Here is a 72,089-nt window from a genome sequence, read left to right on the forward strand (position 1 = left end):
CACACGGCAAAATTCTTTAGACTCCAGAAAATTGTAATACCTTCAAAATGACGTTAGAGAGTCTCTTCAAGAAGGATAAAATCACAACTCACAACCTTCATAGTCATGAATTAACACATTTAATTCAATGTGCACTTGCAAAGTGCAAAAGAGAAAAAATTAAGAAGTCTGAAACAAATTGCTTTCCGGTTAATGCTTGGTTTGACGAGGTCAATGCAAAAAGGCAAGGAGAATGTGGAAAGAGTCAAACAAGGACACCATAAATTTCAAAGTTTACAGGAAGTTATTAAGCAAGAAAAAGGCTGATTTTATGGTTTCAAGGAGGGAAGAACTAATCTTCCTTGGGAAAAATAATCCCAAATTATTTTGGAACAAACTCCAACAAAAAAAGATACAAACTAGAAATAGTATTACAACTTCTAAATGGTTTGACTATGCAAGACAACTCTATGAGTAGGATTCCAAGGTTGACCCTCCCCCCTTGGTCAACACTGATACTAAACTCTTCACGGTGAAAGAAGTAGAGATGGGTATCAAAAAGTTGGGTGTTGGAAAATCAAAAGACTTAGCTGAACTCCAAACAAAATATCTAAAGTGGGGCTCAAAGATCCTTGCACGTGACATTACAAAACTTTTCAACAACATCATACAATAGGGGCTCCCCACAGATTGGATAACTAGTCTGGCTACTCTTTTCAAGAGCGGTGACGTCAATATTCCATCCAATTATAAGACCATCATGATAAACCCTTTGTTTACTAAGATATTTGGAAGCATGCTAGAAAATAAAATTAGCAAGTGGGCAGAAGAAAGAGACAAGTGTGCTAAAGGGCAAGCAGGTTTTAGACCTAAACATTCCACAATTGATCATTGTATAACTTTAAGGCACATCATTCAAAAAGTTTGGGAGAAAAATGCAGAAGTCTTTTGTTGCTTTGTTGATTTTAGAAAAGCGTTTGAATCGGTTCTTAGGGATAAGATTTGGCACAAAATGGAGGAACTTGGGGTTCCTAGACATTTGAGAGAAGTTGTGCATAGGTTGTATGAATAGGTGAAAGTCAAAATTAGAACTTCACCACACATTTCTAAAAGTTTTAGAAGCAATATCGGGGTCAAACAAGGTTGCTCACTGTCTCCTACCCTTTTTGGTTTATATATTGACAAGCTTGAGGAGTGGTTAAATTCATAAGGGGGTGATGGTATCTATTTGGGCAAGTTTGTTATAAGGCTTCTTTTATATGCAGATGAACTTATTCTAATTTCTAAATCAGCTCTTGGTTTGCAAGAGCACTTACTATCCCTTGAGCATTTTTGTAGAAGTGTGGGGATGCAAGTCAATATCAGCAAAATGAAAGTAGTGCTTTTCTCTAAGAAAAGAAAACATAACCAACATAAGTTCTACTTTGAAGGAAACATTCTGGAAGAAGTTGCGTATTGCAAATATCTCAGAATTGACTTCAACAAAAATCTAAGTTCGAATGGTTGTAGAAAGAAAAGAACTTTCGGGGATTGGAAAGCATTTTATGCTTTCCAAAATAGGTGTAGAGAGGCAAAGTTATGGGAATGGAAAACCACTCAAACTCTTTTTGGGCTTCTAGTGATTCTGGTGAATCTCTATGGTTGTGAACTATGGGCCAACAGTATATCGGACATGCAGTGGAGACAAATTGAGAAAATTTAGAAGCGTTGATTACAAACAAAATCAAGATTAAAAGTGCAGTTCCTTGTGCTATCTTGTTAAGAGAAACAGGGGCTTCTCCTATTAAAGAAATTGCTATGGTGCGATTCATAAGGCATTTAAAAAAAATTCAGCAAATTGAAGAGGGTAGATGGCCTAAGGTTGTCTTTAATGACATATTGCGCAATAGAAAAAAACTTGGATGCAGCAAAATAACAAATGGTTTAGTAAATGGGGTATTTGCTTGAACGCGTGTCCAATAAATAACAAAGAGATAAAAGCTTTTGTTATGAAAAACTTCCACAAGCGTTCTTGGGATAAGGAGCTAGGAAGAAATAAAAAGTACTATATTGAACTGTTTAATCCCACTCATAATCAACAATCAAAAGCATACATAGAAGCCAATATCTCTTGGAGAGCCAAAATTCGTATTGCTCAATTAAGGACTAATTCTCATCAACTCTGTTTTGAAACAAGGCACTAGAAAAGGCCAAAAGAAATGTGGGAGGAAAGAGTATGCATTTTTTGTTCTTCCGGAAAAGTGGAAAGAGAAAAACATTTCATTTTAGAGTGTGAGGTCTTCAAAGACAACAGGGAAAATTATGCATATATATGTTAGCAACTAGCTCTTGGGATAATCTATTTAGCAAGGGGTGGAACATTTATTGTGAAGCTTCACAGAGAAGAGTCGAATACATCAAGAAAATGAAGAAGTAATTTGTCCCATAAGCTATCTTTAGCATTTTGGACATTAAAATAATTTATTTCTTTTTTTTCTTTCTATATTTTAAAAATATTCTTAAAAATATATACTCATAAAAATAATCCAAATATACTTTGAAAAGACTCAAAATATATATATATATATGAACTGAATTTTCATATAATAAAAACTACAATTAGCAAACTTCGTAATATCTGCTATTAAACCTCAACCACATCCTTTCATCTCATATGGTTTCTCTCGTCTCTGTTTTAAAAAATATATTCATAACACGCTCAACCCGAAATTTTACGACATTGGAAAGCCGCCGAGCTATCATTCAACGGGGTTTTTCAAACAATTTGTGCTTAAATTCGTTCTTTATGCTTTTATGTTAAATTGTTTCTCGGTTAAACTCGTCGTTGAACATATTTGTTCTATGAAATTGGTCTTTAACTCTTTCTTGCAATACATCTGATTTACTAAATTCGTTCTTCAATTCTTTTTTATGCTTGGAAGATTTTGATCCATTATTTTCACGAAAAACAAAAATATTGAAAACTTGATCCATATCGTTAAAAGTTATTCGTGAATTTTTTATTATGACAAAATATTCGTTCTTAGAATCTTATCGCAAATTATTGCGTTCGAGTATATATCCGGCTTCGGGGTTTCAGACTTGATTTCCACTACCAGGAAGAAGAATAAATGCAAAACATAAATGTGAATATATAAATATATCTTTGATTTTAATATTTTAAAATTTATAATAATTATGTAAATTATTTAATTATTTTGGAATAACGTTTTTAGTATTTTGATTTAATTATTAATAATTATTAGTTAGATGATAAAGAGAATCTTTACTAAATTTTCTAAAATAATTTCATAATAATCATATATTAAAGGGTTTTTTAAATGAAGTCAAAGAGTTTCTATTATATCAAAAAATTACATAGCTAATAACATTTTCTCAAAATCCAACCCTTATCATATTTATTGGTTAGTAGGTGACAATCACTACATATAGTTAATTGTCAAAAACAACCTTATTAACCATAACTAGAAAAACCGTTGATACCAAAAGACTTTCAAAAATAGAATGCACCCAACAACGGATCAGAGGAATTGATCATCCTTACTTGTCTCCATAATATTGTCCAACTAAACAGATGAGCATGGGCCATGAGGATGAAAGATCAAGATCTCGTTCTTGACTACCCCAATTTGCTAACAAATTATCGGCCTTTGTTAAACGTCCTTTCTAAATGAGAAGTAGTTATATAAGCTAAGGATGATAAAAACTTCTAGATCCAAGACACTAGGAGATCTAAATGGCAACTATTGAAGATACATATATCAAATTACATTATATCTATTACGAATGGGGAGTCTCCATCTAACTAAATCTTTGTAAAACCTTCATCTCTTGTCATCAAAAAGCCTCTTTCCAACATGGTGAATTCTACTACGTTGTTACTAGTGTAGCCACACCGACCCACATGAATTCAAAAAAAAATTCCGCACTCATCCTAGAATATCCCCCCTATCCCACTAGACCTGAGTTACCCTTAGAGACCCCTTCAAAATTTAGCTTGATAAATCTCGAGGGGGGAAGGGAAAACCTTGAGGGGGATATCCTTGAGTCCCATGGAAAATGTGACTTGTAGCAATCATGTCTTCAAATATCTCTAGGTATTTTAGTATCCTCGCCTCCACCTAATCCACCTTCCAATCTTTTTTATCCCAAAGTTCCGATAAATTGTTTCTTTACAATTTTGCTTCATGGCTTGCCATACCTTTCCCTTGATGTCATTTGGTCCTTAAAGATAATTATGTTTCGTTCCTTCCAAGCATTTTAAAGTAAGAGTCCCAAAACTAATTTCTAAGCTTTGTTGACTATTGGGTTATTGAAGAGGGTTAATTCCCACCATCTCCAAAGTTTCCCATAGGTTATTTCGGGTGTGATCCAAAGATAACACATGGTTCCATAAATTCTCCACAAAGGCACAAGTATCCAAAAGGTGTTCCATGGTTTCCTCTTATTCTTTTTAGAGAAGAGAAAATGAAAGGCACATGAAGCTTTTTTTCTACAGATGGTCCCATGTAAGAGGCATTTTCCTTCCTATAAGCCATAAAAAATTGTGTTGCCTTTGGCCACAGTTTTCCTGTCCATATCCTCCTCCAGAAAGGTTCTCGAGCGACTTTTGAATGACCCACCATCATCCCATAGGATTTTTTTTAAGTGAAAATCCCCTTTGGTTTATACCCCATCTTAGCTTGTGAGGATTATGAACAATTTGAATTTTCCTCTCCCTTAAGCAAACATAGAGAATCGTTCAAAGATACATTGCTTGATCTTTGGGTCAATTTTCCATAGTTTTCCATTTCCACCATAGGGATTGTAGATTGTCTTCTTTCCAAAAGCCCACCACTTGGGTGGCTTCTTCAGTGATAGTACGCATTTTGAGGCTTGAGCTCCTTTATGTTTTCTACATGCGAAAGTTGTTGATAAGATTCTTCCTATGACCAAGTTGTCCATTCTTTTCTAATTTCTTGGAGTATGAGATTTGGAATCAAAAAATAGTTTTCGGCCAAATTCCAAATATAAGATCCAAGAAGAAAAGTATGAGTTTTTACCTTGTCAGATTGACTTTTGTTTGGCTTATATTTCTTATCCCAAATTTGTTTCTAGCTCTGAACCCCTTGATACCACCTCCACCACAACTTATCTCCCAATATTATCTCCCAATACTTTGATAAGAACCTCAGGGTCTCTCAAACACGACCCTTCTCCCCATTTTGGAAGACATACCTTATCCCAACCCAACAAGGCCCATCTTTTAGTCTACTTGGCACCTTGCCATAAAAAAATCCTAGAGTTTGAAACAATGCCCCTCTACACCTCTGTCGGTCCTGATAATACTGAAAATTGAAAACTAGAAGAACATGGAGGACTGATTTCAACAAAGTGACTCAGCATGCTAGGTTTAATGAGCGGAAAGCCTAGTTATCCAATAATTTGGAAATCTTGTTTGTTACTTCCTGCGAGAAAGAGGTCTTTAGAGAATTCGTGACCAGAAGAATACCCAATATTTTGATGGAAGATTGCCCACATGATTTCTCCCCATTTATCAAGCTTCTTGGAAATTAGAGAGAATGAAACTTGTCTCTTGCAATGATGGTTCGCCATAAAAAATTATTAACATTTATTTTAAAAATAATTATATTATTTTTATCATTTTAATTAAATTCATTAATTAAAAAATATTATATAAATTTAAATTCTATAGTATTTTGGATAAGTGAAAAATCAACCATGTATAAATACAAAACTACTCCAATATATATACATCTCACACATTCATTAAACAGTACAAATTAAAATATATATTAGTTTTGTAAATCTTTGTTAAAATGAAATTTGACCATCTCTTTGTATATCCTGCAGGATCGTAAATGTCTAATTAAAAACAAAAAAATCTTGAATTTGTCCCATTTTTATTTCAATAACAATTGAGATCCTATTATTTATTTATCTCGTTATACTTATGTAATTGTAGTGAAATTTTGCAAACTAATAATAATTTTTCAATCACTATAAAAACCCCCACAACAATTTATATGACCTGCCCGCAATCTTATTACAATCGACAAACTTCCATCTTGAGGAAAATCTATAGAACGAATTTCTCAAAACAGACCCTGTGCTATGCCCTCAATCTTATTACAATTGACAGGCTTCCATCTTCGGTAAGACTAGAGAAAAAGTAAGCGTTGTCCTCCTCAGCAATAATCTTAGATCCAGTGAATATAAACTTTCTCTAACATTTTATTGTAATTCTAATGAATTCATATTCAGAATTCATAGAACAATTTCTTAAAATTGTTCATCTGATCTTTCTGCAATTTTATTGCAACTGTCAAACTTCCATCATTGACAGGACTAGACAAAATGCAGATTGAGTTTTCAAAAGCAATGATGGCAGGACCCATATATATTGGCTTTCCCCAACCAAAGTCTGCATCGTGAAGAGGCAGTCGAGACCAACTCGTGATGCAGAGATGAGGAGACCTGTATGTATGAGATCCTCGAACTAAAGCATTCAAATCATGGTGTGACTCCAAATAGTCTAAAGCAGAGCGCAAGTATTCATCATCCATCCGGACCAAACCTTCATGAATGATACTTGCAGCATAATATATAGGCTTTGAGGTCAGGTCCCCAACCTGAGCCATAGGCGAAGCTATAAAAATAGCATTTCCAAAATAATTTGGAGGAAGAGGTGGAACTAGCCGATTACGACTGTCTATAGGAACATACATTTTGCTTTCTTCATCTTCCCTCAGATTTCCAGCTTTACAAACACATCTCCAAATGTGGCCTGACAGCATTTCATAACTACTGTATTTTACTTGATTGCCATTCTCTGTGGCCTTGGCCTTAAGGCTGTCTAATTGGTGCTTTGTAATTTTGAAAATGCCAGTTGAGTTCTGGTCATCATTCATTGCACCATTTTTGTCATTCAATGGCGAAGGTTGTTCATACTCTATATGATGAAACTTTGGACCGGCAATATTATCGGCTTGAAAAATACTTCTATCAAGAAAGGGTTGAGTAATATCGGCTCCACGAGCTACAGCAGCCCAACTATTCATAAAATGTAAACCTGCATATCCATCGCCCACAATGTGATTTATTCTCACACCTAGCGATACTCCTCCACATTTGAAAAATGTTACCTGCAGATCAATAAATTGTACATAATGTTATGAAAATATATACATACTACCAGACAAAAAAAATTCAATCATGCACTGTTAACATCATTATTAACTTGCATAGTCGAGATAAAATCCAAACATTGATATGTACAGAGAATCAATATGAAAAGTCAACAATCTTTTATTTATTTATTTATATATATATATATATATATAAATAATTAATGTTTTAAGATTATGTTTTTACTGCAGGGATTTAAATACAAGAATTTTTAAATGAGGAAAAGTTAAATGGATTTTTCTTTAGAGTAATGTTATAAATTTCTCATTTATCAGATTTATAAATAATAAATGGAGTAAGTTAATTTATCAGATTTATAAATAATAAATGGAGTAAGTTAATTTTAATTATTGAATATTAAGTTTTAAAGCTAATTACTCTTAAGAATTTAATTTTTTTTTAATAATATAATATTATATCTAAAATATAATTAAAATATGTGTTAGAATAGTGACTTTTCTGATATTTCAAATAATCAAAATTAGAATAACTATTTTTTTATTAGTCTTATAAAATTAATTATTATTATTATAATTATAATCATAATTTAAATAAATAAATAAAAACATATATTATATATTAAATATCACTAATTTAATAGAAAAAATTAAACTTATTTTTAAATTAATATAATATATATGAAATTAATATGAATAATTAAAATTTACTAAAATATAAAGTTATGTACTATAGATTTTTCAAAACAAAAGAATCTAGATAAAATTATATATATAATTTTTTTTAATTTTTATATATAGTTATTAACATTAATTGGTGCTTTTTATAAAATAAGTTAAAAAATTTCTTATAAAACATTTTTTTATAATTTATAATTTATAATATTTATTTCAAAATAATTTTTTTTAATCATAATATTAAATATTAAATTGATAGAATCAAGTTTCAGTGGTACAACTTGTTGAGAAAGAGTTTTCTTAATAAAACAATTTGTGTTTAAGTCTCACTGAAGTGCTAAAGACTTTCTCACTGAACTGCTAAACTAATACACTAAAAAAACATTTAACTTACAAAAAAATTGTTAATTCAATATACTTCTTTTTTTTTCTATATAATACTACCTAAACAACCACGGGGGATTTGAAGTGGTGACCTATCAATCCAATCACCATACAGTACACCCATTCACCATCAATCCAAAGCCCCATAGGCTAACTCAATATACTTCTTAATTCCAAATTTAATTTGAATTAAAAAAACTTAAAAAATAAAATTTAAAATTTCTAATATTTATTTATAAAATAAACCAAAAAAAAAATAAAAAATAAAAAATTTCTAATATTTATTTATAAAATAAACCATCTTTCTCAATCATAAGATCGAATATTATGAAAAAAAATTAACTCAAAAACAATTAAATCAGATGGAAAGATAATTCCTCTTTCAAATGTAATCTATAATCTATAAAAGTTGAACCATGTTTAAAAATGATTATATATATATATATTTATTTATTTATTTAATAAAAAAATTAAAATTAATTTATCTTTGAATTAATTTTATATTTTACATCTGCAAGTCTCACCTCCTCGACTATGTAAAATTGCATAGCTATAAACATTATCACAATAACAAAGAGAAGTCCCATTCTTAATGGAGTTGTGTATAATGCGACTTTTTGGAGATTCCGGTGACGGAATCCGGCGGAAGAAACTGAGGTTAAATCTTGATTTGTTGCAGTTAAAATGGTTTTTTCACTGCATATTTGGATTCAGCACCCTGAAAAACCCTGGGACGCTTTGATTGTGCAGAAACTAGCTATCAAACTTGCGATTCCAATAAATTGCTGCCGGATTTTGACCAGAAAAACCCACCGAAAAGGCTTCCAAAAAGTCTCCTTATAGACAACTGCATTCTTAATTCCTATTTTAACAGGTATTTTTACGTCTGTTGCAAATTATAAGAATAATCAGGAATCTAATGGTCAGAGTTAGCTGTGAAATAGTTGACTTTTTTAATAATCAGGAATCTAATTGTCAGAGCTAGCTGTGAAACAGTTGACCTTTTCAATAATCAGGAATGTGATTGTCAGAGCTAGCTGTGAAATAGTTGACTTTTCTGATAACTCTTAGATATCAAAAAAAAATGAAAAAAGCGCTATATTTGTCCATTAGAAAATTTACAGATATATAATATAGAAGCAACAAGCAACAATATAGATGTAATACAGATACATCATATATCATCCTTCAAATCCAATCAAATTTATCCGGGCATAATTAGAAGTTTAGTCTATCATATCAAAATTGTACAAGGGTAAAGAAGACTAGTAAAGAAGACTAGTGAAGCGTAAAAATCCAAGCATAGGAAGGGTATATACAAATCAAAAACACAAGTAGGTTGATAATGTGTCTAACATGTAGTAATCCCGGCAAAAGTTCAAGCTAGTTCATATGAGAATGTAGATAAATAGTTCTATCCAGAGAAAGACATCGCCCTGATGTCTTGATTATGTCCCTCCATCTTAATTTCGATGTGCATTCCGTCTGCTTCAAGCCTTCAGCCATAAGTCTTCTTTTCTAGAATCTGTCTACAAAATGGTTATGCTCTCTTCCTATGTGCTCAATAGATGAACCCGAGTAATGTGTCCAGAGTTGTTGTACTTGGAAGAGCTAGCCTTGTAGAGTGGATTGAAGGATATGTGCCCGTCCCAGAACATAGTCAATGAGGATTTTGGAATCCCCATAAATATGTAAATTAGGAATGTTCAAAATTTTTGAGAACCAAAGTAAACCCCAGAGCGCCATTACTTCAGATTTAGTATTTGTGTCACGACCAACACCCCAATGAATCCAGTGTTCTTGTTCCGGTGAGAAAGCAATCCAGAACCCACATCCGCAAATATGTCTTTGTGATGCACCGTCAAAATAGGCAGTCGGGAATGCCACAATGGGGATGGAATTACATGAAGAAACCTTCGAACCAGTGTGCAGATTTGAACCAATAGTGAGATAATTTGATGTTATCTAGTACCTGTAGATCAAAAATTCGGTGGTTGTTGAAGATAATTTTATTCCTCCATTTCTAGACCTCCCAGAAAAAACATGTGAAACCAATGTGAGAGGCAAGTTTTTTCCAAAGCAAGACAACCTTGGGACATTGCAAAAATAGATGTATGTTATGCTCCTCCGCAACCCTGTAAATGACACAATAGCTCGGCCCATACCAATGTCGCTTTTGGAGGTTTTCCCATGTGAGATTCTTATTTTTCCATACCAACCAAAAGAAAAGTATAATCTTGATGGGAAATTTAGTTTTCCAGTAGTGTGAGAACCAACATACCTCAGATTGTGGATTCTCCCGATAACAGAGTGTAATATATGTGTCAACCACCTTGTGATTTCCATCTTTTGTTTTTCCCTTCCAAGAAATCTGGTCTCATTTCACAGTACAACATGTACCATCAAGCAGTAGATTTCTTCTGATTTGTTCCCATTGACTTTCCATCTGTCCGGAAATTTCTAAATCCATAGCTTGTTTCCAGATAGGTCTGCAGTCGTGCCATGAAGATATGACCTGTTGCCAGAAAAAGATGTCGCGGCTATGAAGACAATTAACAAGTTCCTCAGATAAATTAGAAGCAGTATCAGTACCCATAATGTGGTCCAGGCCTATTGCAATGCAAAGTTCGTTGCCCAATTTCCAAACTAGTAATGAAATAAAGCAGCATTGTAGTTTAATAAAATTGTGCCAGATTGCAGAACTGGAAGTGGTCCTGATCCGTCCCCGTCTCATCCAAACAAAAAAATTGGTATTTCTTAGATATTTTGACTGTATAATCGAGCCCCATGCACCACCCCCGAATATGCTACACCACATGGATTTGAGCAGGAGCGCCCGTCCGAATCTGTTTAGATGCAGTATGCCCCAGCCACCTAGTAGTGTGGGAAGGCTGAGAAATTCCAACTTTGCGAGATGGTATTTACGCTGATTTTTCCTACCAGACCCTATAAAATTTGTCATGATCCTGTTAAGCTTATTAATGGTGGAATGGGGAAAATAATATAGGTGTGCCCAGTACACACCCAATTGATTAATGAAAGCTTGTGTCAAGATTAAGAGAAATCTTTGGCTAAAATCACATGATAGAATGTTTGTCGACGTGTTTCGAATCAACCAGTGTGGTTCATCAGCAGGACAAGTTGAAGAATCAAATCTAGAATGCATGTTAAATAGTTAGAGCAGAACTTCCATCAGCTATAATTATTGACCAGGTAACGGCTAAATTGACTACCTAACAGTTATATTAGACGAGGAAATGGCTAGTTTGACCGGACACAGGGAAAAGGGGGGGGTATGTCAAGGTAACACGTCCACCTAGTGAAAAACATCTAAACTCGTAGCCAGATATCCACTTGTAATATCTTTCAATAAGACACATACAATCTATATTTTTATAACTGCAGGTTTGATGTGAAAACCAAGGTATTTCATACCTCCCGATAGTGGTTCTGAAGCCACACCAAATAATCTGCAAATATAAGTGATTATCTCCTGATCACAGAAATCATGGAGGATAGTAGATTTCTGGAGATTCATGGTCAGTCCAATGGCCCTACCAAACTTAACAAATATATTATATAGATGAAACCATGCATACCTGTTTAGAATTCCCATGATGAGGATGTCATCAACAAAGAAATTATGTGATATAGATATACCTCGTCCCATATGTAAGGCATGAAAGTGCCCATCAACCACCACTTGTTGGATGTGAAGGCTCAACCCATCCATAGCTAAGATGAAGAGTAGTGGAGACAACGAGCAGCCTTGTTGGAGACCCCTGTCCGCCTAAAATTACTCTGGGACTCTTATCCCATTTGAAATATTTTAGCACATTCAGTATTTCCTCCTTCGATATCAGTTTGTATAGAGCCACATTTGCATCTCCATCGAACATGCGAGGATAATATTCAACACCCCACAGTTGGTCCTCTGGGCAGTCCAGAACCCTCCTTTGGTATGCAGTATGAAAATGTTGAACAACAGCTTGCAAATATCTTGTTGTGTTTGTCCTTTGTTACCATCCGCATCGCTTATTTCCCAGATAGTGTTTATTTTTCTTTGATAATTTACATACTGGTGCAAAAATTTGGTACTTTCGTCACCCTCTTTGAGCCAGATGGCCCTGCTCTTGAGACACCAGGTAGTCTCTTTTATGTGGAGAATATGCTTTTTGCGGAGTTCTAGTGCATGTATACGACTCAGGATATGGTTTGGAAGATGATCATCAAGGAGCGAAGGGCATATGTCATGAAGTGCTCATGAGATGTCTTCCAACTCTTTATTGAGGAGTTTGCACTTTCTATGTTCCCATGTCTTTACCTCCCTCTGGAGAACCTTAAGCAGCTCCAATATGTGCTTCATAGGTGAGTTAGTTTGGGCCCCAATTTGATGCCAGACATCTCACACTAGATTGTTGAAATCCAGATCCTCAAGCCAAATCCAATTGAACTCGAATGGAATCCCACCTCTGAAGTCACTCCTTTTCCAGTGGAGAATGATAGGCCTATGATCTGAAATATGATTACTCACAACTTCTGAGTGGACCAATCCAAGTCGCTCGATAATCTGCTCATTTATGAGAAATCGGTCCAAACGCTTAGCAACATATGCATCTTCGACTATGCCATTATCCCAGGTTGGAGATATAGTGGATGGACAAATATCAATAAGATTGTGTTCAATAATGAGCTCCTGCATGTGGTCTGCTAGTGTGTCTACCCGGTGAGAACAACCCCATATCTCATTTAAACCCAAAGTGAAATTTAAATCCCTAGCAACAATTAGTGAAGGCAGGTCCAGTATGTCTGAGGAGTTCAGTTTTTCCCAGAAGGTACTACAGTCTTTGTAAGGGGGATATACATTCAGTATATGCACTTTTCCCAGTAGTACCCGAATGTGCCCTGCTAGAAAGATGCCCGCGAAGTAGGAGAAAGCTTTTACATTAACCCATTGTGGGTTCCATAATGCCACCAGACCCCTAGAGAGTCCGTCAGCTGCAGTGATCGCCATGTGCCAGGAGGGCAGCATCTTCCTGAAATAACAAACCACCTGCGGAACAGCGTGCATAGTCTCCTGCAGTAATATAATATATGGACGAATCGAATAGAAAAGCTCTTTGAGGGCTAAATATTTTGGGGCAGCCCCCAGGCTACGGATATTAAGGGAGAGAATAAAAGTCATGTTTGATCATGTGTGGGCGACTTTGCTCTAAGGGCCCCAGGGGGATATGAAACAACAATAGGAACATCGATGAGAGGAGAAGTATTTACAGGGCTGAACGGGAGAGGTCAGGTGTGGCCCCGAAAATGTCGGCTATCACGGCTGTGTTTGCGTCGAACAATGATATTCCTCGCAAAGGTGGGACTGATATGAGGGGAAGATGGTTCATGTGGTTTATGGATGGTGAGCATGTGAAGATCTAGTGTTTTCTTATGCAGTAGGTAGTCTAGATCACTGTCAGTCGAATTGGTAGGGGAGATTAATGGAGAATGTGGCATAATAGGGCATGTGCCTAACCCAAGAGAACGAGGTGTGTCATGTGTCGGTGATGTCATGGGAATATATGAGATGTGTGAGGATGTTGGGTCATTATGAGTCAGCGGAGGGAATGTAATAGGCGGGTAGTCAGAAAGCGGTGCGAGGTAGCTATCTGAGGGTGGTGATGAGGTGGGTACATCCAGGGGAACGCCCAACTCATCTGAGGGTTGGGAAGAGGGTATATTATGGTGCAATACAGGTAGAAGCGGATTATTAAGAGTATGAGGATTATGGAGTGGGTGTGAGGATCTCAAATGCTGACGTGGGCTATGACTGGAATGGGGGGTATCAGACCAGCTACGAGGAGGAATAGTTGGGAGAGAAGAATTCATACCCGACATATATTGTTGTTGATTACAATGTTGTTGTCGATGAGAATTATGCCTGCCACCCCGTCGCCGAGGGAAATGTGTCAGGAGATGTCTGATATGGTGGCAGTAGATACACCGGAAAGGAACCCCTAGAAGTCGAGCCGTTGTGCCAGGTGTGTGTCGCCCCAACTGATTTCAATGTGATCTGGGAAGCTGCCTCTATATTCTTTTTCAATAAGAATCCATGCAACATGTTTGTCCTGCGCTCCCAAACATCTCGGATCAACATATACAAAGGTGCCAATTGCGTTGCTAATGTCCATAAAAACTTGTTTCGACTAGAATTCCAAGGGTAAGCCGGGCAGCTTGACCCAAATAAGCTTGTTCTGCGAGGTATTTTTCAGGGGATTGAACCCTATGTGCCATGAGTGAAACGCGAGAAAGCTTTGTCCATTTACCCAGGGAATGGATTTCATTTTGTGAAGGTCCTCTTGGCTGAGGAAGTGAAAGCTATACCAGTCAATCACACCATTGTTGGCATGTAGCCAACCAGTGTTTTCTACTTCAATGCCACCCAAATCCTCATATCCGCTTCATTCAGCTTGGCAAATTGCCACTTACCAACCAAAGCACGTTTTTGAAGATTGATGACTCTATCAATGACGACATCATGGTCGAAAGTAGGGATCGGAGGTGAGACACGAAGAGAACGTTGTTGATTTCTAGAGCTTTGACCATAAACCTCGTGGGAACGTGCATGTTGCTCCAAGTCCGCATGAGTGCCATCTGGAGAGATATTGGACGGTTGAGATGTGTGCCATTTTTCGGAGATCAAAGGACCCCGCACGTCCATGGTTGTCACGCCCCTACATTGGCGGTACTCTTCCAACTGCACTATAGCAAGGTGTGGCACTACCAACTATTTTCTTTTCACCAATACTTACAATTGTAGACTATGCTTAACATTCCATACTTTATTTTTCGTTACCAAGTATTATCTTTGTCCTTTATACAGATGAAAACCCATACATATTCATCATCAACAACAATTAACATATACAATTTCATAACAGTATAAAGGGAAGGGCAAATCACTGCAATATGAGTCTGCCCAATATCAATATATATAATTTTCCACTTTTACAAAGTATAAGCTAAATCTTGGGAAACCTCAAATTTACACTTAACCAAATTTCCAACTTTTGGCAAACTCGGTTACCCAGCTCGTCGGTACCTCCGCATGGTCGCCGCAAGACTCACCAACCCTTCGTTCACCTCGTCGCACGATCGTGTTGTTTGCCCAACTTGAGCATGCCTCGTCATAACCAAGTCGCCACACACAGGTGCCTCTGCATGAGTCACACCTCCATTCACAACTCCAACACTTCACCCGTTTCCACAGTTTCGTCGTGCACAACGCGCCCTACCCAGGTCGCCCGTCAGCATAATTCTCTGTTTCGGCGTGGATGGCGCGCCCTCGCTCGGTCGTCCATCCGCACGTCTACCCATGCCTTCACACGACTCACCCAAGTCCACCCGAACACCTTCACCCAAACTCGTTCACCTGGGTCGCCCGATGACCTCACCCAACTCGCCCGAACGACTTCACCCGGGTCGCCCGACGACCTCACCCGGCTTGCCCGAACAACTTCACTCGGGTCGCCCGACGACCTTGCGCAGCTCGCTCGAACGACTTCACCCGGGTCACACGACGACCTCGCTCGGTTCACCCAAATGACCTCACCCAAGTTTTCTACCTGATGACCTCGCCCGAGTTTTCTGCACGAGTTTCCTGCACGAATTTTCTACACGAGTTTTTTGCACGAGTTTGCCCAAAGTGCGGGCACATCTTCCTGCGCCCTTCGCACTTCTCAACCTGCTCCTAACTCGCACTCCAACCTCATCTCGTTGTCTGAATTGTCGAATAATGGTTTGCCTCCACAAACCGTCCATCAATATATAAGGGCGGGTGGTGGGTTGTGTCACCCAGCCGACCCACGCCTAACGCCCAAGCTGACTCGTTTACTTGTGATGTATCGCCCAAGAGGTGGGTCGGCCGGCCCAACTCATGGGACCGCCCCCTCAACGCTCGCCCATCGCATATAAATTCATCCAAGGTTCGTTTTGCACGCATTTCACATGAGCTCTTCGCTCATCCTTCGCACGGTGAAAGTGACCTAGACCGCAGGTCCTTACATCCTCCCCCACCTTAAGTCATTGTTGTCCTCGACAATATCTCGTCCCGGCAACCATCTGTCACCAAGATATCCATACCAAGGCATATACTCCATCAGTATGTCATACATCGGAAAATCATATCAATCCATGATCACCAACCACCCTGTCACAATCTCCACATGCTGCTCCCCATCGTGGAAGGCAGGCCCCTCCATCTCAAGCTACATGCTTCCTGCAATATACCGTGTCGACCCCATCATGTATCGTCATCATGTGAACTGCTGCCATGATACTCCAACATAATGCTAACACATCTTTGTACACGCTGCAACCCCATGTTTGAACTAGTTGGGTAGCTAATCCAACCGTCACACCCAAACCATGAGAATGTACATCCTCATGCCATCACTAGTCGTTTCTCAGAACATCTTGTCACATCCTCAACTCGATCGAGAATCCATCTCCATACAAGTAAGCCATGCTCAGGTCCATGAAGTGGTCTCCATCTCGTCTCCAACATGCTATCCATGATGTTTGGTGTCAATGTGCTGCATGAAATTAGCTGCATCTATCCCAACATCATCATCCCTCTGCAAAACATTCATCTCCTCAAAGTGAAGAGATCATCTCATCAAACTTTGACTCTCGATGTGCCACATCAAGGTCCATGAAGCAATCTCCATCATATCTGTATGTGCCATCCCTCAAGTCTGCCATAGAAACAAGCATACTCCTGTCTCATCTATCCATGTGTTGCCCATGATCATAGATCAATCAGCTCCCATGTGTCAAAGTGGTCAAGTCTCGGCTCAACCCATGCCCAAGTGTTGCCACCAAGGCATCATCGTCGTCGTAACTCCATCACTCCAAAGTGTCTCATATCGATCCTCCACATCAAGTCACTCTTCCAAGCCACACCCATACATGTACTCGAAAGTATGCACCCATTCTGCATCAAAGTCTCTGACCTCAGCTCCTCAATGCATCAGATCCCTCAAGTCCACCATATATGAAGTCCCTGAAAGTCACAACAATTTCATGTCATCATGAGCTCCATGAGTCATCTCCAACCAACACTTTAGCAAGCATACAAGTCTCAGCCCAAAGGTCTCTGCAAGATGCCTCAGCCCTCCATGTAGTAGGAATGCTCCATAGTTTGCTCACAAATCCATCCAAGTCCATGGCCTTGTTGTACAAGAGTGCACAACCTCTCCATCGGCTCATAAACAAAACATCTCCATGTCACATCAGCAAATCCATCTGCATAACATCCCTGCCTTGGAACTCCTCATTGGATGCCCATAAATGACACCTCTACAAGTGCTCTTGCATAATTTCCCTGCATGAGACTGCCATGCTCTATGTCTCCAACCTGATGTCCATGACTAAGTTGCCCATGTTGTCCAACCAAATAGACTCATCACAACAATCGGTCATCCCCATCCAAGTCTGTAATCTTCGGTCTAGTGAACTCTGTCACCCAACCATATCATCATCACATGAGTGTCTCCACCATGGCTCCCCCACTAAAGGTCCCACCAAGACTTGCTCTTGGTCTCGGCCATGAGAAGTCCACCCAAGTATCATCATACCCAAGTGTGTGCCCTCCTCAATCTGTCCATGAGTCATGCCGGGCACTTAGCCAATTCTCCATGTGTCTAAAGCATGACCCAATCCTTTCGCAATAATCATCATGTTCCTCCATTGCCACTGGCTTTCATACCTTCTACCATAAGGTCACAAACAACCCCAACATGTCCTGCAACAATCAACAATCCTTGCTTCTCCATACAAGGTCTCATTGTAGACATCCATGGTAAGATGCTCCCTTGCATCAGCAAATTGAATTTGCTCTTACCTACATACGGTTCACCTACCAAATGCTCAACTGAAACACAAGTATCAATAATACTTACATCATCATCATGAGGCTCCTCCATGTGAGTGTCCTCATCTACCCATGTTTGCAAACTACACGATCCTGGTCCAACTTGATCAATCTCAAGTTCATCCTCTATCGTTGTCACATCTGCGACATCCTCAATCATCACGGCACCTCTTCCTTGTCAGCACAATCTACAACTTCATCCTGCTCCAGTGTCCAACCAAGTTGAAGAAGTTCGTCTTCAACATTCTTTTCCAAGACTTCAAGTTTCTCTCGAATCCGGGGATTCTCTTCTTTCATCCGCTTCAACCTGTGTAAGGTAAGCAAGAGCTTCCCTTCGCATTCTTCCAAACTTGCCATATCTTGTCGTTCAACTTGGCCCAAGCACAAGGCTTCACTTCTCCTAAACCTGTTTCACAATTCACCTGAATCACCATGATATTCCACCTGTCACCTGCAAAACTTAAACTTCCTTTCAAGTCTTCGACCTTTGTAGAATCAGCTCTTTGATTCAGTTTACCAGCTCTAATACCACCTGTCGTGCCCCTACACTGGTTGTACTCTTCCAACCACACTGTAGCGAGGTGCGGCACTACCAACCGTTTTCTTTTCACCAATACTTACGATTGTAGACTACACCTAACATTTCATACTTAGTTTATTTTTCATTATAAATATTATCTTTGTCCTTTACATAGATGAAAATCTATAGATATTCATCATCAACAACAATTAACATATACAATTGCACAACAGTATAAAGGGAGGGGCAACTCCCTGCAATATGAGTCTGCCCAATATCAATATATATAATTTTCCACTTTTACAAAGTATAAGCTAAATCTTAGGAAACCCCAAATTTACACTTAACCAAATTTCCAACTTTCGGCAAACTCGGTTGCTCAGCTTGTCGGCACCTCCACACGGTCGCCGCACGACTCATCAACCTTTCGTTCACCTCGTCGCACGATCATGTTGTTTGCCCAACTTGGGCGTGCCTCGTCATAACCAAGTCGCCACACACGGGCACCTCCGCACGAGTCACACCTCCATTCACAACTCCAACACTTCACCGTTTCCACCGTTTCGTCGTGCACGGCACGCCCTACCCGGGTCGCCCATCCGCACGATTCTTCGTTTCGTCGTGCACGGCGCACCCTCGCCCGGCTGTCCGTCCGCACGTCCACCCGTGCCTTCGCACGACTCACCCGAGTCCGCCCAAATGCCTTCACTTGAACTCGTTCACCCGGGTCGCCCGACGACCTCACCCGGCTCGCCCGAACGACTTCACCCGGCTCGCCCGAACGACTTCACCCGGGTTGCCCAACGACCTCACCCAGCGTGCCCGAACGACTTCACCCGGGTCACCCGACGACCTCGCTCGGCTCGCCCGAACGACTTCACCCGGGCCGCCCGACAACCTCACCCAGTTCGCCCGAACGACCTCACCCGAGTTTTCTGCCTGACGACCTTGCCCGAGTTTTCTGCACGAGTTTTCTGCACGAGTTTGCCTGAAGTGCGGGCACATCTCCCTGCGCCCTTCGCACTTCTCAACCTGCTCCTAACTCGCACTCCAACCTCAGCTCGTTGTCCGAATGGTCGAATGATGGTTTGCCTCCACAAACCGTCTATCAATATGTATGGGCATGTGGCAGGTTGTGTCACCCGGCCGACCCACGCCCAACGCCCAAGCCGACTCATTTACTTGTGATGTCTCGCCCAAGAGGTGGGTCGATCCACCCAACTCGTGGGACCGCCCCCTCAACGTTCACCCATTGCATATAAACTCATCTAAGGTTCGTTTCGCACGCATTGCCCATGAGCTCTTCGCTCAACCTTCGCACGGTGAAGGTAACCTATACCGCAGGTCCTTACAATGGTGGCCCGGATGAAAGCTTCGTGAGCAGAAGTGTCCAATGTCAGCAAGTCCATGCGCGCATGTGATGAGTCCAAGTCGACTAGTAAATGAAGTAGTATTAGCAAAATGAAATAATACCCAAGTGGTAGAGCAAGAAATAAATAGGAATGTTTAGTGAATCCCTCACGGATATCTAGCGATCCACAATGTGCGAAAAACGATGCACGGACCTGCTGAAAGTAACACCCGCATAAAGCGCAATGAATGAGATGTGTTGTCTTAACGTCTAGACTAAATGAGGAAGGTACCCAGGTAGTAATTATAGAAGGAGTTGTCTATAATGCGACTTTTTGGAGATTCCGGTGACGGAATCCGGCAGAAGAAATTGAGGTTAAATCTTGATTTGTTGCAGTTAAAATGGTTTTTTAACTGCATATTTGGATTCAGCGCCCTCGAAAACCCCTGGGACGCTTTCATTGTGCAGAAACTAGCTATCAAACTTGCGATTCCAATAAATTCCTGCCGGATTTCAACCGGAAAAACCCGCCAGAAAGACTTTCAAAAAGTCGCGTTATAGACAACTGCATTATAGAAAAGAGTTGTGCTCAAGAAGCTATAAAAGAGGTATGCAGGTGTCAGAAATGGCATGTGTGGTGTCGTCCCAGTCACCTCATGTAGGGAAAGAGCCGCCCAGTCAGTAATTGCGTAAAATATCCCGGAAAACGGCTGATTATCCGAACCGGAAAAAGTAGCCACCCGAGCACAGGAGCCGAACCAGCGCAACCGGAAAAAATGCAGCCATACGCGCACAGGATACCAGACCCGCTCAAGGCAGATCAAGTGATTTAAACCCCGAGCAATGACACTGTAAGGAGGCCATTAAAAATCCCCCCAGCAACAGCAACAGCAACAACTGCAGCATCGACAGGTCCACCAGATATTGCAAAAACAAAACACAAATGATTTACAGGGTCGAGAAAGGATGAAGAAGTCGGTCCAGTGGTGCCACTGCGGAGTAATATGGATTGTTTTTTGACAATAATCATCCGTCCGGATGGGCGGAGGACACAGACAGAAATGTAAGTTGGGCCAGTTAACCATATGGACGGCTAGAGAATGGATATCGATGGGAGCGATATATGCAGATAAGAAGATAGATGGCAAGGCAAAGAAGTATCATTATATGGAGGACGTCCGAGTGAAAGATATAATATAGTCCACGGAGGGGTAGATGGAGCATGCTATATTAGAGTGACCGAACCACCCAAACACAGAGTAGTATTCCAAATGTGGAAATCCCTGCTATAGCTTTAAGGTAAGTATCAGGGTCAGAGGCCCAAGTAGACGAAGGGACAGAGACAATGACAGTATAGTGTAGCAAATCATATAAGCAATGCAGCAAAGAATCAAACCTTCAGTGGTTATGGTGTCGAAAATAAAGGGCCAGATATCCGCTGTAACAACCCCAAATCACCAAAAGGGAGACACCGAGGAAGATAGCTGGCTGTTGAAAATCTGCTGTCCCTGGTATACTTCACACCATGAACACTGCTGTGCCATTGCTTGTTGTTTTGTTACCCCTCTCAAAAGGCCTGGTGCCGCGGCCCTTTTTACCTCCTGGCCACCAACTGCTGTTCTGAGTTCATTTCTTCCCGAGGCTGTCCGGGAGAAAGCATCATCGAACACAATGAACTATGATCACTACTGCAATCCTTATTCAAACTGCGGGGATGGTTGACTCTGCTCAAACTGGCTTTGCCCTTCTCAGAGTTCTAAATCCTACCCCGTTTAGCTTGGTGTGTGCATGCTCATAGCTCTGCAATCGAGATTGTGAGTAGAGATAGCATCGGGAAAGTGTAGTGCAAAGACCTGTGGAATGCCTTTTGCTGCTTTGTGGTTAAATGGTATTCACACAACAGAGCGAGGCTTGATGCAATGGCAGGTGGTAACCTGTACACAGGCACATCACGCCTGGAAAATCTCTGGAGACAGCTTCATCACGCCGCCACGCAGTAGATATGATTTTCTTAATAAAATTCTATTCCCCAAAACTTTTTTCATAATTCCAATCCTCAGATTTCGAGATATTTTCAAAATACAGGGATGAAACACTTCTAATTCTCTTCTTCCAAAATATTTCCAAAATTAAACTTCTATCTTCACTATTGATCCAAAAATATTCCCTCACTCTCAATTCAGAAATATTCCCATAATACAATGCAATAGACGCACGTTAATGGGATCCTAACCTATCAAATAAATTGGATTAAAAGAATAATAAGTCAAATAAATTAGATTAAAGGAATTGGATTAAAGTTAATGGGATCCTAACTTATCAAATAAATTGGATTAAAAGAATAATTAGTAAAACAAATTAGACTAAAGGAATTGGATTAAAGTTAATGGGATCCTAACCTATCAAATAAATTGGATTAAAAGAATAATTAATAAAATAAATTAGACTAAATGAATTGGATTAAAAGAATAATTAGTAAAATAAATTGGATTAAAAGAATAATTAGTTAAAGGAAATATTAGTTTACCTGAACAAGAAGCAGAGGGTAGGTATGCATGTCTTCAGTACAATTAAGGTGGGGAAGAAGCTGACAGAGCTCTGGACTGGGTGCAAAATCTCCAAAATCGTCAATGGTAGAATCTGTTACAGCCTCGATAAGTTGACCTCCCTCACCATTACAGTTAATTTGGAGACGCCCATGCGCCTCCTTTCCGAGTCTTCCTGCAATCGGGTAGAAGGGCACCAGAACTTTGCTAAGAGCATCCCTAAGGATGTTCATTGAAAAAAACTGAGGTTTAGCAGTGCCAGCGGGCCTGTAGATATATACAGTACTGGCATGTGTTCTCCCGACTACCAGATCCAGATTTGAAAGCCAAATATTCCCCCGTGGAGTCGGTGCAGCGGGCAGCACCGTTTCACAGCTTTTGACTGTTATGTTAACCATTTTTGCAGGATACAATGTTCACTATGACGAAACAAGATGCAGGAAAAGGAAGGTATGGATCGATTTCAATATGGAACAACCTCCATATTTATAGAATGCGGAGTAAAGATTAAGTCAGGTCCTCCATTTGACGATGAATTTTAATTTTTTCCGCAGACACAGAGCCGCCATTAAATGATTTTTAAAACCAATGATTTTTAATACCGAATGTTTTGTCACCAATTCAGCGCTATCGGGTTGTCATCGACAGGTTGTTAATTATTAATTAAAATCTTGCATCATTACTACCACCATGAAAATGCGCATGGGTTGTCATCGACTAGGTCTCTTCATTATAAAAGCGAAATGATGAGCAATGTCTCTTATTATATTTTTATAAAAATGAGTTCTAAGTTAAATATTAATACTTTAAAACATTAATAAACTTATATTATTATTTGATACTTAATGGTTACAGGAGACTTCATTAAAAAGTTTCTCACGTTTCTGCTGATTTGACTATTAAATTTATAAAGGTATAAATATGGTAGGAGCAAAAACATATTCTTAACTTTGGGACTCATTCAAATTGTGTGGAATTTAGAGGTATAAATATTTTACATTACTCTGGATTATGATGAAAATTATATTTTTATTTTTTGGATTCATTCAAATTGTATTATGTGGAAACTCATTTAAATTAAAATATTTTATATAATTTTAAATATTTTCATGGCTAATTATTTATATTAATTTTTAAAGTAAAGTATTAATGAGTTAAGTAGTTAATATGTTAGTAGTTAAAATATATTATTGAATGGTTTAATTAATGGTTATGGTTATATTGAGTTAGTGAATTTATAGTTAAATAATGTGTTGGTTATTGGATTAAGAGATTTGTTTAGTTGGTTTCAAGATATAAGTTTAGCAAGCATTCCTCACTGTTAAATAAATAAATTTTGTATGGGGATTTTTTTTTTTAATTTTCTTTTCACATAATATTTGGTTTTCAGTTTTACTCATTATTTAAATATTATATATTATATGTTTTTATTAAAAAATATATGAATATAAAACTAAATTTTTGTTAATATAATTTTTGTATTTTATCTTAATATATTTTAAATTAATGTTTGATTATAAAGTATACGGCAACCAAGTAATATTATAGGTATAAATGTTTTATATTACTTTCGAAAGACCAAACATATGAAACAAACAATGTGTATTATCACAATCCAATTGGCATATACATTATATGTTTTTATTAAAAAAAATATGAATATAAAACTATATTTTTGTTAATATAACTTCTGTATTTTATCTTAATATTTTTTTAATTAATGTTTGACGATAAAGTATATGTCAACCAAGTAATATTATAGGTATAAATGTTTTATATTACTTTGGAAAGATCAAACATATAAAACAATGTGTATTTCGACTATCTAAATGGCATATATATTATATTATTTTATTAAAAAAAATTATGAATATAAAACTTTTTTTTTTGGAAACAATTTCAGAAGAAATCATATTGGTAGATTTAGGCCGAGGGAACCAACCAATGTGGTTCATCATCAGGGCAAGATGATAATATAACTTTTGTATTTTATCTTAATATTTTTTTAATTAATGTTAGACCATAAAACATATATCAACTAAGTAATATTATAGGTATAAATGTTTTATATTTCTTTCCAAAGATCAAACATATAAAACAATGTGTAATCCCACTATCCAACTGGCCAATGATTTGGGGCAATTATGTATCATTATTATTTATGTAATTTCAAAGATTTTACAAGTTGTGCTAAATATTTTTTGAAAAAATTTCAAGTAGTTTGGTCAAATCCATGAACTATAATACATTTTGAAGAGGAACAATCAATATTAGCTTTCAATGTGATAAGTTGTACCGAAGAAGAAAATTATAAATAATAAAACAAGTTTGAACTTACTTTTAAGTAGGGTTTTAGTAGAATTTTAACATTTCAAACATTTTGAAGAGTCCATAAACTTTTGAAAAGAAGAAAAATAAATTTCTCGTGTAGACACATAGCACCTAAAGGGCCCAAATACTATTGTGTTTAGCCTCAGGTATCAATGTACCAAACACATCATAGCTTCCATAACCACACATTCAATATTTCCATATCACTAATGTGCTAACACTAAAGAAACTACATACAACTCTTAAAATCAATTGAAAATATACTATTTCATCCAAATAAACAAGAAAAGTCAATTAGTGTTTTATATAGAACATCAATAGTCCATGGGTGTGGCCATGTTGTGTGAGTCTCAACCTTTAAGCTTCAATCTTCATTGTTCATGCTTTAGCCTTTAAGTGTGTACAATGTAGGATTGCATGGTGTGAGTGAAGGCAATGACTAACTTTTCGTAATAAGTCCAAATATTTATTATGAGTCTATCCTTATCTTCATGTCTCAACACTTCTGGGGCATCATTTTCTTATCTTGAAGTATCATCTTAAAGAATTAGTATTGTGGATTTCATGTAGTGGGATACTTATATTGGAGTTTCAACAAATTAGTATTTTGGATATTAGGATACTTATATTGGAATTTCAACCATGAAGATCACCGATTGTTTTAATTTCTTGGGCAATTTTATTTGGAATTTCTTATATATATTTATGTATGAGGTAAATTTTAAAGTCAACAATCAAATTGACATATATTTAGTATAAAAAATAATTTATATTTATTTTTCATTACATATCAATATTCAACTGGGGAATATGAGAAAAAGATAATAAAATATTAAAAATAAAATTGATTATTTACATTTACTTTCATTATATTTCAAGATGGAAATATGAGATGGGAAAAAAAACAGGTAGATTAATAAAAAAGATAAAAATAACTAAAAAATATAAAAATAATTGACTAATTACTCACTTTCCATATGACATTTTAATATGAGAATATTAATAAGAAAAATGAAAAACTTGTATAGATTTTTAAAAATATTAAAATAATTATGTATTTACATTTACTATTTATTAGATATTTTAAAAGGCCATGAATGGAAAAAGAAAACACTATGCAAATGAATAAAAATAATTAATTATTTTTGTTGCTTTCTATTTCATTTTTACATTGAAATATAAGTGAAAAATATAAAAAATTTTATATAAATGAATAAAAATAATGAAAAATAATTGATTATTTATACTCATTTTTTTATTGGATTAAAATAAATAATTTTTTTTACAAATAAATAAAAATGATAAAAAAAAAATAATTATTTATACTATTTTACTTTTATATATGTATCTCAACATTTTATTGATAATATATAGTCGTTTTATATATGTTAACATTTTATTAATAATATATAGTGTTATTAGTAAAAAATAAAAAATAATTACTTATGATATATATTTAGGTTAATAGACCCTTTTTTTTAATTAGTTCACCTCAAAATTTCGTCTATCTTTTATCTTTTGAGATATGTATACACCATATGACCATATTTATGCGGAACACCTGTGCTAACCATGCGATACTATATGTTTGACAACAAGCAGTGAATAGCTTTGAAATTGAACAAGGGCTACAAAGTAGCTAGTCTTGCCGTTTAGTTTCAATATAGCTAAATTACAATAAAACTGTTGAATTGAAATAAGTGTTAAGGTTTAGAATTCCATCAATTTGAATTTTATTGATTGTTAAAGTGTAACACCCCAAGCTGCATAAACAATTACTATGGTTACTAAGTTTCGTTTTACTTTTTACTGCATTAATTTTCTTACTTTAAATTGTTTAAGTGATAAATGACTAAGGCTAGAAGGCCTGAATATTTTCTTTTATTACCTAACTAATGGATAAATTAGGAGTTAAGGTATTTTTACAAAAGATTGTTTGAAACAAGTTAAAAGAAACGGTTAAAAGAAATGGTTAAAAAGAAACAGTTGCTCATCTGTTCCTAAGAAAAGGGAATATGGAGATCGGAAGAAGTCCAAAGAAGGGATGATTCCTTAAGCTAGGTGAAATAGACCAGTGGGAAAAATGCTCCAAAACAGTCTATGAGTTATAGGACTTTAGGTTGGACAGTGAGTCCTGAGGCCCAAAGTACCCGATCGTAGCTGGACTTATTTTAACTGTGACAAGAAGGAAGTTCTGAGGGGAGAGTCTGTACGTAATCGCCAGACTCGCCTTTGGGAGGAGAGACTGTCTAGACAGAAATAAAGTTGTATGATTACAAGTCCTTTTAACAGATAAGTAATTCGAGTTTATATCTAGAAATTTCTAGTAGAATTCAAAGGAATAATCATTAATTTGATAGAAGTACTCTAAGAGGAAAAAATTGCATAAAATGCATATAGGCAGTGCATAGAATTGAAATGTCTACATTCAACAGAACTAGTAGTGAAAGATTACAGTTAAGTATTGCATGGTCTAGTAATTTACCGCATTATATAGATACACAAACTCTTGAATTTATAAGAATAGACTTTTATGATAACATGTACAGACTTCTGAATGAATAGAAGCAATAAGCCGCAGAAGGAAGATACTTTTCTGCTTAACTAGAGATCAATACCCCATCATTTTATGTTTACTTTTAAAAGGAAAATAGAAATAACCTTTACTAGTCATTACGATGACAGAGAAAAGCAGTAAGAGAAATATCAGTATAGGAAGTGTTTTCTTTATAAAAAGTAACAAAGGACTAAATTAAATAAAGTTCTTCAAGTTAAACAGAGGACTGTAACTTCTAAAGACCTTAATCAATCACAAAGTAACAATATTAGCTCTTCGGCCTGAAAACCTCATAACCATAAAATAGCAGTAAACTATAAGGACCTGAATCAATCATGAAATTATAGTATTGGCTCTTCGGCTGCAAGATCTCATAATATTAACACAGTTAAACCCTTAAATCATTAAACATAAATATCCGTTTTTGTCTTTCCAAGAAACACAGTTCGCTAAATCCAAACGAAACTCAGAACAAGCAGTGCCAAAAATATATGTAGCGTCGTGCGCCAGGACTAACACAACCAAATTCTAATAATACAAACGAAAGTATGGCTCGGAAATTTCGACATAAGGCCACGGCCTGTCAAACAAATTCCTACATAGTCCGCTTTACTCTATGACTATTAACCATTTAATGAACTGGAAAGGAGTTTCCAACCTATAACAAAAACCATAAGCCCTTAAAGGAAATACGAGTAACACTGTTGAAACCACTCGAAAAGCATACCAACTACAGTGTAATGTGTAGGGTACCTGCGAGCAAGAATAACAGTCTCAAAAATCTATCCAAGTCAAAAATCCACTAAAAACCATAGATTCAAGTAATCCCAAGGAAGCGAGATTCTTACCTGAAACTGACGAACTCTAATAGATGGAAACCCTCCTGCATTTCCTACACAAGGCATTGGTCAGTAAAGCCTGAATTAAACATTGTTAGTAAACTCTGGAAATAATTGAATAAAAACACAGACAGAAGTCGACTCACCTTCTAGAAGTCGATCAGGGTTTTGGCCACCTGCCATGGAATCTAAGACATTAATGCCACCCCTGGATGATGGAAGGATCCAGTTAGACACCACACTATACGAAACACTAGAGTAAAAATACAACCACCACAGCTTAGTAAACTGAAATCGAATAGGGTCATGGGAATTAAGCTACCTAATGGCATGACTATGTTGAAAACCTCCATTACGCACAATAGAAAAGGGTTCGAATCAACCTGAAGCCACCAAGGGCCAATAGAGTTGCAGAGTTGCAGCAAGGAGAAGCCCAAATGAAACCACAGTGGGTTGGGCATGAGAGTTTTGGGTAGATGGTAACACCTGAACTCTCTTCCATCGTCGGATCGCCCTCCAAAAACCCACGGGAGCAGATCGAGCCAAGTGTCACAAGAAAACCCTTGCCTTTGTCGAATACATGTAGCTAGATACGTCGAGATCATGTCGTGTGGAACCGATAGCAGGGAGCAATTAACACAGGTCAGGTCAGGGACAGTAAGACCTCTCAGATTTCATGTGAAGCATAAATGCGACCCGGTGTGAACCTTAATTCCCATATCGCATGGAATATAATCAAATCAATTAGCAATAAATTACCAAGGTGCCATTAACAATAAAGTAACAGTTGTCAAACTCATACATAATAAACATACATAATAAACTGATATTTGTAATTTTATATATATATATATATATATATATATATCTATATATATATATATATATATATATATATATATATATATATATATTGTTTCCATTGTATGTAAAATTTTGTGTGGTGTTAAATGTTTTGAGGTGTTACATATGGTATTAGAGCTCAGGTTCATACACTGAGACTCTTTGGGGAATTATGTATATATGAATAAACGTGACCAAATCAAAATGACTAAGTAAGTGTGCATGTGAACACAGAGACCTGCATCAGCAAAAAAAGGGGCCAGAATGTAGAGAAGCCCCGACCACCAGACCTGCTAGAGATAGCGTATGTGAACACCAATCTTGATATTTGGATACAGCTCAGAGAGGAATCTCGCCAAGCTAATGCTGTTCAATTCGAAACTATTCAGCAACTACATGCTGAGATGAAAATTTTAAGAACAGACAATGAATGGCTACGACTAGAACATGAAAGAATCCTTAGAAGTCTATACAATCGAAAAAACCAACGGGATCCAGACCCTAGTTCTAAAGATAGAGAGAAAACCCCAACATATCAATATGGAGAAGAGAATGTTGAGTTAGCTTAAAAACATGGGGAAGATGAAGAAGGGTGTTCAGACAATGTCTCTGACCAGCACAAGACAAAAATACAGAAATCTGAATTACAAGGAGAATTCAAAAAGATTAAACCATCCCTCTTTGAATGGGAATCTAAAGAGGCAGAGGAAGCTTGGTTAATTGACATGAACAAATACTTTCATATTTATGATTATACTGATAAATTGAAGGCACGTTTGGCAGTTTATCAGTTACGAAGTATGGCTACCATTTGGTGGGAAGAAATCAAAACGGTGAGAAAAATCAATGAAGAACGGGTTACATGGACAAAATTTCAAAAGAATTTCAAGGATAAGTATCTAATTGAAGATTATTATGATGAAAAAGCAAAGGAACTTCATGAGTTAAGATTGGGAACCTTAACCATGGACGAATATGTGAAACGATTCACCTCCTTACTATGCTATGTGCCTTATATGCAAGAAGAAAAGGCCAAAATTCAACGTTTCATCAGTAGCTTACCCAATTTCATGAAGGAGAAGCTCGAGTTTGATTACCTAAGAACCATGGATGATGTAGTGCGAAAAGATCGCATCTGCTACCAGCAAATGAGACAGAAGAATGAGGGACCTAAGGGGGGATTGAACAGGAAGGGAAGGAATCTGATTCCAAATAGACAAACAAAATTTACTAATGGAAGAAATTTACAGCAAAAACATCTCAGTAGATTTCCAGCTAGAAACCAACTCAAAGCTGCGTATTCTGAAAATAGACAATAAGAAGGAGTTAATAAATCTGTTAACGACCAACAATCAAAACCGCCTCTGCAATGCTGGGGATGCGGAGAACCCCACTATTACAAAAACTGCACGCATAAAGCAAGGACGGAACAGGTATCAAACATGCAAGAAGCTTCCACAGTTTGTGAAGTGGTGAGGAGCATGCCCATAATTAATTCTGCTCTAAACAACCATCAAGTAGAATACCAGCCCACCATGATTGAATGTGAAGGTATGATTGCTAAGCAACCTGTCTCTTTTTTGTTTGATCCCGGTGCTAGCCTAAGCTATGTTAGTCCTAAGGTTGTAGATAGTTGTCAATTGCAGAGCAGTAAGTTTCCAAAGCCATGGTTAGTTCAACTAGCCATCGGGCCAAAAAGAAGGGTAATTGCAAAAATAGAATGTTGTCCCATAACAATTTCAGGTCAACCCATTTATGTTGACCTTAATATACTTCCTTTGGGTTCATACGACATTTTAATAGGGATGGATTAGTTGGAAAAATGATGGTCCCTAGGTGATTGCAAGTAGAAAACTATTAGTTTTATCATTGAGTTATGTCAAAGGAAAGAACTTGAAGGAATCAAGACAAATACCAAGTTACGTACCATCACAACAAGTCAGCTAGGAAAATATATTAGGAAAGGTTGTCAGATATATGTTGTCAAGATGGGATTTACAAATTCTAAAAATAAAATGACCTCCTTGGAAAATATTCTTGTTATTAAGGAATTTGGTGATGTATTTCCTGAATCCATTCTTGGATTACCACCCAAGCGTGATATTGATTTCACCATCGAACTAATTCTGGGTGCAACCCCTGTATCGAGGGCCCCTTATCACATGAGCATACCTGAGCTATCATAACTTAAAATGCATCTTCAAGAACTTCTGGACAAGAAGTACATTCGCCCCAGCATGTCCCCTTGGGGAGCCCCTATACTGTTCGTATGAAAGAAAGACAAAACTCTGAGATTATGCATCGATTATCGTCAGTTAATTAAACCCACCATGAAGAATAAATATCCCTTGCCACGTATTGACGATCTATTTGATCAGGTGAAAGGATCCAAAGTATTCTCAAAGATTGATTTAAGGTCCGGTTACCATCAAATAAGGATAAAAGAGGAAGACATTTGAAAATTTTCATTCTGAACTCATTATGGTCATTACAAGTTCGTGGTGTTTCTGTTTGGCCTTACAAACGCCCCAACCATGTTTATGAGTTTGATGCATAGTATTTTCCAGCCCTATCTTGATAAATTTGTACTGATTTTTATTGATGACATTTTAATATACTCCAAGAATCAGGAGGAGCATGAACAACATCTAAGGATAGTATTGCAAACTCTGCGGGAAAATTAGTTATATGCTAAATATAGCAAGTGTGACTTTTTCAAAAGTCAGATTTAGTACTTGGGTCATGTTATATCAGCAGAGGGAATAGTAGTGGACCCAGAAAAGATCAAAATCATTATGGAATGAACCATTTCAAAGAATGTTGTTGATATCAAGTCATTCCCGGGTTTGGCTGAGTACTACCATCGGTTCATCGAAGGATTTTCAAAAATCGCTTTTCCAATGACTTCATTACAGAAAAAGGGATGTACTTTCTGATGGATAGTTGAATGTCAGCAAAGATTTGAAAGGCTAAAACACCTACTTACCATGGAACTCGTGTTAAAGGTAGAGATCTGGAAAGGTCTTTCGTGGTTTGCATGGATTCTAGTAAAGAAGGTGTTGGCAGAGTGCTGACACAAGAGGGAAAGTTATTGCTTATGAATCAAGGAAATTGAAGGATTATGAGCAGCAATATTCTTCTTATGACCTTGAATTAACAGCAAGAGTGCATGCACTTAAAATGTGGGGACACTACCTATTGGGGAAGAAATTTATGCTATTAACAGTTCATAGTAGCCTTACCAATTTCTTTAACCAGAGTATCTTAAATGCTCCGCAGGCCAGATGGACAACATTTTTGAGTGAGTTCGATTTCGAAATGAAACATCTAAAAGGTAAGTAGAATTGAGTGGCCAACACATTGAGCAGGGAATTACATTGTATTTATGAGGTCCAAATCAGTCAGGTACACTCAAATATCCCAGAAATCATAAAGGAAGCCTCCATCAAGGACCCAGAATACACTTTTCTTTGGCAACAAGCAAGGGAAGCTCAGTTGAAAAAGGAAATATCAGATTTTGAAATAAATTCAGATCAGCTCCTCACCTTAAAAAATAGAATATATGTTCCTAACCAAAATTCTGTTAAACAATTGATATTGGATGAGTTTCATAGGAAACTATGTGCTGGCCACCCAGGGTACCAAAAGTTGTTTTTAGCCATCAAGAAGGGTTATTTTTGGCCTGGGTTAAGGAAAGATGTCACTGAGTACTTATCCAAATGTTTGGAATGTCAGTTGGTAAAGGCGGAACATCAACATCCTGCTAGTTTGTTGCAACCATTGCCCATCCCAGAGTGGAAATGGGAGACCATATCTCTGGACTTCATCACCAACTTACCTCGTACCAAAAAGTAGCATGACTCAATTATGGTGGTGGTGGAAAAATTGAGCCAAACCGATCACTTTATACACGTGAAATCCACTTACAAAACTGTGGAAATTGTAGACATATTTATGAGGGAAATTTTTTGTCTGCACGAAATACCCAAAGTGGTAATTTCTGATAGGGATGTAAAATTTACATCCACATTCTGGAAAACCCTCTTTCCCGTATTGGGTACCTAGATCCAATTTAGTACATCTTACCATCCTGAAACAGACGAACAAACTGAACGAGTGAATCAAGTGTTGGAGGACATGTTACGTATGTTTGTGATGCAACAACCACATAAGTGGGAGGACTATCTCCACCTAATGGAATTTGCTTATAATAATGGACATCATGAGTCACTGGGCATGAGCCCCTTCGAGGTGTTATATGGGAGAAGGTGCAGGGTGCCGATATATTAGAATAGCCCAGTCAATAAACTAGCTTTGGATCCTGACATGCTTGTAGAAATGGAAGAGATGGTTAAGAAGGTTCGACAAAATCTAAAGGCGGCCCAAGACAGGCAGAAGATGTACGCAGATAAAAAGAGGACATACCGAGAATTTCAGATAGGGGATCATGTATACCTAAGATTAAAACCCCAGAAAAGTTCCTTACAATGGAGAGGTTGTGCCAAGTTAGCACCTCGACACTGTGGACCCTTCCAAATCTTGGAACAGATTTGACCTGTAGCGTACAAGCTCGCATTACCAAGCCATATCTAGGTCCACAATGTTTTCCATGTTTCATTGCTAAAAAAATATGTGTACAACCCTCAACATATAATTAGCTGGGAAAATATTCAGGTAATCAGTTAAGTAGAATACATAACTTTTGACAAATTATTTTTGAGGAAGTGGTGATTGTGGATTGTTTATGTGCAGGTCGAACTGGAAGGATAATTTCTGGAAGAACCTCTTTGTATTCTCGATCAGAGAGAAACCACCTTGCGGAAGCAAGCCATCACTTAGGTTAAATTGTAGTGGATGCACTTTGGCCCGGATGAGGCCACCCGGGAAGAAGAGGGATTCATGCGGGAATCCTATCCAGCGTTATTTTCTTAAATTAAAAAGAACACTAGGGACGATGTTCCTCTTATGGGGGGGAGTTGTAACACCCCAAGCTACATAAACAATTATTGTGGTTACCAAGTTTCATTTTACCTTTTACTGCATTAATTTTCTTACTTTATATTGTTTAAGTGATAAATGACTAAGGTTGGAAGGCTTGGATATTTTCTTTTATTACCTAACTAATGGATAAATTAGGAGTTAAGGTATTTTATAAAATATTGTTTGAAACAAGTTAAAAGAAACATTTACAAGAAAAAGTTAAAAAGAAATAGTTGCTCATCTGTTCCTGGGGGGGAAGGGAAAATGGAGATGGGAAGAAGTCCAAAGAGGGGATGATTCCTTGAGCTGGGTGAAATAGACCAGTGGGAAAAATACTCCAAAATAGTCTACGAGGTACAGGACTTGAGGCTGGATAGTGAGTCTTGAGGCCCAAGGTACCCGACCGTAGCTAGACTTATTTTAACTGTGACAAGAAGGAAGTTCTCGGGGGAGAGTCTGGACGTAATCTCCAGACTCACAGTTGGGAGGAGAGACTGTCTAGATAGATATAGAGTTGTATGATTACAATTCCTTTTAACAGATAAGTAATTCCATTCTATATCTACAAATTGCTGGTAGAATGCAAAGAAATAATAATTAATTTGATAGAAGTACCCAATGAGGAAAAAATTGCATAAAATGCATATAGGCAGTGCACAGAATTGAAATGTCTACATTCAATATAATTAGTAGTGAAAGATTACAGTTACGTATTGCCTGGTCTAGTAATTGACCACATTATATAGATACACAAACTCTTGAATTTATCAGAATAAACTTTTATGATAACATGTACCGACTTCTGAATGAATAGAAGCAATAAGGTGCAGAAGGCTAGTACTTTTTTTCTTAACTAGAGATCAGTACCCCATCATTTTGTGTTTACTTTTAAAACGAAAATAGAAATAACCTTTACTAGTCATTACGATGACAGATAAAATCAGTTAGAGAAATATCAGAATAGGAAGTGTTTTCTTTATAAAAAATAATGAAGGACTGAATTAAATAAAGTTCTTCAAGTTAAACAAAGGACTGTAACTTCTAAAGACCTGAATCAATCACAAAGTAATAGTATTGGCTCTTCGGCCAGAAAACCTCATAACCATAAAATAATAGCAAACTATAAGGACCTGAATCAATCATGAAATTATAGTATTGGCTCTTCGCCTGGAAGATCTCATAATCTTAACACAGCTAAACCCTTAAATAATTAAACATAAATATCCATTGTTGTCTTTCCAAGAAACACAATTCGCTAAAACACAAACGAAACTCAGAACAAGCAGTGCCAAAAATATATGTATCGCCATGCGCCAGGACTAACACAACCAAATTCCATTAATACAAAAAAAATTATGGCTCGACAGTTCTGGCTCAAGGTCACGGCCTGTCAAACAAATTCCTACACAGTCTGCTTTACTCTATGACTATTAACCCTTTAATGAAACAGAAAGGAGTTTCCAACCTGTAACAGAAACAAAAGTCCATAAACCCTTAAAGGAAATATGAGTAACACTGTTGAAACCACCCAACAAGCATACCAGCTACAGTGTGATGTGTAGGGTACATGCGAGCAAGAACAACAGTCTCAGAAATCTATCCAAGTGAAAAATCCGTTAATAACTAGAGATTCAAGTAATGCTAAGGAAGTGAGATTCTTACATGAAGTTGACGAACTCCAATAGATGGCGACCCTCCTACTTTTCCTGCAAGAGGCGTTGGTCAGTAAACCCTGAATTAAACACTACTAGTAAACTCTGGAAATAAATGAATAAAAACAGAGACAGAAGCCGACTCACCTTTAAGAAGTCGATCGGGGTTCTGGCCAACGGCCTTTAATCCAAAGACATTGATGCCACCCCTAGACGGTGGGAGGAGCTGGTTAGACACCACTCTATATGAAACGCTGGAGTAAAAGTACAACCACCACAGCTTAGTAAACTAAAATCGAACAGGGTCATGGGAATTAAGCTACTTGATGGCATGACTATGTTGAAAACCTCCATTACACGCAACAGAAAAGGGTTCGAATAAACCTGAAGCCGCCAAGGGCCAACGGAGTTGCAGAGCTGCAACAAGGAGAACCCCAAATGAAACCACAGTCGGCTAGGCGTGGGAGTTTTAGGTAGATGGTAACACTCGAACTCTCTTCCATCGTCGAATCACCCTCTAGAAACCCACGAGAGCAGGTCGAGCCAAGTGTCGCAGGGAAACCCTTTCCTCTGCTGAATACATGCAACGAGATATGTCGAGATCATGCCGCGTGGAACTGCGAGCATGGAGCAATTAACAAAGGTCAGGTTAGGGAAAGTAAGACCTCTTTTGTAAGGTCTTCGCAAACTCGGGCGGTTGAGCGTCGGGTGCGACGGGCGCACGGGCACGGCGGGCGCACATCGGTGCGACGGGCGGGCGGACTTGCGACGGGCGGGCGCTCCTCATGCGACGAAATGCGACAATCCTCACAACGATATGCGACGTTAAGTGCGACGATAAGGAGAAACACTTAAAATGACTAAGTGTTGAACCCTCACTTATATGCGATGGATAATGGAGCAAGGCTGACTTGTAAATGAGTACATGTGGGCGTGTGGTGATGGCTTAGGGGGTCGGCCATGGGGCTGGACACCCTCCCAAAACTCATGCAGAGTTATGTATAAATAAAGAGAGCCTTGAGCTCATTTGAACCAACGAACTTGGCATCTCTTCTACGCATTGGACAAGGGGTAAAAAGGGCGCAGAAATAAGTTGGAGTGCGCATAGCTCATGCGCTCCAAGGTGTAAGTGCGCAGATTTACCGGAGGTCATTCGTAGGTCGTTCAAGAGTGCGGTTTGAGGTAGAATCGTGCAGAATCTAAGGGGGAGTCTTAGGTGTCTCGGGTGAGCACCCTCCTACCGTGTAGATTGGCATTGATGTTGTAAAAGGCTGTTCTATGCCTTGATTGTAAAATTATTCTAAGTATAGACTTGGAGTTTAGCCAAGTATACTTGATGATGTATTATTGAAGAAACTGTTATAATATATTGTTGGGCAAACTGTTCGGGAGTTACCCCTCCCTTTATACTTGTTTGCTATTGTTGATGTTCTTGGTTAATTGCATATGGATAATGAATGAGTATGGGCTTCATTAAGTATAAAGGATAAATGCATTTTACTTGGTTGCGAAAAACAAACTAAGTAAGGACAAGTGAATTAGGCTAGTCCACAAAGGTGAGTATTGGTGAAAAGAAAGCGTTCGGTGGTTCCGCACCTCGCTATAAGCGGTTGAAAGACTACTGCTGGTGTAGGGGCGTGACAGGTGGTATCAGAGCTGCTGATTCAGGGTATTGAAGGTTGTAGCTGCTACACACCTTCACCGAAGTGAAGGTGGTATCAGAGCTTGTGAACAGGTTCAGGTGTTGAAGCATTGAAGCTGATACACACCTTGACAGGTGGTATCAGAGCAAGTCTGAAGACTTGGAGAAGTCTTGCAGGAAGCTGGGCGAAGCAAGTGTATCCACACACTTGGAAATTTGACAGTTGATATTTGAGCAGGGTTGCTCGTGACAGGTACTTGCAGGTGAAGGAAACCGTTTCACACGAAGTGGAACAAGGGTTGGTTCAGGTTGCAGGTGACTTGGTGAACATGGAGAAGGCTGAAAAGGCAGTAATGGTGGATGAAGGTGAATCCAGCCATAATGCGGTTGAAGCTCTCCGGTACGAAGTGTTGGAACATATGAGTCGATGGAGTTCTAACTGGGTTGCGATGAGAGCTGAGAACATGAAGATTCGAGAGAGCTGTTCGGAACTAAGAAGGGAACTTGAAGAACTTAGGAGCCAATGCGGAAGTACGACAGATGTTGAACTCAATGAACTTGATGAGGAGATCCAACGAAGTGGTCTTGGTCTTCAAGAGCTCTTTGATGAAAGGGCCCGGTTGAGGAAGGAAAGTGCCAAGGTGGAAGCCGAAATCAAGCAAATTGAGGAAGAGATAAAGAAGAAGCTTCTTGGTAAGAAGGTTGTTGTGATTGAGCAAGAGGAGCTCGACTACATTGACAGGTTGGGAACTCACTACCGAGAGCATCCGGAGGACATTCGGAAGTTTAGTTCCATGAACTTGGTCAATGGACACTTGGTTGGTGCACTTGAGCAGAACACTGTAGAAGGAAAGCTTGAAGCAAGACAAGCCAGGCCAGGGCCGATTTCCCTAGAAGGACCAAGCAAGGAAGTGAAGTACCTTAAGAGGAATGTCAAGAAGGAGCATGAACCTATTGACACTTCTGAGGCCGAATTCTTGAAGAAGGTTGTTGATATAAGGCGCAAGACAAAGCCAACAAAGGAAGATGGTTCCTTGAAGCTAAGTTTTGTGCAGGTGACCGTGAAGGGCAAGAGATTTGCAGCTTTGGTGGATATGGGAGCTACTCATAGCTTCATAAGCGGAAAGGCAGCAAAGTCTTTTGGGAAGAAAGAAAAAATGGAGAGGGAATGGAGTGCTTTCAAAGCAGTCAACTCTACCATTAGAGCTGTTGATGGTGTGTTGAAGGACACTCAGGTGAAAGTAGGATCATGGTTCGGGAAGTTGGACTTGAGAGTTGTGGACATGGATGATCATTCTATGGTGTTGGGGCTGGACTTTATGGAGCTTGCACAAGCCATACCAATGGTGAGCCGGGACATTCTCTTGATCACAGCTGGAGGGAAGACCATGATGGTACCGATGAATAGAAGGAGTTGCTTGGGGTATAGACCAAGGATGGCTTCTATGACTTTGTATCCCAAAGATCCGAATGTGAAGCATGAGGATGTGGAGCAAAGAGGACTTGGGAGTGTAACTCAAACAACGAAGGAAAGGAAGCTTGTTGACTTCGTTGCAAGAGCTGGAAAGAGGAATGAAGAAAGTGGGGAGAGGACCTCACGAACATGGAGACACTTAGTGGAAGCATCTTCTACTGATGATCTTCACAATGGAGCTACAAGTGAAGGGAGCCCGAGTGCTACTTCAAAGGCAGTGGTTGATGAGGATTATGAGGGTAGAGATCCTGCTGGGATAGTGGACTTTTGCAGGTATGCTATGGGCATATATGACTTTCAGTTGACAAAGAACAAGCTAGGTGAGCTTGGATGTACATGTGAAGAGATTGAAGTTGTGCATAGGTACTTGAGGACACAACATCAATCTGACACATGGGTGGATGAGAGTCAGGGAGGAAACTTCCTGGCCCTCCTTTCTCTATAGATAACCTTGGAGGAAGGTTGGTGTGGAGGCCTTGGCAGGAAGGAACCACATCAACCCTACAAGGGGCCTTAGAGGAGGCTTCTTTATGACAAGATGAAGACTTGGATGCAGATGACCAAAGGTTGAGATGGGGTCTACATGGATTAGACATCATGGACAACTAGAGTCATGAACATCAGGTTGGCTATATGGAGCATGTTACAGATGAGATGAGGACTACTTCATGGACCTGAGCATGGTTTACTTATATGGATGGATTCTTGATGAGTCAAGGATGTGGCAGATGTTTGAGGAACAACAGATGATGGCATGAGGATGTTCACTCTCATGGATTGAGCGTGACAGTTGGACTGATCACCCGACTAGTTCAGACATGGGGTAGCCAAAGGAGCCACTGAATCACTCTATTATATGAACCAAAGGAGGCCACATGAACCTAGATCTTATCAGCAGGAACTGCAAGGGACATTCGAGACCTATTATGACCCCTATCAAGCCACTTTCATGCCTTCTTGGGGCACCCCTGCTCATCCTTCTTGGTTCACACCTCCTCCTTGTTCCTTCATAGATCCATATTATGCCCAGCCAGCTGCTCATTCATTTCACTCTTATGCTCAGCCACAACCTCAGTGGAATGCACCTCATCAGGGGTGGAGGCCCCAATACAACACTCCTCCCGCTTCTTTTCCTCCACCACCTGCTCATCCACAACCATCACCTCCTACTCCACCAAGGCAAACCCAAATTCCTGCCCAACAACAACCCCATCCGCATCCATCTCAAATGCACACCTCCACTCAACTACCCGTACCACCATTTCCAAAACCATACCATGGAGCAGCTCAACCCAATTGCAAAACTGAGGCACAACATGTCCAAACAACTGCTCTTGAGCTTAATGATCTTCACCATAGCTCAGGAAGAGTATTGAAAAAAAGAGACTATATTGAAAGCATTGAAGGACCACATCAGGCAAAAGAAGATTCAGAAGAGGAAATCAAAGAACCATGGGCTTTACTTGATGAAGAGAAGACATCAGAAGCAGAGATAAAGAAAGATCCTTCATGGTTACCATCAAATCTTCCATGTATTCAAGAGAAAGATCAGCAAAAAGAGGAAGATGAGGAAGTCATGATAGAAGGTGACATTAAACATGATCCAGATCAGCAAAAGGACCAAGGATATCAAAGCTATATTGAGATATGGTTTCAGAAGGTCACTAAGTTGCAGCAGTACTATCTTCTTCAGCTATGTTTGATCCCTTCAAAGTCAGATCATTTGGTCTCTGAAATCCGGATACCTGTCAAAGCATGCATTTCGAGCCTTCACATCATATTGTCCCTAATCTCGATGTGCACATGGTTCCATTGGAAGTATTCTTACACTTGAAAATGATTTTGTTTTTCAAGTAGGGTAGGGTAGAGAAAAAAAAAAGAGAAAAAATGAAAATAAGAGAAAAATAAAAATCTAAGGTGAAAACCTCCTCGGAGGCGCCTTAGATTGGCTCATTGATTGAAAAACTCCATGAGGCGGTCAACGGGTTGGAAAAGAAGAGAAAAGAGAATAAGATCTCGGGGTGAAAACCTCCCTTGGAGGCGCCCAAGGCAGGCAAGTAGGGTGAAAACCTCCATGAGGCGCCCTAGTTGTTTTTCCAAAAAAAGAAAAGAGAAAAAGAAAAAGAAAAATAAATCTAATTTCCATTGAATAATTTCAAGTTGCAGCAATGACATTGCAGGTCAGGAGGATCACTCAAAACAAAGACAAAGGAGTTTTTGTGCCTTCTAGAGGAAGTTCTATATTTCTACAGGAAACATCCTGTAGAACCTTCAAGCGAGCCAGATTTGATTTTGGAAGGGGATCTAAAGCTTGGAATCCATTGGTTATGCCTGCAAGCATCCATGTTCCCATTCCTCACCCTTTTCCATCATCTTTTCCACCTCATTGTGCTTCTACAGGAAGTTCCTGTAGAAATTGTAGGAAGCTAGAAATGGATTTCAAAAAGGTGGTTTGGCGAACATGGTAGCTTCCTCAAGGGTTTAGAAGTCCTCCTGCAATCTTCAAACTCCTCCTCCATCATCTCCATACCTGCATCACAGCCCAAGCTCAGTTTTTCTTTCCATGCAAAAACTTGCAAAATGATTTGAAGAGAAAATACATGGAACAAAATTTGTTTTTGCCATAACTTGAAAACCATGCATCCATTTGAAAAACCGTTTTACAGGGAATTGTATAGGGATGATGGAAACATGCTCGAGCAGTTTCAGGCCATTCCGGTGCACGGTTTCCGAGAAATTAGCCTCCATCACAATCAACCATTTTTGCATTTTCTTCATATCCATGCATCTGTTTCAAAACATGTTTCATGGGGATATGCATATGGGTGATAGTAACCTACCCAAGCAGTTTTAGCCAATTCCGATGCACGGTTTCCGAGAAATTGATCTTTGAAATCTTCAACCATTTTCCATTTTTCTCGAAATCTATGCATCCATTGATCACGATTTTGCTATGGGAGGTGCATAATGATGATAGGAATGCGCTCAGCAAGTTTCAGATCAATCCGGTTTACCGTTTGGGAGCAATGGCGAAAATAAGTTCTGGTCCTGTGAAATTCAGCAGCGGCAGCTTGAAGTTGCAGATTTGAATGTGGAAACAAATGCCTGGAGCTTAGATCTGGCCAGAGGATACCTACATAAGGAAAACAACCAAAAATCATTAGCCAAGCCCTCATGCAACCAAAGAAACCTGTGCATGCAGCAATGACTAGCCACAACACCTCACAGCAGCCATTTGACTTCAGGTACGTGACTGAAACTCGTTCTTCTATTGCACAAATCTAATTTAAAAACTGCATGAATGAATGGAATGGTGGGATTGAGCCACGAATATAGCAGGATTAAGCCGATGGTTCCTTGTCCAATTCTCTATCAATCAGCCAGGAATCATGCAACGTATGTGTTAGACAACTCACGTGGAAAAAAAGAAGAAAAACAGGGAGTGTTATCCGTTTGAACTCCAGTGCAACTGATCAAGAAGAAAACATACAGTTAATACGTAGAACATGCAGTTCATGATAGCACTACAGTTTGCATGGGCCAGCGCACGTCTCTGCCACCTCACCACAAATCACGCAGTAATTTAAGGGACGCTCAGCTGAAACTCTCACCACTCTTTGTTTAACTGCGATCACAACTGAAGCACATGTCCACCACTTCCAGATCAGTTAACCAGTGGTCCTCTGCAAGCTTCCTGCCTTTTTTTCTCGAGATTTCTACCGTTTCTTAAAAAAATTCCCGTCTGTCGCACTCTACAGGTGTTTCTACAGGAAACGCAGAAAACAACCATGCAGAAAGAAAATATGGGATTTTCATCGAAATTCAAGCTCCAAACGAGGTAGGATCGGGGAAACTTATTTGCGCATGATTTGTTGGTGCAAAATGGTGAATTGAACACGGCATTAAATTGAAAAATGAGGGTAAAAAGTCTGCCTGTGCATTGAGAATAGTGGAAGTTTGCCTGCATGATTCAATGAGTTTACCCATTCTTTTCTTCTGCTTCTGAAATCTCCTCATCCATTTTAAAAAGAAAAAGAAGAAAGTAAAAAATTCCCTTGCAAGGAAGACATGCAGTAGATTAACCTGTGTGTGGAAAAAAACCTAATTTACATACCTATCAGTGTGTGAGAAAACCGGTGTCCTTATGCTATGATCTGTGAAAATTTTCTTTCATAATCAAACAGACCAATTCAAGGTGATAGTGGTTTTAACACAAGGGAATTACTGCCATTTGATGTTGTAGAGAGCACACAAAAAATTCCTCGGGTTCAAAAAAAGACCGAATTCAGCTGTCCTCTATTACAGTGATTGACTGTGTTTTTTCCACTTGAGCATTTTCTTTTTTTGAAAACGCCAACTCAACACCATGCCAACTGAAGAAATTGAGAAGAACATTGATGAGGGAGCACAAGACATTCAAATAGAGGGCAAAACAGAGGAAGAACAGAAGGAAAAATGGGAATTTGACATGACCACTGAGCATGAGACAGAGAAGGAGACAACAGCAAAAGCAGAGAGGGCGAAAAAGGAAAAAAGGCTGGAAAAAGGCCAAGAAAGCCCAAATGGGAGTTGTCACAACCAAGGCAACCACACCACAATTAAAAGGCAAGACACCCTCAGCCAAGCAGGCCAAAACAGTGAAGACTGTTTCTACAGGAAGACAGAAAACAACCACTACAGGACTTTCTACAGGAAGTTTGGGGAAAGGGCAGCAGAAGGAGAAATTGGCCGAGATTTTAGCTAGGGAGGCAGCACCTGTGCTGGCCACCCTAAGCACATCCATCCCCTCCATGAACACTCATTTTTTCAGGTTTCGGACACAATTTAGTCATGGTTCAACCTTCTACAGGAAGCTACAGGACTTTCTACAGGAAGTTCTGTATTTTTACCGAAAACATCCTGTAGAAGCCTTTGGGCAGGCCAGAATCAATTATGGAGAGGGATTTGAAGCTTGAAATCTGTTGAGGAGGCATGCAACCACTCTTTTCTTCCATCCTCCACTGGTTTCATCTCCTTTCACCACCATTGCCGCCATCAGATTGAATATACTTGCACAATCATACCAAAGCTGAGAATTCTCTAGGAAAAGGAGCAAGTAGTGGGAAGAAGCAGAGAGAAAAGCATGGTTTCATGACAGAGAAGAGGACATCACTTCAGAAGCTTGGCATGACAAGGAGGCCACCAAGGCCATCAAAGATGAGGAGATAGATTGGTTGCTCAGAGGATGAGCAACACTTTCAGTAGGGGGGTGATGATGAGCCCCAAAAATGAATAATTATTTGGGCTCATTCAACCTCCTAATTCGACTTAATCCCCCATTCTCATTAGTTTATTGCATGTTTTTGATTATATTTATGCTAATAGAGTGAATTGGGTTAGTCATTATGCCAAAAAGTCTAATGGGTGCTTTGTGTAGCCTTTTTGGTCAACTTGGAGACAAAATTGAAGGTTTTAATGAGCACTTGGCAGCCAAATTCGTGGGAGAACAAGGGAGAGGATTTGTAGGAAGGTGTCCCCTTCATTTATGGGCCCTTACCTCGAATTCTCCACCATCAGCTCGGAGTTCAAGGGCCACCAAATCAATTAGCACAAGGGCAGCCAAGCAAGTCAAGTAGGACTGCTGTTAACTACAAGTTTTGGGCAGCCGAGTCCCTAAAGTTTAGGAGGACTGTTGGGTCCTCAATTTGTATAAATAAGAAGGCTTAGGGCCTCATTTTGGTTAGCTGGTAGTTAGTCATTTCATAGTCTTGTTGTAGTCATTTTGTAGTTTGATTTTTAGGCAGTAGATTAGCTTTTCTTTCAGCTCATTTTCAAGTTCTCCTTGTGGACAATTTTGATGTAACTCTTCATTTCTTGATCAATAAAGATGAATCCAGCTTTGCACCAGCTCTAAATCTCTCTTAGGAGGCTGTAGCTCTTGGGGTTGAGCCCATCTCAAGGGCCCAATACCTCCTTTGATTATCTTCATGTGTTTTTGCTGCATTCTTAGAATAAAATCTGCTATTTAGATCTAAATCTTGTTTTGTTATTTAGTTTGTTTTTTGATGAGTAAAATAGCTTTTCATGATCAGATTTAGTTGATAGGTTGTTAACAGAAAAATCTTCAAGAAAAGGGCCAACAAACATCTGTGGTTTCACCTCTCCCTCACTGGGATCAGGAGCTGTGACTAGGATGACTTGCTGCCCACAAAAACACTGACTTTTCTTTGCCATGCAATCATTAGTGTTTGGTTTTCATTTGCAGAAGTTGGTTACATGTTCAGATCTTTGAATGCTTCATTGCATAGTTAATATACATGGTTTCCTTGCAAATAAAGCTGATGTCCATTCTTGTTACTGTTAGCTAGATCATATTAGGGTAGCATAACTAGATCTTTGTTTTCTTGCATGTCTTTGTTGGTTCAGTTGGAAACACAAATTGTAGAGCACCTGTACCACTTCTCTGTCTACCCAGACTCCCTCAAACCCATCTTCTCCATCTCCTAACTTGGTTTCTTGCCTCACGTTGCCATACTGCCCTCATAACCCTACCTTTTGTGCAGCATTACTTCAGTCTTCTTGGAACAAGTCCAGCCATCTACACCTTCTCCTCAACTCTATCCATCTGTCCTTGGGTCATTTCAGGCCCCTACCCTGCCTCCCTATCCATTCATGCACCTTACCTCACTCACCCATCCTCCAAAATCCAATTTTTAAACATCCTGTAGAAAAATCACAGAACATCCTGTAGAAATCCTAAACATCCTATAGAACCCCTGCAGACTTCCTGTAGAAGCTCACGAATGAGGTTTCTTGATAGCCAAACTCTCTGGAAGGGTGTTAGGGACCCCTTAGACCCTCTCTAAACCTTCCCAACCTTTCCCAAGCATTTCTCCTCCTTGATCCACCTCTGCACAGTCAAAAATAGTTAGAAGCACATGCATGATAATTCCAACAACTTAACCAAAAATACAAAAAGATGTTTTCTTCAGATAGAGGTAGTCTAGACACATGTATTTTACCTTCATAGAAGTAATGGCATCTCTTTTAGTAGTTTGCATGCTCTCCTTTGCGTCAGTAGGACTAGCTGGTAGAATTAGGGTTTGCTAGGGTTTGCGTTTTTTTTGGCTTTCAGTTTCTTTTTTGCAATTAGATTAGCTTCCTTTGAGTTAGCTTTCATCCATCAATTAAAAAGCTTCTTCTAAGAGCTCATAGAAGTTGGCTTAAGCTCCTAGCGGACTTGTGCCAGCTGACCAAGTGACAGCTGCGGCAAGAGCTAGTACTTGTGCATACAGCACCATCGCTTCCAAGTTTGTTACGAACTACCGGGTTGATAAAATTAAAGAAGGGAGTTCCAGGAGTTGTAGCATTATTGCTACAATACTGGAGCCCACCATCTTTTTGGTGCCGTTGCCGGGGAAGCGTCAGAGTATTGGTGATTGCCGCTTTTCTTCCATTTTCCACTACAATCTTTTGCTAAGTAGTTTATTTCATTTCCATTATGCAATTTCATTTATGCAAAAGTAGATTAGCATTTCCCGCTTTCATAGATTAGCATTTCAATTCCGTAATTTCATTTCTGCAAGCATAGATTAGCATTTCAATTCTGCAAGTGTAGATTAGCATTTCATTCTTGTAATTTCATTTGAGCAGAATAGATTAGTCATTTCCTACTTTCATTTCAATTCCACATTTTCATTTTAGCAAGATAGTTAGTTGCAGTTCAATCTATTTCAGTTTTGTAGGTAGAAGTAGAAAAAAAGCAAAAATCAACCAAAAAGATTTCATTTCATGCCTTGTAGGAGTAGAGATAAGTTAGAAAAATGATTGCACAACACCCCCACTGCTTCACATAGCCAACATTCTCTCTTCTTCGATGGCTATGATTAAAGAACCCTTAGGTGGACAGCAAGACATATTTGAAGAACCTCAAGGGAAGAAGAAGAAGAAACCATTCCTCTGGAGCAAATGGCTACAAGCAGAAATGTTGGGAGCAGCACCTTGTCCAAAGACGAATTTGAAAATCAGATAGAAGATTTCAAGAGTGATATGAGGCAGTTTCTTGCCAGGCAATTGGATACCCTGTGGATCCAAAATAAGCAAGAGGAAGCCAAGAGGGCTTTGGCCATTTTTTGTCCTAGGTGCACTACAAAGCATCCTAGGAACGAATGTCCATTGTACTCCATAGAAGTGTGTTTTGTATGTGAAGAATACCATCCTACAGATCAGTGCCCTTCCTTACCCAGAATCAAAGCTGCATATCAGAGAGCCAAAGGAGCCACTGAATCACTCTATTATATGAACCAAAGGAGGCCACATGAACCTAGATCTTATCAGCAGAAACTGCAAGGGACATCCGAGACCTATTATGACCCCTATCAAGCCACTTTCATGCCTTCTTGGGGCACCCCTGCTCATCCTTCTTGGTTCACACCTCCTCCTTGTTCCTTCATAGATCCATATTATGCCCAGCCAGCTGCTCATTCATTTCACTCTTATGCTCAGCCACAACCTCAGTGGAATGCACCTCATCAGGGGTGGAGGCCCCAATACAACAATCCTCCCGCTTCTTTTCCTCCACCACCTGCTCATCCACAACCATCACCTCCTACTCCACCAAGGCAAACCCAAATGCCTGCCCAACCACAACCCCATCCGCATTCATCTCAAATGCACACCTCCACTCAACTACCCGTACCACCATTTCCAAAACCATACCATGGAGCAGCTCAACCCAATTGCAAAACTGAGGCACAACATGTCCAAACAACTGCTCTTGAGCTTAATGATCTTCACCATAGCTCAGGAAGAGTATTGAAAAAAAGAGACTATATTGAAAGCATTGAAGGACCACATCAGGCAAAAGAAGATTCAGAAGAGGAAATCAAAGAACCATGGGCTTTACTTGATGAAGAGAAGACATCAGAAGCAGAGATAAAGAAAGATCCTTCATGGTTACCATCAAATCTTCCATGTATTCAAGAGAAAGATCAGCAAAAAGAGGAAGATGAGGAAGTCATGATAGAAGGTGACATGAAACATGATCCAGATCAGCAAAAGGACCAAGGATATCAAAGCTATATTGAGATATGGTTTCAGAAGGTCACTAAGTTGCAGCGGTACTATCTTCTTCAGCTATGTTTGATCCCTTCAAAGTCAGATCATTTGGTCTCTGAAATCTGGATACCTGTCAAAGCATGCATTTCGAGCCTTCACATCATCTTGTCCCTAATCTCGATGTGCACATGGTTCCATTGGAAGTATTCTTACACTTGAAAATGATTTTGTTTTTCAAGTAGGGTAGGGTAGAGAAAAAAAAAAAAGAAAAAAAAAGAGAAAAAATGAAAATAAGAGAAAAATAAAAATCTAAGGTGAAAACCTCATCGGAGGCGCCTTAGATTGGCTCATTGATTGAAAACCTCCATGAGGCGGTCAATGGGTTGGAAAAAAAGAGAAAAGAGAATAAGATCTCGGGGTGAAAACCTCCCTTGGAGGCGCCCAGGGCAAGCAAGTAGGGTGAAAACCTCCATGAGGCGCCCTAGTTGTTTTTCCAAAAAAAAAAAGAGAAAAAGAAAAAGAAAAAGAAATCTAATTTCCATTGAATAATTTCAAGTTGCAGCAATGACATTGCAGGTCAGGAGGATCACTCAAAACAAAGACAAAGGAGTTTTTGTGCCTTCTAGAGGAAGTTCTATATTTCTACAGGAAACATCCTGTAAAACCTTCAAGCGAGCCAGATTTGATTTTGGAAGGGGATCTAAAGCTTGGAATCCATTGGTTATGCCTGCAAGCATCCATGTTCCCATTCCTCACCCTTTTCCATCATCTTTTCCACCTCATTGTGCTTCTTCATTGTGCTTCTACAGGAAGTTCCTGTAGAAATTGTAGGAAGCTAGAAATGGATTTCAAAAAGGTGGTTTGGCGAACATGGTAGCTTCCTCAAGGGTTCAGAAGTCCTCCTGCAATCTTCAAACTCCTCCTCCATCATCTCCATACCTGCATCACAGCCCAAGCTCAGTTTTTCTTTCCATGCAAAAACTTGCAAAATGCTTTGAAGAGAAAATACATAGAACAAAATTGTTTTTGCCATAACTTGAAAACCATGCATCCATTTGAAAAACCGTTTTACAGGGAATTGTATAGGGATGATGGAAACATGCTCGAGCAGTTTCAGGCCATTCCGGTGCACGGTTTCCGAGAAATCAGCCTCCATCACAATCAACCATTTTTGCATTTTCTCCATATCTGTGCATCTGTTTCAAAACCTGTTTCATGGAGATATGCATATGGGTGATAGTAACCTACCCAAGCAGTTTTAGCCGATTCCGATCCACGATTTCCGAGAAATTGATCTCTGAAATCTTCAGCCATTTTCCATTTTTCTCGAAATCTGTGCATCCATTGATCACGATTTTTCTATGGGAGGTGCATAATGATGATAGGAATGCGCTCAACAAGTTTCAGATCAATCCGGTTTACCGTTTGGGAGCAATGGCGAAAATAAGTTCTGGTCCTGTGAAATTCAGCAGCAGCAGCTTGAAGTTGCAGATTTGAACGTGGAAACAAATGCCTGGAGCTTAGATCTGGCCAGAGGACACCTGCACAAGGAAAACAACCAAAAATCATTAGCCAAGCCCTCATGCAACCAAAGAAACCTGTGCATGCAGCAATGACTAGCCACAACACCTCACAGCAGCCATTTGACTTCAGGTACGTGACTGAAACTCGTTCTTCTATTGCACAAATCTAATTTAAAAACTGCATGAATGAATGGAATGGTGGGATTGAGCCACGAATATAGCAGGATTAAGCCGATGGTTCCTTGTCCAATTCTCTATCAATCAGCCAGGAATCATGCAACGTATGTGTTAGACAACTCACGTGGAAAAAAAGAAGAAAAACAGGGAGTGTTAGCCGTTTGAACTCCAGTGCAACTAATCAAGAAGAAAACATACAGTTAATACGTAGAACATGCAGTTCATGATAGCACTACAGTTTGCATGGGCCAGCGCACGTCTCTGCCACCTCACCACAAATCACGTAGTAATTTAAGGGACGCTCAGCTGAAACTCTCACCACTCTTTGTTTAACTGCGGTCACAACTGAAGCACATGTCCACCACTTCCAGATCAGTTAGCCAGTGGTCCTCTGCAAGCTTCCTGCCTTTTTTTCTCGAGATTTCTATTGTTTCTTAAAAAAAATCCCGTCTGTCGCACTCTACAGGCGTTTCTACAGGAAGTCTTCTACAGGAAACGCAGAAAACAACCATGCAGAAAGAAAATATGGGATTTTCATCGAAATTCAAGCTCCAAACGAGGTAGGATCGGGGAAACTTATTTGTGCATGATTTGTTGGTGCAAAATGGTGAATTGAACACGACATTAAATTGAAAAATGAGGGTAAAAAGTCTGCCTGTGCATTGAGAATAGTGGAAGTCTGCCTGCATGATTCAATGAGTTTACCCATTCTTTTCTTCTGCTTCTGAAATCTCCTCATCCATTTTAAAAAGAAAAAGAAGAAAGTAAAAAATTCCCTTGCAAGGAAGACATGCAGCAGATTAACCTGTGTGTGGAAAAAAACCTAATTTACATATCTATCAGTGTGTGAGAAAACCGGTGTCCTTATGCTCTGATCTGTGAAAATTTTCTTTCATAATCAAACAGACCAATTCGAGGTGACAGTGGTTTTAACACAAGGGAATTACTGCCATTTGATGTTGTAGAGAGCACACAAAAAATTCCTCGGGTTCAAAAAAAGACCGAATTCAGCTGTCCTCTATTACAGTGATTGACTGTGTTTTTTCCACTTGAGCATTTTCTTTTTTTGAAAACGCCAACTCAACACCATGCCAACTGAAGAAATTGAGAAGAACATTGATGAGGGAGCACAAGACATTCAAATGGAGGGAAAAACAGAGGAAGAACAGAAGGAAAAATGGGAATTTGACATGACCACTGAGCATGAGACAAAGAAGGAGACAATAGCAAAAGCAGAGAGGGCGAAAAAGGAAAAAAGGCTGGAAAAAGGCCAAGAAAGCCCAAATGGGAGTTGTCACAACCAAGGCAACCACACCACAATTAAAAGGCAAGACACCCTCAGCCAAGCAGGCCAAAACAGTGAAGACTGTTTCTACAGGAAGACAGAAAACAACCACTACAGGACTTTCTACAGGAAGTTTGGGGAAAGGGCAGCAGAAGGAGAAATTGGCCGAGATTTTAGCTAGGGAGGCAGCACCTGTGCTGGCCACCCTAAGCACATCCATCCCCTCCATGAACACTCATTTTTTTCAGGGTTCGGACACAATTTAGTCATGGTTCAACCTTCTACAGGAAGCTACAGGACTTTCTACAGGAAGTTCTGTATTTTTACCAGAAACATCCTGTAGAAGCCTTTGGGCAGGCCAGAATCAATTATGGAGAGGGATTTGAAGCTTGAAGTCTGTTGAGGAGGCATGCAACCACTATTTTCTTCCATCCTCCACTGGTTTCATCTCCTTTCACCACCATTGCCGCCATCAGATTGAATATACTTGCACAATCATACCAAAGCTGAGAATTCTCTAGGAAAAGGAGCAAGTAGTGGGAAGAAGCAGAGAGAAAAGCATGGTTTCATGAAAAAGAAGAGGACATCACTTCAGAAGCTTGGCATGACAAGGAGGCCACCAAGGCCATCAAATATGAGGAGATAGATTGGTTGCTCAGAGGATAAGCAACACTTTCAGTAGGGGGGTGATGATGAGCCCCAAAAATGAATAATTATTTGGGCTCATTCAACCTCCTAATTCGACTTAATCCCCCATTCTCATTAGTTTATTGCATTTTTTTGATTATATTTATGCTAATAGAGTGAAATGGGTTAGTCATTATGCCAACAAGTCTAATGGGTGCTTTGTGTAGCCTTTTTGGTCAACTTGGAGACAAAATTGAAGGTTTTAATGAGCACTTGGCAGCCAAATTCGTGGGAGAACAAGGGACAGGATTTGTAGGAAGGTGTCCCCTTCATTTATGGGCCCTTACCTCAAATTCTCCACCATCAGCTCGGAGTTCAAGGGCCACCGAATCAATTAGCACAAGGGCAGCCAAGCAAGTCAAGTAGGACTGCAGACTTCCTGTAGAAGCTCACGAATGAGGTTTCTTGATAGCCAAACTCTCTGGAAGGGTGTTAGGGACCCCTTAGACCCTCTCTAAACCTTCCCAACCTTTCCCAAGCATTTCTCCTCCTTGATCCACCTCTGCACAGTCAAAAATAGTTAGAAGCACATGCATGATAATTCCAACAACTTAACCAAAAATACAAAAAGATGTTTTCTTCAGATAGAGGTAGTCTAGACACATGTATTTTACCTTCATAGAAGTAATGGCATCTCTTTTAGTAGTTTGCATGCTCTCCTTTGCGTCAGTAGGACTAGCTGGTAGAATTAGGGTTTGCTAGGGTTTGCGTTTCTTTTTGGCTTTCAGTTTCTTTTTTGCAATTAAATTAGCTTCCTTCAAGTTAGCTTTCATCCATCAATTAAAAAGCTTCTTCTAAGAGCTCATAGAAGTTGGCTTAAGCTCCTAGCAGACTTGTGCCAGCTGACCAAGTGACAGCTGCGGCAAGAGCTAGTACTTGTGCATACAGCACCGTCGCTTCCAAGTTTGTTACGAACTACCGGGTTGATAAAATTAAAGAAGGGAGTTCCAGGAGTTGTAGCATTATTGCTACAATACTGGAGCCCACCATGTATATACCTTGGTATGATTGTCTTGGTGACAGATAGTCACTAAGGTGAAGCATGATGGAGATGGGATTCTACATATGTTGCAGGGATGTTTGCCCTATGTGGAGGAGTTGACATCATGGTTGATGATGATCTTGGTGGAAAGCTACCGAGATGGTATGTTGTCGAGGACAACAACGATTTCAGGTGGAGGAGGATGTAAGGTCTTCGCAAACTCGGGCGGTTGAGCGTCGGGTGCGACGGGCTCACGGGCACGGCGGGCGCACATCGGTGCGACGGGCGGGCGCTCCTCATGCTACGAAATGCGACAATCCTCACAACGATATGCGACGTTAAGTGCGACGATAAGGAGAAACACTTAAAATGACTAAGTGTTGAACCCTCACTTATATGCGATGGATAATGGAGCTAGGCCGACTTGTAAATGAGTACATGTGGGCGTGTGGTGATGGCTTATGGGGTCGGCCATGGGGCTGGACACCCTCCCAAAACTCACGCAGAGTTATGTATAAATAAAGAGAGCCTTGAGCTCATTTGAACCAACGAACTTGGCATCTCTTCTACGCATTGGACAAGGGGTAAAAAGGGCGCAGAAATAAGTTGGAGTGCGCATAGCTCATGCGCTCCAAGGTGTAAGTGCGCAGATTTACCGGAGGTCATTCGTAGGTCGTTCAAGAGTGCGGTTTGAGGTAGAATCGTGCAGAATCTAAGGGGGAGTCTTAGGTGTCTCGGGTGAGCACCCTCCTACCGTGTAGATTGGCATTGATGTTGTAAAATGCTGTTCTATGCCTTGATTGTAAAATTATTCTAAGTATAGACTTGGAGTTTAGCCAAGTGTACTTGATGATGTATTATTGAAGAAACTGTTATAATATATTGTTGGGCAGACTGTTCGGGAGTTGCCCCTCCCTTTATACTTGTTTGCAATTGTTGATGTTCTTGGTTAATTGCATATGGATAATGAATGAGTATGGGCTTCATTAAGTATAAAGGATAAATGCATTTTACTTGGTTGCGAAAAACAAACTAAGTAAGGACAAGTGAATTAGGCGTAGTCCACGAAGGTGAGTATTGGTGAAAAGAAAGCGTTCGGTGGTGCCGCACCTCGCTATAAGCGGTTGAAAGACTACCGCTGGTGTAGGGGCGTGACATCTTTGATGCCATGTGAAGAATAAATGTGACCCGATGTGAACCTTAATTCCCATATCGCATGGAATACAATCAAATCAATTAGCAATAAATTACCAAGGCACCATTAACGATAATGTAACAGTTGTCAAACTCATACATAATAAATTGATATTTGTAATTTTGTGTATATATATAGATATTGTTTCCCTAGTATGTAAAATGTCGTGTGGTGTTAAATGTTTCAAGGTGTTACATAAAGCCCTGATTTGTGCAATTAAAGAGCAAGGCTTTGATTTCAATGCCTATGCAAATATAATTTTATAAAACTATAATATGTTATACTTGCATTTACATTTGAATTACGTAGTCGTCTAAATCAAGGTTGTTTGTCCAAATAAAAAGTTATATATTTTATTTCTTAAAATTTGAACTAAAATATTCAATAAAAAATTTCTTTTAATATAATTATTAGTTTATAAAAGTACATATATTTTATTTTTAAAATTTATATTTATATTTGAAAAAAATAACAATAACACTAATTTATTATTTAATTTATAAAAATGGCTATGTTTTATTTTATTAAAATTAAAATGTAGATTTTAACCAGAAAAATGATATATATATATATATATAAATTAGTTTATAAAAAAAACATTGATATGACTACAATGTGTATTGTATTAATAAAAATAATAATTACAAAATTACAATTTACTATATATTATAAAATAAAAGTTTGAAAATTTTAACCAATAATAACAAAAATAAATACTAATAAAAAAATAAAAATTACTCTATATAATTTAACTTTATTAAATCAATAAAAATTTAATAAATTTAACCTACCTAATTCACAATTCGGCAGGATAATAACACTTAGCATGCCATTAATGTCCTTGACATGGACAGATCACAGCATGCAATTAATGGCGGGGATGGCTTTTTAAGAGTTTGAGTTTCAAATATGTAGTGGATAGAAAGTATTGTGTTGAAGTTAAATTTATCATTATTAGTTTTGTAGGTTGAACTTTAAATTTTGTATATCATCAATAACGAATATTTTAAATAAATTTTTTTATATATATTAAGTAAAAAGTGTTAGATTTGATTGCTTAATGAGTTATTGTTGTTAGTTATATATATGGTTATGAGTGTATGTTATAACTACAAACAATAAACTTTTATATTAATGGTTTTTAATATTATGATTTTTTTTAATTTATCATATATTTTAGTTTTATTGGTTTGGAATCAATTTTAACTTCAATTTTGATGTTGCAAAATTAATTAAAATTTACAACTTTTTACTTGAATTGGAAACCGCTAAATTCATATCTTATTATTATTGGAGTTAAAAAGACATTAAGTTATTTATAAAAATATATATTTTTTTATAATATATTTAACTTAACCATTTTTCTCTATAACCAATTTTCATAAACACGCCAACATAATTGTTTTGATTTTTTTTTCTTGGATTTGATAATTTTTTAGGAAGATATTGTTTTGTTTATTTAAAATGTATAAATAAATTTAATATGAAAATTTTCAAATTTTTTAGATTATATATTTAAAATTAACAATTACGTACTAAATTTTAAAGAAAATAAAAACTTGTAACTATTAATTCAATGATTATAAAATTAATAAATTATAAACTAATTTTAAATGACAATAAAAAAATATTATACATTTCCAAAAACATGTAATAAGATATATGGAGATTCACCCCACTTTACCATGTTTGCAAATAGGCTTTATTACAATATCATAGCTTATCAATAACATATGTCCCCAAAACCCATAACACTTTTTAATGTTATATTTTCTTTAATTAATCAATTTAATTGAAAAGAAAAAAGATCGTAGCTATCTTGGAGGTAGATCTTAACTTTTTATTTGTGCATACTACTAATAATATTCTACATTATTCTATGGAGTTTAAATCCCTACCATCCACCTAATAATTCTTGATAATTCTAAAAACCTATTAAAAAATATAAACATCTATTAACATAATTATTAATAATTTTGAGTTTATTTAATGATTTATTTTCAAATAATTAATTAACTTGATTTGATTTATAGAGTAACATTTCTATATATTATATTATTGTATGGTTTTATTGTCTGGCCATCAAAGTGATATCAAAACTCTAGATAACCACCATGATTACACCATAAATTAAAATTTGAAAAATATAAATAATCTTTTTCTTTTAATATTTTGTGGGATCCTCAACAACTTTTTTTCCTTTTTTCCACAAGTAAAAAATGCTCAAACTTTCTGAAGGGTTACAAGACACATGAATAATTATCACATTTATAAAGTTTAATGGTTGTTGCTGTATGTACCAACAACATAGCATGCTCACATAGGCATTATTGATAAAAATCAATCATTTCATTAAATTTTGATAAAACAATGTTGTCATAGCATTGACCAATGCAATTTATAATATTTAACATTGCAAAAATTAATATTTCAATATAGATAACTGCCTCATATATTTTATGTCATTATTTCTAGATATTCTTGCTATATTTGTGCATGATTTTTAATTGAGTGTACAGTGACTTTTTATTCTTAAACTTTGCAAAAAATACATTCAAAATTTAAAATCTTTAAAAACATTTGATACTTAAGTAAATAATATATTTTCCATTAGTGACTTCCCATCATAATTTAAGTATTTACATAAGGAAAAAAATAGGAATGAGAGGTAAATAAAAAGATATTGTTAGGGTCTTGATCATGAGACCCATGGAGAAAAGTAATAACGTGAATCATGAGCGCATGCATCATCATCATAAAGGGGAAAAAATCAGAAGCTCTGTGTCCATGGATAATCGGCACAGTACCAAACCTACGAGATTTGTAGAGGGATGTCAGGGTGAGGAAATGAACCTGAAGGACAAGCCACAAGAGGACCAAATCAACCATGGCTTACGGTTTTAGAGTGGGGAAGCGAACGTGAAGGACAAGCCATCAGGGTACTCGTGTTGTTCCTTTAATAGGGAGGGCACTAACATTGGTGAAACCTTGCAATTCAGATAGAACAACACATGTTTACTCACATGCTTTTATGGTAAAATATAATTTTTTCTATGGCTTAATATTTTTTTATATTGCATAAAAATTGGAAGGAAAAATGTTTGAAATTAGATACTTTGTTTTTACATTTGATTTTAATTAAATTGTAAAAAACATTATTATAATATTAATTATATTTCTGAAGAATTAAATGTTTTTCAAATCCCAATTCCAATAAAAAACACTCTTTGATTTGTGGTAAGGATATTTCAAAAGTATTTAATTTCGATTAAGAAAATTGGGCTATGGGCGATTTTTTTTGTTGAATACTAAACTATTTAATATTTTTTTTTGGTTGCGAGGTAATTTTTTTGGTTTACTATTAATTAATGATGAAAATATAAAACCTAGGTAAATTATTTCTAAATGATGGCCATGAGTGTTTCCTATACATAATTGTAAATAATAACGGTGCTTTTACTTATGAGTGGAAATATGTTTCACTTATCTTTAAAGTGACAAATTATTTTGTTGGTAATGTAAAATATTAGGTGAATACCATGCTAGAAATTCCATACAAAAGCTCCATGCATTGTGTGTCTATTATATGATGCAGAATTGTAAAAGTTTCCATTGATGGAAATATAAGAATCATCCTTTGAATAACTGCAACATCTTATATTGTAGGTGAGAAAAAAATCTCATTTCTCATTACTAAGAAAAGTGTGCATATGGCACCAGGACCTATTTGATATGTATAGACAAACTATAGGACTCCATGGGGATGGCGCAATGTATTGTTTCTGAGTTACTCCAAAAATGAATATGTAGAATGTTATGTACTATAAAAGAACCTATGGCAATTGGTTGTGGTACATTAAGCAAATGTCTCTTTAAGCAGACAATGTCATCCAAAACCTACTATTGAAGCAACCAATATACAACAATAGTACGATTCTTCTAGTTTTCCATCCTTTGGCTAGAGTTCAACTTGATGCAGAGTAATAATACATTGTCTTGATTTACAATAATTATAGATAATTTTATAAATGAGATAATCATCAATAGTAGGGAATACAAATAAGAATAAGGATACATCATACATTTTGAATGCCACCATCTCTTACATAGGCAAAAAAAAATTATTAAATGCTCTTCATCAAACGACATAGAACAACTAAAATGAGGCAAAAGTAATATGTACCTGTTGTTTCCTCTTCGTAGAAATTGCCCATTCTAGAAAATCAATATTTCTTCACAATGGTTTTAAACCTTTCATTGGTAGAATAAGTGGTAAATTAGATCTCATTCAACTTTCCTCATCTCAATATTTCAATTATTATTTTAATTGATTATTACCAACTTAACACAGACACACTAAACAACCTAAATCTAATATAACGAATATTATTTCAAAACAAAGTACAACTTTTCCAATTTAAAATCCTATTGGCCTCTCTTTGCACCATTCGGGGCAATTGCTAGTATATCATATTGGTAGTATTGGTCCTATTGTAATTGTTATGACGCTTCTCACCTTTATGGAAAGTGAAGATAAGTGGATCACAGATGGATTGGTTGTGTGACACTGAGCATCGACTAACTGAACCATGACTTCAAGCAACTGAGTCTCTACGCCCCTAGAAAGGAAAGATGGGAAGGACGTAGTACGAATGGGGTGGGTAATGGTTGGCATCAACTAACCAAAGAAGGACTCACAACATAGTCTATCACTAAGCTTCATCGATGGAAAATGAAGATAGGAATGCGTTGACAAAAGACAAAATCATTGGGTGATCCTGGACATGGACTAGTTAAGGAGGGGCTCAAACTAGAATCTAAGTCTAATAGCACAAAGGAAGTCATGATTGTGATTAATTTGGTGGGACTCCTATATATCGGTATGTTATGTTTGTATATGGAAGGTTATCATTTTTTAATTGTAATTAAATTTTAATATGAATTAAAAAAAAACGAGTATGTGAATAGTTGATTATATCTTGAAGAAATATTGTAAAAATAAATAAAAATGATAAAATATTAATTGTATATTATTTATTTGAATTTAGAAATATGAGTGAAAAAGTAATAAAAAATGATTAAAAAAATGTAAAAGTAATAAAAATGATTAAGGATAATTAAAATAATTAAAAATAATAGGTTATTTATACTTATTTTTTGGAAAATTGAAAGTAATATAAGAAAAAATGAAAAATAATAATAATAATAATAAATATTAATTTTTGAAGATAATAAAAATAATAAAAAATAATTGGTTATTTATACTCGCTTTCCAATTATACGTAAACTTAAAAATATAAATAGAAAAATAAAAAACTTGTGAAGACGAATAAAAATAATTAGAAAATAACTAATCTGGTAATTTTAAAAATTAGTACTCACAGATTGATAAAAGAGGGCATGCTCTTGGTTTGAATTTCCACGAGGGGAAAATGGTTTAGAATTCCTTTTATAAAGACATGTTGAATTTATGTCCATGATAAGTCCTTTTTTCAGTGTCACAGGGGAACATGAGTACAAGCAACGGGAAAAATCACTTCACTTTCTTACATCATGAACCTATTTAATTTTCAATTTTTTGACGGCATAAAATAATAATTCATAACCCTCACTTTTTTCTTAATATTTTGTATATGAAAAATCCTCGATGCTTGAATTTAATTAGTAAAGTCTGGAACCTTCTCCTTAGGTCAAGAGGCAAAGATGTTTTGAGAAGCTCAACTAGTGACATATAGTTTGGTACCTTTGATGAAGGTTGGTTTGTCATAGTCGTAGGCTGCCAATATTTAACACTACTTAAAATTTGATGACACGTGTAAAGCATAAGGCGTTTAATTGAGAACTAAACTTTCTTTTGATTAGATATGGTGATAAGTTGACGAATATTTTCTTCAAATCCATAGCCAATGAAGAAATAATCACAAACATTATTGAATTTAAGACTAATAATGGATATTCAAAGGAAGAAAGAGATTAAATAAAAATTTGTCAACCAATATAAGCTAGTGCTCCATTTTGAAAGCCTCACTAAGGATATGCAAGATGCCCTTGCATATTGATTAGACATTGTCATACATCATCTATAGAATGTGCAAACGATTACTAAATTTGGACTTGTTGCATACATTTTGTCAAATTTTCAAGGAAGCAGTTGTACCATATTTTTAAGAAGATCAAGATTATCATCCATCAACTCATTATGTCACTGTAAATCTATTTTGCAAAAGTTGTATAATGTAAATTATGCTAGTAAGACTATGTATGTATGTAACAATCTAGGTAAGTCTATTATTTTAACGACAAATTTTACCTTAGGCGGTTTTTCGTTTCACTAACTCATTTGTGTTTCTAAACACGAATGATTGGCATATTTTTTCCCTCCAATCTCACTCGAAAATGAGATTGGAATTTATCATCAAAGTCTTAGGTGAGTCCTAGTGTTTTAGTTGAGCCATTTGTAAAAGTGATTTGGGAATAATTTAAGCTAATTGGCTAAATTATGTTATTACAAGTCACTTAGTTTACTAGATCATATTATGTCACAAAATTGGGCAATTTATTTGAGGATCTATAATGAATGGGTATTCCTCATTTGAGGGTTGAGTTTGTAAAATATTATGTAAAAAATATTTAGTGCATGATCCCTCATACTTTGACACCATGGTTAAAATTTTTGAGGGTGAAATAATTAATCCCCTCAAGTATCAATTAATTAATTTTTTCTGAAAAAATAAAATTAATCCTAAGTTAGAAAATTAATTAATTAGAGTCAAAAATTAAATTGTTAGAGAAATTAAATTCTCCAAGTGCAATAAATCGTGGGCCTTGAAGAAACTAATTTTTTGGAGGTCCCACATCAAGGGAATATTGGAAATTTCAAGAAAAATTGGACCCTTGGGCCTTTATGGTCAAGTAAAAGTCAAAATTATGAGGAAATTGGCTCAAAATAATTAATTTTTAGCTAGTAAAAAAATTGGTTAAATGAGAAATTCGAAAATTTCTCAAAAATAAGTATTTTCGTCAGTAGATATTAAAAGGTGATCAAGGATCTATCGATGATCAATATTTGATGGGGATCAAGCCAACTAGCTATTATTTTCCACTTGGAGGATTTATGTATAAATTAGAGGTCATTTGTGTCTCAAGCCATATGATATTTGGCTAATGTAACTTTGTAAAAGCTGATGTAAAGCTATTATCTCGTCGAGAACATTTTGATAATCATAATAAAAGACTTTGGGGTGTAGTTCATGGTGTCTCTCTTTCGATGATTTGTGGTATGTGTTGGGTCAGAACATTCTTATATTGTTCTTTAAAATTTTATTAAATTGTTATTTCATAGTAGATGATAGGAACATTCTATAGGCAAGTTTTGGGATTATCTTAGGTGATTTTATTCATTTTATGTTCTAATGGTTTATTCTTGAGAAAATATCTAGTGTTTACAGGTTCCCCAACTCTTAAGCTCCAAGTTCACAAACTGTGGGCACAAGTTGACTATTTTTGGATCCTGAATACTTTATATGGTTTTCAAATTTTGCTAAAGCTATGGTTTGACATTTAGTTTTTAAAATACATCTAGCCATTGTCAAAATCTACAAAAAGACATATTCTCAATTTTTTCTAAGCATTGTACACTTGGATATTTTGTAAGTATAATTTGCATAATAAATTTGTAAATTATTTTATTTTCTAACCCTTATTGTGCAGCTCAGGTTTTCTGGGGTTTTGAAATTTTGAAATTTTTGTATATATTGGGGTTTGGAGCTATTGTAAATTTATGTATGCAGGTGAAATCAAAGGAAAAGAGATGGATTAGAGATAGATGTAGTCCCTGGAGGGTAATATCTGGCCTCTAAAAATTTTGCAGGGTCAACTACTGAAGAATTTTGCAGTAAAATTGAAGATCTAAGGAAATTTATTTTTTGGCATGGGGTTGCAATTTTTTTAAGGCCTCCAGGCCCACCCTCCTCCACCAAGCTAGTCGTCTAGCCTCTTTGGCCCTAGTGTTAGCCCTTTCTATCCATTAGAGGCTACCGTAGGCCCTTATAGGCCTCAACCTACCCTTTTTTCCCATATTCGTCGGTGTTTTAAGCCCTTATAGGGTTGGTCGTAAGCCCTAAGGCTCTTGGCCTTCCATCTAAGCCTTTTTCATGGCCCTAGATAGATTTTCCTTGCCTTCGTCCCTCCTTCTCCTCTCCTTCCAACCCTATATTCTCCTTCTTTCCCCTTCTGTAGTCACTTTGCCCTCGGTTCCCTCTCTTCATGAGGCTGCAACCTCTTTTGGCTTGTGGCAACCTCTTTGAGCCTCCCTCTAGGGGTTTACAGGCCATTAGGGCCTCAAAACTCTAGGTTGCAACCCATTTAGGGTCTCTCTTCCCCTCATAAGCCCAACAACAACCTTCCTAGGCTTGCCGTGAGGCCTTTTTTTGCCTCTTGACCTTAGCCACAAGATTATAAGGTCGTTCTATTTTTCCTATTCCCTCTTTCTAGCCCTTGTTTTGCCTTCTTCCATCTATGTAGGTGCATTTGGATTTTTGGACTAAATATTGGAGGGCTTTGCAGAGAAATTGGCTCAAGTTTTGATGTTTGCAGGTGTTCCAACCTTTGGAAACATTTGGGAAAGTTTGGAAAAGTTCTTCTAGTCCTAAATGCCAAGGGTGTGATCTATAAACCTTGTTTTATCCTCACTGTTTACTACAACTCTATGAATACATTCGTAACATTCGTAAAAACACACTTAGGTGGCATAAAATCACATCTGAGATATCTATCACATAGTGAAGTAATTTGAGCAATTTGGGCACTAATATCTTGGCATGGATCTAACTAATTTGTTGATTGAATATCTTTGCATCACAAGTGTGATCAAATCTGATAATTACATCATAAAAGGATAAAGAATCTAAAATTCCAGTTTGATAAGCTTGTTTTGGCAATTTGGGAATCGTTTAGCACATATACTTACATTGGTGGCTCATTGTTTTAACAATTTCCTTAATGTTATCATAAGTACATTCAAATATGATATAACACTAAAAAATACATCATAAGAAGGCTGGTTAGCTCATATTTTCATGTGTCAAGTCATTGGGTGTATCTTTACTCATATTTGGTTCATACATGCTTGTCACATTTTGGATCTAGAGTGATTTTACTTGTTGTTGTCATAAAGGTATAATAATTACTCATTTGAATTTGATTGTGATAGAAGTGACTTAAAAACATTCTTTGATCATACTCCATTTATAATAATTGTTCCTTGTTTCATGTGTTATTAGGTTTCTAGCATTGGTATTTGGAATCTAACATTGTGTTTCTTGTGTTGAAGAAAGTGTAACGAGACTTGGTCTTCATAAATGTAACTTTGATCTTTGTAATTGTAAAAGAAAAGAATTATTATTTTTTTCATTATCAAGAATGGTTTTCTTTCCCATTTGATAGGTCAAGCACATGTTTAAGTGCTTCTAGGAAAGTCAAAGAGTCAATGTAATTGTTAAATACCCATATGGGCAAGTTACACTATGTAAACATATGTATTAGAATCAAATAAATATGTTTAGGGTGATCCTCCAAAGCAAAGACAAGTCTCCTCTTCAAGTCAGCTCAAAGAATGAATTTTGTGCACTTGAAGTCAAGTCGGCCTCACTAGCTCAAGTTGGCCCAATAGGAGGGACAAACTCCTATATGTGGGGCCATTCAACATCATCAAAAAATAAGTAATCTATCTGTGAAATCAATGAAGAAGAGGGTCAAGAAAGAGGTGCGAAGACGATAAAAAGGTTGCTTCTACGCCAATGAAGAAGAGAAGAAAGAAATATGCTGTTTTGAGATTGTTTTAGGGCTCCTTTCTATCACACGTGCAAAGCAAAAAAGGGCATTTTGTTGCTGCAACAAGTCAGAAATTGCAGCCCTCTAAGGGGTTTTGATTGGGATAAAAATAGGTCTCAAATAGGCCTCCATATCAAGCAAAGTGGGTCCCACCTCAAACAAAGGAAGGGAGAAAGATAGATTGAAATCTTGTGCCATAATCAACCACATGTGCAAGGAAAAAATCAGATCCGCAGTAAGGTTAGAGGATCAACCTCTAACTTAGGAATATACCTCAAGAAGAACCTCATTCTCTAGCTCAAGTATCTAGAAGAAGGAATATTTCCAAGTGAGGTAGAGAAGGAAAGAAAGACACCTAAGAATAGGTCTCTAAGGAGACCCAGGGTTTCTACAGTTTTCAGAAAAAGAGTGAAGGAAAGTGCTATCAGTTGTCGGAAGAAGTGTGAAGGAAGAGACCAAGGTGCAGTCTAGAAGAAGGCATTGATTGAAGGAAAAAAAGGAAGTTACAAAAGAGAGACTGTGTCTTGTGCTTGGAGGATCTCTAGTCAAGGGTCTAGGGTTTGTCATTTGTCAATTGAAGCTTCAATAAGATAAATTTGTAGAAGGGTTTTCCTCTCTAGAAGAGAGATGTTTTGCCCTGGCTAAGAGCCAACATCTTTTGTTCTTGTGTCTTTTGTTTTTGGTAACTATTTGATGAAGAAAGAGATCACACACCAATAACAATAAGAGAATATTGTGTTAATAAGAAAAATTAAAAAGTGCTTCACAAATAGTTATCATCGTCAGAAGAATCTTACTACAACCTAGATGCCCTAGATTCTTCAACATGGTATTGGAGCAAAGGTGACACATCCAGGAAGGGAATCTCAAGAACACATAGGATATTGAAGCATCAGGATCAAGAAGAGAAAGGGCACACAAAAGCTACAACAACAGATCCACAAGCAAGGGTTCCAGATCCATCAAAGACAAGGAGGATTACTATCTCTTCTCCTAGATCCATCAAGAAATACTACCATTCTGAGAACAAAGAAACAAGAAAGCCTTCCATCTAAAGGCTTCTACAAGAAGGCTCATCCCAGAAAGGTTTACATCAAAGACTCATCATCTTCAAAGGAATGTACTCAGATCCAGGCCCATCATTAGAGATCTCCATATCTACACAGTGAGAATTTCTCATCCCCAAGCAAGTCTCTCATAAGGCAACTTGAAGGAAGTATCTCGAAGAACTCCAAGATCTAATAAGTCAAGTCATCAAATCTTCAAGGAAGCAACAAGATCTCTTCACAACAACTCTCTCAAGTAGGTATCTTTATGTCCTCTTCTGATCATATCAAAATGTCTTTTTGCAAGGAGAGCAACAAATTGGCTGGGACTGCTAATTTCCTTGCATGGAAAAAGAGGACTGATTTACTTTTCAAATAAAATGAACTTCTAGACTACATCAAAGAGAATGTCATTATTCCTACTAAGGAACAAATTCAATACCTAACAAAGTATAATAAGGATGAAATAAGGGTTCAAAAGATTCTGATAGAACCCATCAAGGACCCTCTCATTCCTTATGTTTCCAAACTTGAAACATCTAAAGGTGGTGGAGCTATTATCAGTTAGTACAGTTGGAGAAATGATATCGTTGCATAATGAATTATACAAAATGAATATATCCAAAGAAGAAGGAATAGCTCCCTACTTCATGAAGGTCTCTGAGATGAGAGACTAGCTGCAAGAACTGGGAGAAGTTATGTCAGACAGACAGATGACAACTGTGGTGCTCAATGCATTACCTGAGGAATGGGGCAACTTCACATCAAGTATATATGTCAAGAAGGAAGCTACCGTGTTGAATGAAATTTGGTCTCTATGCAAAATTGAGGAGACTAGACTCAAAGTCAAAGATGATGTGGGATTAGAGGAGCAGGCATTTGCTGCCATGGCTAAGAGAAAAGGGAAATTTGGCAAGTTTGATCCATGGAGAAATGGTAAAAGAGATATGTCCAAAGTCGAATGCTTTTTCTTCCAAGAGTATGGACACTATAAAAGAGATTGTCTTAATTTCAAGAAGGACAACCATAAAAAGAAACGAGAAGAAGCCCACATTACCAAAGAAGTGAAAGAAGAAGATAAGAAGCAAAAGAAGGAGGACCCTCTGGATCTCTACTATGATTAAGATCAACTTCTTCACATAAGTCTTCTTTAAAGTTTTGGGTATCATAAGAACATGTAGAATTAGGATAGAATGCATGATTTATGAGAATGTCATCTTCAGGAATATAGGAGCATTATGTAGATATAGCTCAGACTAAGATAGTCATATAGGAAGGATGTAGCCATTAAATGACCTCATCAATGCATAAAGAAGTTATCATGATCACGAAGAATCATCTTAGAAGGCCACTATCATCAGCAGGAAGGAGCATTTGCAGGATAAGGACTATAAGGATCCTCCAATGGAATCTTCAATAGAGGATTCATGACTTTTAGGAAAAGAAGATGTATTGATAAGAATTACACTTATGGGGGATTCAAGAGAAAGGATGATATGTAGGCAAGAAAAGATGTAGCAAAGAAAAGGAGATTGAGGTAATCTCAATCTAGGAAATTGTCAAAGGAAGCTGAGATGATCAAGGAATAACTAAGATGGGGTATGTATGCATCTGTGTTTTCACTTAAAGTCATGTCATCATTTGTATCAATGAGCATGGATAATTTATTTGGTAGCATGGCCGAGGACAGGGTAGATCTCTTTCATTGACGAAAATGCACGAAGGCATGGTTCACTCATTGATAAAGGTCAACATGAGAATTATCCTCATATGGAGTACGAGGTGGTTGACAAAGACAATATATAAATAAGTATATGAGATAAAGATATCAGGGATGAAATGAAACCATCGACACTAGGAATCAACATCTGGCAAATTTTTTGAAGGCATCTCCCAGAATAAGGCATGAGAATTATGACAAAGGAAGAAAAAGATAAAAGGACCCTTGACACTTGGAAAGGCCTTGGAGATGTGAAAATGCAGGATGCTGATGATTCAAGCCAACAAGATTTCATGATGGAAAGACATCTCGTAAGGTACTATTTTATTTAATGATATTTTTTTATTTCTTGAAAAATATCTGGATAAGTTCATGCAGGGCTACTGGAACAAGGGTTGTAAGTGCAAGTACAACTAGCATTCATGTGGTGGATGAAAATTCCTGAAAGAAACATGATGAAGAAGAAGTAGCCATATGACAAAGATTTCAGATACGTATCAAGAAGGCCACTTTCCATGGAGAAAATAAGGACATGAATAACTAAGAAGGAAAGTGATTAATGGTTGATGCCCTACAAAGAAGAAGCTCGACTGAATTTCCTAACATCAAGAAAATAAAGCGATCAAGCAACTTAAGGGCCCACAAAGAAGAAGTTACTAATGGAAAGGAGAGTTGCTAGTTGATAGGGAGCCTTGACAAGTCCCTAATTAAGAGGGAGCTTGGGTACATTTCTTCAAAGGAATGGGACTATCTTGCCTAATTGAGAGGGAGAGATAGACACAACATTATTTTCTTCACTTGGGAAGAAATAATACAGGATTAGGTAATCATCTGACATCCGATGCTCTTTAAGGATGTGTAGGGAAACCAAGAGAAGAGAAGGCAAGAGGAACGATATTCTTTGAGGGTTGGGAACCCAAGATAAGAATAGTCTTAAAAGGTCATAATCAGTGAACATCTGAGTGGGTATGTACCTTGAGAGAAAATGATGAAGGTGTCTTTAGTCATTGGTCTTGCAAACATTGTTCTCCAATCTATTGAGAGATAGAGATGTCAGTCAAGGCCTTGCTGTGGAAAAAATGTTGGTTACTATGATGCTATTGTTGGGCGCATATAAGATGTCTTTTAGAACTCCTAAATTCCTCACATTAATTATCGACCTGGGTAAGTATTTTTGTTTCAAGAGTGTACACAATATGTGAAAGTGATGGAAATCGTTGGATCTATAGAGAATAATACTCTAAAATAACTTACTGCTTTCAATAAAAGAGTAAACGGATCAAACCATAAACTACCAAACTTGTAACTTCAAAGAAATTAACCTATTCAAACATCAAAACTCAATCTTAATCAAAAACTCTAATTGCAATTACAAACCATAAGCACATCAACCGAGTGCACTGTAGCGGTAACAGAGCTCTTTCAACTGAATAAAAATAGTAATGCACCTGATCTAACCTATAATACTCTGGCTCTTGATTAACAAGAAATAACTCTTATCTAATAATTGAATCAATCCACGATACAAATAAATGAAACCAATCAACAGAAATAAGAACTAATGCACAGAATGCAGAAACTCAACGTCAGTGATTTATATATCAAATAGATCAATCGTAAAATTATAAAACAAAGTAATTAAACTTGCAATAAAGAAAGGTAAAAATATAACACAGGGAACAACAGTGAAATCCACCAGTGACCGGGCCCAAGCTGCCAATGATTACTGCTTAGTTACTCAGAATATCACGAACAAACAGAAACACGAATTATATATTACTCATTAACTCTAAATTTCATTACAGTAATGATGTACCCTTCAGAATAACGCTCTGTCTCTTAAAATTACAGCCAAAGTAAACAAGTGAAAGTTGTTCTATTCTATTCGTTTTTTCCCTCTTATAGTCAAAGAGGAAAAGAGATAATTTCGATTCCTCAGGGTCAGGAGATCTTGAGGAATTTGCGACCAAATACTATTATCATACAATCTTCCATCTTGTGTTGATCCTCCTGATTCTCTTTTCAACTTGACCGCACAAGATGCGCTCTTTTCTATTTGTTTATCCTTTGTTGTTCAATAGATTAAACAAGAGTTGTCCCATTCACTAATCTCTGCATAAAAAGCAGCATAAGTTAGTTTTGACAGCCAATTCATATCAAAAGCGATTTCCTTCACTTTCTATCGAAATTTTATCAAAATCTTATTACATCATGGCAAAAATGCATAAAACGGAGGAAAAAGATAATGTAATAAAGGGTAAATTTATACCTGTTTCATGACCCAACATACTCCCCTACTTACCTTGTTTCATGTCGTCATGAAAATAAGTAGTTATTATGTAATGCAGTTAAATAGTAAGCAGGAAAGATTTTTTCCTTATACAACCTAAAACCGTGGTTTTGTATTAAATTTGCAAAGGCTATCCCTTCGTGACCTTGAGGCAACTCGTAATTAGAATGGTATCCTTCAGGAGGGTACCAAATAATAGGGCTCCTAAATCGACATCTTGGCCAATGTGGTCCTTCCCTCAAGATAATATTACTGTATGTGACAAAACGGCCTGCGGCAGCTTTAAAATTCCAGTAGACAAACGGTTCTATGTTCCTAACACTATTGGTGGAGACCATCCATATCAGTTTGGATGCAAGTAAGGACCTTTCCTGTATGGATAAGAAATACGCCCTTCCTGTTTGCACAATTTCTTTATGTATAGGTCCCAGATCCTTAATACTCCCTCCTGTTTCATGAATCTCTTGTGTCTAACAAAAAGATGCAAGGTTTGAGTAGGCTCACCCCTTACCCACAAATCCAGTCCATGTTCTTTCCTTTGCAAGGTGTTATAAGCCCTGGACCACTTGAGTTGGTTCGCTGCGAAGGAAATGAAGGCCTGGAATTGAATGTCCCCAAAAAAGGGCTAGGATTTTTATCCACCTCCCCTTCTAATAAAAAATTATGCAAATAAAGTTCACAGAGAAGACGTTGGACTTTTATCCCATACTCCTTACAACATTTTATAAATTCTTTAGTTTTCTTCAATTCAACTAACTTTCCAACCTTAAAATATTTAATCTTTAACAGTAAATATCTTTCCAATAAAAACAGAGCATAGTTTGTAGCAGGAGATCTGCAAGATAAGACATCAGAATATAAAGAGCAAATAACATCCATTTGGCCCACACCCTTATCTAGCTTGGCTTTTACTTTCTTCAAATTTTCTTCCTCCTGCCTTGACTTATCAAAAGTTTCACTCTCAATTATGGTCAAATCATTGAATTTCTTCTTCAGCTCCTGATACTTTTGCAGAGGAACCATCTCCTTCTTACATTGCGCTAAAGCAAGTTGGGCCTGTACCAGCTCCTCCTGTAACTCTAGAAGAATAGGATCACTGCTTGAGGGAGTGTCATTGAATATTTCTTCTGTCTGGGTGCTTTTATTGTGAGAGGATAAACCCTCTGTCTGAATAGCCATATCTATCAAATCTATATGAGGGCTTGTTTGTGTGGTGACCGTTTGAGTAGAAATAGATTCGGTCTGGGTTCCTATTGCCTTACCTTCACATATTTCTATCTGTGTGGCCACAGTGACTAACTTAGGAATAATGCTCGGAGTTTCCTTATTTGTAGCTTCTTTTAATTTTTGACGCAACCGCCTAACTGTTTTTTGAAGCTTCTGGTATTTCTTCTTCAACTTTCTTAGCTTTATTTCAGCCACTTGCTTCTTCTGAGAAACATCCTTTGTAGGAATAGGTTTAACAATATGCTTTGTATCTGAGGGATCTTGGTGCTCTTCTTAGCTATGTTCCACTATAATCGTGTCACCTGACTGGTTATCAGATTCATGGATTATTTCTGTGTCCACTTCCTCGCCTAGTCTGCAGCTTCTGGGAAAGGAAACATTTATGTGTGACCAAAATCCTCTGTGATTGAGACTTATTCAGGCTCTGGTCGAGTGACCCTTCAAGTTGTATAAATTGTTCAAATTTGCAAGAACCTAGGCCATCCCTTCCTCAAATTCCTGCAAGCAATCATCTCAGGGGCTCATAGGTGGTGTTTGAGAAGGCCATACTCCATTTTCTAGTTCACCATCATCTTGAGAAAAGCATTGTGCTTCCCTTTGTTCTAGGTCAGAATCATGTTCTTCCTCATGTTCAGGTTCATAATTGGGTTCTTCCTCCTGTTCAGGTTCAAAGTCATGTACAACATTTGGACTAGATGGCTCTGCTGAGTGCTCAGCGCTACCCTTAGGATCTAGGAAAGTCCTCTGAAATGGATTTATCTTCACAAAACGCTTGCACTTAGTAGGTCCCGTTACTGTTCAAGCAGTTCTTTTTCTCTTCGGAACAAGGTTTGCTGTTCAATTTCCAAGGTTGCAGAATTTTGGATTACAGGGTCTAGCCTAATTTCTGGTGGAGCTATAAAATTATCCCACGCTAAACCTTGCTGAGCAAGACTGTGACTAACAATCAGTTTGATCAACCCATGATGACTGACTACAGTATCAGGATGTTTAGCCTGTCTTACTCTATCAGCTATATCATCCAACAATGAATTTAAGAAAAATGGCAAATTGATAGTAAGCTTTTGCTTTAAAACAGCTAAAAGTTTAAGTTGTCGTGGTTTTACCACATCCCATCGACCATCACAGGTAATGTACTATTGGACGACACTCGCCAATTCGCACCATGGTTCTCCCAGAGAGGACAATTGAATGCCCTTGCCTTTTCGGATTAGCTTTTCACCTTCATCATTGAAAATCTCCACTGTGTCATGCAACATTACATGATTTTCAGGCCATGTTGCTCCTTCTACCGACAGCCTAGAAACCTCAGCTATCACAACTTCTGATACTATTATTCTTACACCTTTTACTGTGGACTGCTCATTTTGTAAGTGTTGTAAAAATTCAAGAGTGATTTCACTGCTAGGGGTCTGAAGCCTGGTGAAATATGTAATCCATCCTGCGCGCACTATAATTTCCCTAGCTCTGTCAGAAATTTCTAGTACCAAGGGTTCTCGACGAACTGATTTTCCACCCATAATGCTTGAATTCTTCCAATATTTTCCCTACAATTTTCAAATATTAACACAACAAAAAAAAAACGTGGCAAGGAACAACAATTGCTTTGGTAAAATGGAACAACAAGTAGATGTAAAAACTAAATTCCATAATGTCAAGTGGAATTTCCATGATAATTAATAATATTAATTCTAAGGCTATCATACTGCCACATTTCATTTGATCATGGGTTATCATAGCAACATATCAAGTCCAGTAGGTGGAATAAATATAGTGCATGCAAAGGTGTAATGGGAATCATCCCTCTCCTTAAAAAGAGAGGTCGCCTACGACCGAGTAGATAGGGAAAGTGTTGTTCTGACGGCAAGGAAAGGGAAAGAACAATACGACATTAAATGAACAGAGTACGCATATAAATGATTGGATGAGAAGAGGTATGGCTATAATGAGAGTGGAGTGTGTAAAGATAGTTATGAATAAGAGATAAGACGCTTGGATTGATGATAAGTTATGTGAGAAAGAAAAGGACAGCAATATGCCAAAAAGATGCTCTGCTGATAATATTCTAGCCGAGAATGATACGATTGGTCAAAAAACAATATCTCATGCGTAAGGGTTCAAAACGGGGAAAAATTAAGGAAATAACTTCTCCGGTAAAAAAAACAGAATAAGAAGAGGGTATTATAATAATATTTGATGATAGGATATAACTTCAATACCATAAGCAGAGCCTCTGCTACTAGTAGGCAT

General features: G+C 37.6%; 1 protein-coding gene across 1 annotated transcript; it reads right to left on the reverse strand.

Moving 5' to 3' along the window:
- Window positions 1-5,920: 5,920 nt before the first annotated feature.
- On the reverse strand, window positions 5,921-23,110 carry LOC149253391 (shikimate O-hydroxycinnamoyltransferase-like). Its single transcript, XM_089456825.1, has 2 exons — window positions 22,504-23,110; window positions 5,921-7,124 (listed from the first exon to the last, which is right to left on the reverse strand). Exons 1-2 carry the CDS (start codon window positions 22,918-22,920, stop codon window positions 6,240-6,242), a joined length of 1,302 nt encoding a protein of 433 aa, XP_089312951.1. The 5' UTR covers window positions 22,921-23,110; the 3' UTR covers window positions 5,921-6,239.
- Between the last annotated feature and the right edge of the window lie 48,979 nt (window positions 23,111-72,089).

This window comes from Pinus tabuliformis, chromosome 7 (genome assembly GCF_031772625.1).
Source record: "Pinus tabuliformis cultivar Carrire ecotype Pingquan chromosome 7, CPIR1, whole genome shotgun sequence".
Taxonomy (NCBI): Eukaryota; Viridiplantae; Streptophyta; class Pinopsida; order Pinales; family Pinaceae; genus Pinus; species Pinus tabuliformis.

Bases quoted from the DNA above. Each gene is read 5' to 3' on its own strand.
- LOC149253391 (XM_089456825.1), bottom strand. From the start codon at position 22,920: ATGGTTAACATAACAGTCAAAAGCTGTGAAACGGTGCTGCCCGCTGCA. The intron at 7,125-22,503 runs GTAAACTAATAT...ATTGATCTGCAG, and splicing joins ACCCTCTGCTTCTTGTTCAG to GTAACATTTTTCAAATGTGG.